Consider the following 72,089-nt stretch of genomic DNA (forward strand, 5'->3'; position numbering starts at 1 on the left):
ATCAGTGTGACACAAAATACTGTGTCATTTGTTCATGGTATTAACCCTCCCACTAAATGATAGTAACAGATACATTCATCAGCTTTTAGGGCTAGTAAGAGTACATCATTAGCTCATGGTTGTAATGGAAATATTTGATCACAGCAGATCAGGTTAGCAAACATTCTGTATGGAGTTATCCTGACCACAGAGTGTTGACTCCAATTCAGAGCACAGGTAGCAGAAATCTTTTAATGTCAATGAATTGTTGACTGAAAATTTTACATTTGCAAACAGTGGTGAATGTATTCTAATTTTCTGATTCATTCTGCCATGGTATTTTTTTGTACTGCTAAAATAATCCATCCTCAGTTCTCAAACCATTTTTGGTCTTTAAGCATTCCTGAACTAGAACTAATCTGTTCTGGTTGTCTAGAACTACTTCCCTAAATTACTTATTTTAGTCTTTCCAAACACCAGACTGAATCCTTTTTAAACAGCACATTAACAGTTGGCAAAGGACCTAGAAATGTACTTCTGTTACAAAATACCTCACAGCATCAGTCATATTCACGTGTGAAATGTTCAGGATTTATGATGTTTTCAGCATTAATTCTCAGTTTAGAAACACAGGAGGTGAATAACCTGTCCCCGTGGAGGAGGATGGTGAATAGTTATCCTTAGTATTTGTAAATGTATTTGTGAATCCATCAGTAAGCTGTATTATGGGATCCTACATAAAGGTTGAAAGGGCACATTAAACCAATTAGAGATGATTCTTTGGGTTTTTGATACCTGCTAGCTAGATACCAGCTTCATTTGACCCACTCAACATGCATTCAGGGAAGAAACAATCAGTTTTGGCCTTGAAAGGAAATTATCTACAGGTGACATTTTAACTTGTCTCTAAAAAGTCCCCAGCTTAGGGTAGTCTATGCTGGCCAGTTCCATCAGCATCTGTAGCTATCAGTGACCCTGACCAGGTGTGTTTGAAATCAAATATTGAATTACTGCACATTTATAGAGAAATTTGGCGACTTTAGTCAAATATAAAACTTTCAGATAGTCCAAGCTTTCTCCATAATTGATAAAACATTTTTTTTCTCAAGTCTGCATATCCCAACCTTCTTAACTAGACGTAGACATCTTTCCTGAAGAGGGTAACACGTAACATGCAGCTAATTCATTAGGTAACACACTCCTCTCTATGAGGATGCAAGATACTGTGCATCCTGTCCACTTATGCATTTGATAACAAGATTTCATATTGATTTTAAAATGCATATTTCTTTGCAATGGAGAAGAGTAATTGTGTAGAACCTAACAGAAAACTCCATAAAAGCTCTCCATGGCCAGCAATGGACTTTACAACAAGCCCATTAGTGGTTTCCTGGGTAAATGTGTGAGTAATATGAAAAAATGATACATATTTGTATTTACATGAACAATATATGGAAGACAATGGATTTGTTATACTAGACACTAAATGTGGCTTGTTGTTTGTATTTCAGTCATCCATTCTTACCTGGAATATAAAATGTTCTTTCACAAGAACTGTGACTAAGAAAGTCCATTTATCTTGAAGGTATAAATTAGACTTGGAAATTTATGTAAATGCAGTTATCCTTTATCTTTGTTTCAGAATTAAGGAAACATAAAAACCTTAGTGAGAGTGAAGACCATTTGTGAATATGCTGACAAAAAGAAACCAAATTTCAGGTTGAATTCAATTAAAAATTTTAATGACTAAATGACATTGATAGTTTGAAAAAATGAATGAATAACATATACTGAAAATGAGATTATAAGCGTAATTGTAGGAAATTGATGCTAATTCTGTGTTGCAGCATCTTAAGAGAAGGTTAAACTTCAACATCCCTGTGGAGAGTGTAAGACAGCATCTTTGTACTAATGCTTTTCCGCTCTTTTCCCGGGGTAAAAGAAGTTGCAATAAACTGATACGCAAGACGCTTTACATTCTCACAAGGAAAATGTGGTATAGCTGTCGTGAAGTGTGCTGACTGAAGGTGAGAGTCTCAGTTCATCAATCGGCTTCTCTTTGGAATGGGAAAAATGTAAATATCCACACACAAAAATAGAATTTAAAAAAATAAAAACTCCTTTAAGCACTGTATTTGTGGCACTAAATTTACATATTATGTCCTCTTCCATAAAAAAGCATCATCAAAAAGAACTTGTGCCAGTTTCGTATTAAAAGGCCTATAGAAATCTCTTAAAATTGCCTTTGTTGTTGGTAGCATAGGTCCTAGACTTCTGTCTTCAGGTCGTCTAGTGTTTGATGCAGGACTCTTTGTAATCAGAGCTTCTTGTTTCTCACTTAGAGGTCCTGTGGAAAAACAGAAGATTATCTTATTATATTTCACTAAAAATGCCCATGCTAAAGACAGCAAACGATTAAATCAGAAGGTTTGCCAGGGGAAGACAAATGGAATTTGTGTTAGGAGCGGTGATGTTTCAGAATACTTAATACAGGCTTAGATTAGTGAAATAAATCACTGTTAGTAAATATGGAAATAATATGTTTTCCTTCCGTATTAATTAATCATCTCTACAACAACCAGCATAAATCATTTCTGGAGGAAAAAGATTGTTTTCAGAAGACAATTATGACATTGTGAAGGTGTCCCTGCACGTGGAAGGCAGTTGGAACTAGATGATCTTTAACGTCCCTTCCAACCTAATCTATTCTGTGATTCTGTGAATATAACTTTCTGTCCATTTTGGATTGCAATTATTTGCTAGTGTTACTCAATTTTATGATGTGAGTTATCTAATACCTGGTAGAAACTCTACAAGCTTCACTCATGTGAGCCTTTTTTTTTTTTTTTTGGAGGCTGGCAGTGGGATCAAAGTGGTCCAGTACATAGCAATGCCCCTATTCCAGGAATAAATATAAGCTTTTGACAACGTATTTCAGCAAGATAAAAACCCACAGACTTTTCCAGTGTAAACCATATTCAGGAAGAAGATGCCAAGCTCTTCATCTGTTCAATCTGCTACATTCAAACTTTCTCATCATCTAGACCAGTGTTTGGACCAGCCAGACTATTTTGCAGCCACATTCTCATCCTCTTGCTACTGTCAAATCAACATTGGGCAACATTTTGTCTGCCAGCGTTTCTCCGAGGATTAGCAACAGATGTCTCAATCAACACAGCAAAAACACAATTTCGCCCTTTTCCCAAGGCTAGAAACGCAACCTTTCATCATACTCAGATTTAGATCCTGGATTGGTGGATGCTGGCAACAGCAAGCACACCAGGGTAGCACTTCAATTTGTTTAAATTGCGTGGGATTGCTCTTGCACCTATGTAAGCCCATGACAAACAAGCCCTGACTGCCTTCAGAAGTAGGCCTGGCTTCCGTATGGTAAGATATATCAGATATATCCCTGCATGCTTAATGGTTTTGATTTTTTCCCTTGATATAGTCTTATTAACATCTTCTAACACCAGCTTTTCTATGGGAATTTGAGAGTTTTAATTTTGGTTGACTCCAGGCAACAAGATTAATGCATTCTTTAAGACAGATTCCCATGCTCCTGTTTTGTCTCTTAATAAACCAAAAATGACCTAGGAGAAGGATAAATTAGCCAGAAGACGCCTACCCAGATCCAGAAACTGGAACACCATGTGCATGGTGTACTTCACATTTGATGCATGGTCCTCCAAGCGAAGAACAAGTATCTGATCTTTGTTAAAAACTGTCAGCCAGTCCAAAAGATACACAACATAGAGCCCAACCTGTAACCTTACCTGTAAGCACAAAAAAATCCAAAGCAAGTAAAGATTAATTCATCTTAGAACACTTCTAGCAGTAAGAAACCAACCCTCTCCTCTGTCTTCTGAGCAAAAATCCCAAACGTGCTTTTGAAGAACCATAAAGAGACAGTATCTGAACATTGAACGTTTTTTAATCTTCCTCTTGTTTTCAGTGCAGCCAAAGGCAATCTTTGCAAATGGCCTTTCTACTGCTTAGAGATGCCATTTTACTAAGGGCTTGGTTGTGCACTTGATACAACAGCCACAGGTCTTCATAAAAGCACTGCAGAGAGATGACCATATGAAGAAGGATGTTCGGCCACCTCACCTCCATGCTCCTCCATGCTTGGGATGACCCAGCCTTCACAGTGAGTAGTACAAATCCTCTGATTTGGTGTCAAGAATTAGATTTGGATGTATTTGCTTGTATTCTCTGATTGCAATAATTAGATTTAGATCTAAGCTGAAGCAGCAGTGGCTGCTACACAGTGTTAATGGCACATTGTCTGAGTACGCAATGAGAGCACCAGACTATGTTAGACCAGGCATGTGAAAAGGCATTTTTTCAGCCTATCCTGACCTAATCTCTGTTTTTCTTCCCTCCTCAATTTTACATAACAAGTTGAAACACAAAAAGGATAGTCTGGTGTTCTTAAAAGTCCAACCTCCAACTGTGCCTACAAATATTTTTCCAAATCCCTCTAGGCTCAGAAGAGAGAATGTTGAATCCCAAGTCATAAGCATCTTTCATAAAAGAGACTTAACATCTTTAAGTCACATTATTGCAGAACGAATGAGCTCAGATAACAGTAGTCTCTTTTACTTCTTACACTGACTCGTGGCCTACACTGATATCTAAATTCCAGTAAAATAAGCCATATTTTGAATTACTGCTTAGTCATTATTATCATAGTGTATGATTCTGATGCATTTCTTTGGCTGTTTATAACAATAAGCCTCCATATTTAGCAGACTTCTTTGTATACATGCTACACAAGAATTTGAAACATCTTATTTGATTAAAACATCAGCCTAACATGTAATAATAGTGGCAGGGCAGCTCTCCAGCCCTCAGTCAATGCCCCATATCATGGAATACTGGGACAAACATGTCCTCAGTGATGGGTTTTGTTTTTCTTTCTCCTGGGAGATGGAGGCAAGTGAAAGGCAAGCATTGGCTTCATGGTATAGTTTGGGATTGCAGTGCTTTCCCACATCAGGTTACAATCTTTGTTAAAGCTTTTCACCAGAAAGAGGAATTTTAAGTTATATGTCCCCATAATTTTAACTAATACGTCCTTGTAATTTTCAGTTTTCTTGGAATCAGCAAGAACCATGATTTTATTCCCTATACAGTGTGTTGTACTGACTTCTTTTTCATTGCTGTTCTTCTGAACCAGATTATCTCCTTTAATAAGGCTCCAGTGCTTCCGCCCTATACATCAAAGGTATCAGCAGACTTTCCCAAGCCATTCTCCCCTCCATAATACCCATTCTTTCAGCCTGTTCACCCTGGCTTTGCATGCCTTTCTCCAGGTAGTATGCTTTTCACCGATTCTAAGTAAGCATAAGCTGCCAAACACCCCTTTCTTTACAGGTTAGCAGGTATCGGCAGCAATGATGTCTCTGACGCCTCTTTTGTTTCAGGAATATATTAACAAATAACAACATAAAAGTCTTCTGGCACAGTCACACAATTAGTAATCTAATGAGCTCACCAGGGAAAATAATCCTTACTTTTTCAATGTGTAGCAAACCACGCACATAACAGACTTTAGCAACTTGGATGAAGCAGCAGCTAAAAAAGCCTGTTGAGGAGCACAGTTAGCATTTGTGTTTTATTACGAATAGCATTTGTGTTCTATTACAAACACCTGCTTGTGGTTCTTTGGGAAGAGGCATCTTCTGTTCATTTGCAAAAGTATCTTCTTCAGAGGGCTGCCTCAGACAACAAATGAAGATTGGTTCTGCACCCTGAGGACGAAGATAGGAGGAAACTCTTTCCTTCTGGTTCTCTCTCTGCCTTTCTCTCCCCACACTGGAAGAAATGCATTTGTACAAGCAGATGGCTGGAAAATGCTGTGATATTGCCCAGCAGCAGCTCCTGTATGTGGAGGTCCTGGAAGCTATCATTAAAGATGAGCAGCTCCAGTCTACCTGCCAAGGTAAATAAGAGGAATGTCCTCTGCTGCGGGGCTCAAGCCTGTGCAATACACTCTTTTATGGCTATTTTATCGAGTGGAGGAGGCAATAACTTCCCCCCGGAGACAAAAGAGGGAAGTATTCCCTCTGATTCCTTTACAGCCTGAGCAAATTCAATGGCAAACTGGCCAGAAGTGATACTTCAAGTCAATCTCTTCCATATTATTCTCCCTCCTCAAGCAACGTTTGAAGTCATTATTACACTGAAAATGGGAATTTTGGAATACTGAGCCTGTAATACTCATCCATTCTTCTGCCAGCACTTTCCGTATTTCCTGTTATCAGTTTCTGATGTGCACAATTGAAAAAGAAAGTTTTTAATCTAGTTATTGGTAGCCTTTTCTGGAGAAAGAATACATCATTTCTTCTGATTTTGAGGCAATTTCGCACCATAAAGATCCTTGCCAGAACTACTTTTTGGAGACATCTGCAAAAAAAGCTTACACATTAAACTGTAATCTTCACTAAATGTGCTCTCCATACGCTTGCACAATAGAAAGACTGTATTATTACTGTTGGCATTCATCAGGGAACAGACTGAGGAGACAGCTGAGCCAGTACATCAGCTTTTATATGTTTACATATATATTTATGTCATCCACTTTACAAATGAAAACGGAGAAAGTTTTATTTCCTGATGCTTATTTGCACAGCGTTTTTGTGTTTTAATAACCCTGACACAATGCACCATCCAACAAGCAAGGAATCAAATGTTCTTGGAAATACGTACGGGCATGGCATTGTTGAGGGTGTTGTTGTAGACACAGGCTCTCAGGGAATAATCCAGCATGCAATTTTCAAACAGCTGCAGTGATTCTGCCACTTTTTCATGAAAATCTTCCACAGATTTATTAGCACTTGCAAAGTACAGATAATCGGAGTACAATCTGCGAATGAGAGATGTAAATGACAGAGGGAATAAAAGCAGACTTATTTACATGAGAATGGCAACCAGTTAAGTGAATCAAGGGAAAGGGTACATGTGTATAACATTGCTCCACTCACAGCCTGGTCAGCCAGGGACAATTTTCTGTTCATTTTGATGGGGTTCGGCTCAGAGTAGCATCCACTCCATGGAGCTGCTAAACATCATCCCTGCTTTCAAGGTCAGTATCACTCAAGAACCTGACCCTAGTAATTATGCTGGCCAGTATTTTCTCCTGAGAGCAAGTTTTACAAATGTATATACTTTAATTTTGTGTTATCTACCAATAATGGAACTGTTCTTAGCTGACACTGGGTACCCCTCTACATCTGGTGCTCCACGCTGCCGTGGTTAGAAACAGTCCTTGTCTCTAAAACTTAATGTTGATTTCAAAATCAACAGAGAATAGGCATGGGTTAGAATAAGTGATTTTTATACAATCACCAAGCTGGCCATCATCAAGACTAGGAAAGAGTCTGGACTTCCTATTTTGTTTTGCAGAAAGCTCCACCTCCAACCCTATACTGACTTTCCATCAAAACCTTCCAATTTACAGTGTTCCACCTCTGTTTGTTTTCAAGCTGAAATACTACAGTTAGGTGAATGGTTCACATTTGTGCTATAGTCTGTAGTGCTGCACTCCCCAAGCAGTCCCACCTCTACTTTGAGGACAGCAGGACATGAGTCCGTGCATGTTTGGAGGTTGCACACAAGCAGAGCTGCTGAATCAGCTGCTGCTGTGAGCAAAAGCCATCAGCAACAGGAATTTCTCTTAAGTTACAGCAAAGGAATATTCCCTCGTTGCACATTTTTAGCCCAAGTTGCTTAATATCACTTTAAAAAGATGATCTAAATTCAAATCCCTCTGGAGGGTGATGGTGATGAAACCCAAAACCTACAGGCAAGTGAAATACCTATTTTAGCATTAATCCCTGAAACCTTGATTAAACTTTTCCAAGGTAAATATGATTCAAAGAGACAGATGAAATACTCTGACACAGTATAAATATTAGATCTGCTGAACGTGGTATTTTAACTTTCTTTCAAATTTAGGCTTAGAAACTATGACCAGAAACAATGCTGTAGGTATTGTTTGATATGTTGTTATTGTTGATATTGTTGCATGACCCAACAATACTGTAGGAGTTCAGAGACTATTCTGTAACACTTGAGAAGGAGTCACTTCTCCGAGTGTGTCTGCAGCACAAATATTGTGCCTCCATAGAACCCACCTCTCAGAAATCCTAGATATCTTTCAGCCTCTTCCAAAAAATGCAGGTGTCTAAGGAATAACCTAATAAAATCAATTTATTTTGGTCCTATTTTATTGCTGCAGTAACCTTTTGTACTGCACTTTATTTTTTAACTTCCCTCGATTTCCACAGGTACTTAAAAATTCATCATTTAATTTAGAAAGTTTAGGCCCTAATCCAGCAAAGCACTTAAGCACAGGAATAGCCCCTTTACACTCATTATTTATGTTAGTGTTTTGCAAGAACATGATTTTAATTCCCATATGAAACAAACGGAGGCTCTCTTCATTTTAAAAGGAAGAAAAGGGTTGCATTTGTTGCAGGATGCTTCTCATTCAATTTTTACCCATGTTTTAAAAGAAAACTCACAGCAAACTATACAAGATAAGGCAGAGGCACCCAGTACTATGTGTAGGAGTCACCAACTAAGAAAAAGACTGCTTTTTGTCCAGTTCTTCCCAGTCTGGCAAATGCACTTCAGACAGCTTTCTTTAAATGAAAACACTCCACCTCAGAGGAGAGGGATGGGTACCAGGTTTGGACCAGACTGGTTGGGCAGCCTATTTCAAAGTGATGCCCACCAGTCCTTGAGGACCACAACCATGGCACCACGTGTGTGCTCTCCCCTGCAGTGGCAGACCTTGGGTCCCTCCTGCTGTACCCACCAAAGAGCCACCCCATCAGTACAAGATATGAGGGGGAGAAGCTAAGGGACAAAGCCAGCTGACTTCAACTAAATCAGGCACACAACAGCATCTCCTGTCTGCAGAAAAGTGTGTACATCAACAAGATTTGAGCTTGCCCAGATTGTGCCAGGGATGACAGGACCGACTGCTCCTGGCACACAAGATGAAAAGCTTCTCGCTGAGGGAAATCAGCCAGCAGACATCACATACAGCATGGGCCTGGCTGCAATTTCATTTGAAATGTTTAATATGACGGCTTAGTATTTCTACTCATCCATTAAAATAAATGCATCATTTTAAAGACTTGCTGACATCTGATGGAAAACTACGTTCTTGAAGACAAGCTCTCTCTCTCTCTCTCTCTACAGGGCAGTTGAGATTTTCTATGTTTCTTTCCATCTGTTTTTAATTCTGAGGACATCTGCCTGGAAATAAAACCTTTGCTGATTAGGATTTCAGCTGTTCCAGCTACTTGAAGTCCTTAACTTCAATCATCATCCATTACAATGAAATAATGATGACACTGACACCCACCATCACAAATCTTGATGTCCTCCAGATATCCCCCATTGGGCAATAGACCAGACCCTGTGCAGGTTAGATCAGACCCTATCCCAGACCCTCCTGATGTTCTGGTTACTGCCCTGCACTGGTTGATGGAGTTGGCTGGGCTTCGCCTTCTGCCAAAGCTGCTTTTGCTCCTGCAGCTCAGATGAGCTATCAACAGCAAGGGCATAGGAAATCATAAACAAAAAGCAACCAATTTATCATCAATAATACAGCAAGAGAGATGAAGCTGACTTTTTATCTCACCCTTATTAAAGCTGGCAAAGAGCTACACCCACATTACAAAGGTGGTTAAAGCAATCAGGGAATTTGTTGGTAATTTACATGAGGAAGCCACTTCAGCCAGCTCTCTAGCATAAAATTACCCATCTGTTAAATCCTGAGGCCAGGAGATGCCATTAGAAGTTGAGAGCTGTATTTCCTGACATAGGAGATGGGAAGCACTCTTGCAGCTCTGCCTCTCATCAGTAGCCATGTCCTACCATCGGGGAAGCTCACCAAGGAGCACCCGTCTCTTCCCACTGCCACTCTGGGCAGCTGCTGCCTGCATGAGCACCCCAATCCTGCTCTCCTCCCAGTGCCTGAGCTCACACCAGAACCTGGTCCCACCATCATCTGCATCCCCTTCTCCTTCTTAGGCATTCCTGGGGCTTTGCCCTCGAGCACTGACCTAAGTATCCTCCATATCCCTATGGAGCTAGAGAGAGAAGGAATTCACACCCCCTTGGTCTGACCCTTTTGCACTCCGCCTCCATCCCGTCCACCTTCCCTGTTGCTCTCGTCATTATCATCCTCTTTCAGAGGACAAAGTGGGAAGAAATGCCTCAGAAATCTGGAGAAAGACTGGAAAGAAAACGTGAAATCCAAGTGGAAAGAAGGGCATTCCTGACTAACCCAATGGAGAACCATTGAAGAACAGCCTGCACCTTTGCAAAAGCAGAGCCTTTTCACTGCAAACAAAGTCAGGAAGACCAAGGATGAACTCCTAAGCAGCTGTTGGCTGTACAAACTAAAATTGCCCGGTAAAGCTTTATATGAGTGTTGCACCAAGCATTTTCAAGATTAAAAAAAGTTTGTATCATTTGCTGACTCTGGAGTTATCTGCTTATTTTGAATCACTGTGAACAGTATACCCCTTGAAGATATAAACCTTATTATTTAACATGAATTGCTGCACATAGAGTACCACACATGCAGGGACCTATAAATGCAAGTGTCATGGTCAGTCAAGTGAGCTCTGCCGAGAACCAGGGTATATTAGCTCAGGTGATGGAGTTATATTGCATTTGGCAAGGTATATATTTTCTTTTTAGGTGTCCATGCATGGCACTCGCTGTGGCATTTACACTCACGTGCCCCTCTTGAAAACACTATCACAATGCCAAAATACACAGAATAGAACCCCTTGGCAGCTCTTAGCACAAACCATGTAACTGTCAAATACCACGTGAACATTTATTTGCATCCAAGAGAGCAAAAGCAAATAAAATCATTATAGTAAGAAATTGCTCTCACGTACTTTAGCAACGTGATCCTCGCTCACCTTTCAACAGGGTCTCTCAGCATGATGATAAGTTTGGCATTCGGTTGGAAGGCATGGATAAAATCCTGGATTAAGAAGGGAGGTTCTCCTTCAGTACCGTTGTCATAAAAGAAAATCCAAGCGTTGTTGTCCCACATCGTCGAGGCACTGGCCTCCCCTGGAAGTTAAAAGCATCTCTGCTAGTAACTCATTTCATTCCGCATATTGGAGTGGAAATGGCTGAATTTTGAAGTGATGTAGATGATAGACTAAAATTGACTCTATTTATTTCAACATACCTTAGTTCTTCCAAATTGATCTAGCTAATGCTCCCCAGAGCCAGAGCAATTACACAGCCTCATACCTTTGTGAATGTAGTGATGGGTAAGGCAGGTTTTATGTAATTCCACCTGAAATATTGCTGTCCACTAACCACACTGCTTCCTGCTAGTGGTTAACACATGGCAATATATTTGCTCTGGGCTGGAACGGACTGCTCAGGGTTTTGGCACATCCTCCAGTGATGAACTGCTGAAGACCTGCTGTGCTCTCTGAAGCGCCCCAAGGGTTGGTCTTAATGTTCCTCATCTCAGAGAAGTAACTTGCTAACAAATCATACAGTTTGACACAAACTAAAGAAAGAAGCAGAAATCACCACACTGGTGGATCAATAATGTTTAGAACATAAACAGGAGAGTTGGTGAGCACATGGGAAATGTTAAAATATGCACTAAGCAGCTGAATTGAGTCATTGTGGTTTGAAATATCCCTTCTTGAGAATTTTCCATTATCAGAGCTTTTTTATATAACTACAATTATTCATGTAGGTGAAGTCAAATATAACTATTCACCAACCATTAGACAAAAGGTCTATAGAATAAAGAACACATTGGTTAAATGCCAGATTCTGACATCCTTGGTTTCTGAAGAAGCTCACTCTGAATGTAATGCTACGGGGAGAAACACAGTCAGTAACGCCTGTGCTAGGACAAGGCATATGATGCTTCAGCTGCTAAATAAATCATTTGATAGGATGTTTTGACTTGTGTAATCTTCCCTGTCTTTTTAAGTAATAGTGGCATTTATGTGGCATGCTACCACTTAATAAAACATATAAAGAAGCTTTTTGGAAGCTTCCACTCCTTGACTGTCTAAAGAGGGCTAATTATTGTTAATGACGTTTTTTGAAATCAAAAGGAATACGATGAGACATTATTTCACAGACTTACACATGATCTTGGACATGATTTCCCCCCTCCTTTTATTTGTTTCTTTTATGGGAAAATCCCGTAAAGATTTTAAAAGATGGCCAAAACACAGCATGAAAAATATGCTGGCTCCAAACTTCAGCTTAAGATAATGTGATTCATTAATAAAATCTGGAAGTTGTTAGAAAACACATTAATCTTCCGTCATGTTCATTTTGCCCCTTTTCAGAGGGAGGAGATCAGGTCCATTGGCTAAAGCTGGGTGTCCACGACAGCTCTGCTTATCCATTCTAAATTAATTAGCCAAAGCACTGCCTAAACATCAGTGGGCTTCGACTTCCTAATTAAAACTCAATTAGCCCAGCTCCCACGCTAGCTGCAGCAGAAACACAAGACTAAATATAGGACAAGAGCTGAAATAGCAGTATCACAAAAACATCATGCAACTATTTCTGTGCTATCAGAAGGTGCAAATGGGTATGAACACTTCTGTACATGGATTTACAGAATAAGTGCACTGCAGGAATGAGAGCAACCTTGGAAAGTCACTGCGTATCTCTGTGACTGTAATGGCTAGGCTTAACTGCTCCCTGAAAAATGTTTGCCTAAATCATGTCAAAGAGTGAAGCCTACAACCTCATCAAGCGATTTATTCCACTCCAGAATAGATTGTCCGATCTTCCTTCCTGCTCCTCTGCTCTGTAGACCTCTGATCATATCTGATGTTCTATTGGATTTATTCCAATTAGTTCATATATAGTGACCACACTTAAGAACATCTGCTTACACATGTGCTATCTGAACTAAATAGAATCAGTGCATTTACACATAAATGGGCAGATTCTCTTAAAACCACAGATCAGACCACACCATAGCTGCCACCACCAAAACTCTGCAGGCAGTGCACGTGGAAGGGAAGATCACAGGCACACAACAGAGTCATGCTAAAGCTTTCACAGGGACTCAAGGTGCTGCTCTAATGCAGTTGGTCCAGGATAGCTTGGATTCAAGAGGACAAATCTTCCCAAAACAAGATGACTGTCAAGAATTAAGGGAAGTGAATAATGATAATTAAAAAACAAACAACATTCTGCTCTCTGCTGACTCTTATAATTTTAATTTCCTGAAGCAGCCAAAAATACTCCTAACAGTGCTTGTTTCTGTTTTATAATGCAGATTTAATATCTGCAAAGACAACAAACCATAATAAACATGAGATAAATTAATCACTGGATCAATTATGTCAAATTACTGCAGTATTTTCTCTTATGGACTTAAAGAACATATGAATTAGTAAATTGCCTAAAGACTGGATGTATAATCTCTTCATTCAGTCACTAATGGATTAACATCATACTGTGTTTTCACAAGACATTCCTCTGAATTTATCATATTAATGATCACAAATAAATAAGTCCTGCTCAGAATGCCTCCGGCTAGATCAGTGCTGTCCTCTTTGGTTCATCTTGAAGCAGATGTTGGGCTTTTGCAGGGGGAAATGCAATTATTACCCACTAAGTATAATATCCAAAGAAGCTGAACTTCATGTAACATGATGAACTACTTAAATGTTTATAGTTTAATAATTTGCTTTTCTTTCTAGTCATCTGAAATAAGAAGACAGAGGATTCTAAGCAAACCTGATATATATACAGATCCATCTTAGACTAGCTATCTGTGTTTTGTTTTTTACCAAGGTCATAAAAGACTGACTTAATGAGTATAATCATTCAGGACTTTTCCTGTAAACTTAATAAGAAAAGCGAACAGAACCTTAATGAAACAAGAAATGAGACTACAGGAAAAAGAAACATGAAGCAAACTCTAGAAAAAGCTGTAACAGGAGGTAAGTACTCAAAGATGTACGCTGCCAATTGGATGAGTGAATTTAATTAATAAAAGCACTTCACCCATGAAAGGACAGGAGATATTATTGTGAGTAGGAGGAAAATCTGCAGATGTCCGTGATAGCAACATTTCTTAAGACCGCATCTTGTGAATTTTTCTCAATGTTGAATATTTAATATACTGAATGATAGACTTAAATGGAGGCTGAGGAAGTACTGAACAAATGTGACTCCAGCCAAGTCTCTGGTTTAAACAAGGTAAGACAGCGTCACCATTTCAACATGACAACAATAGGTTAAACTTTTTTGGTTAGAATAAGACAAAACCAAAAAGATTCTGAGGGCAGGCAGGAAAAACATGCCTGTATTTGCTGTAGAATTATGACTTCAGGCCTACTTGAAAAGTCTCTTTTCAACAGGGAACTGTCTCTTGCACAACTAGTACTTTCATGGAACATGTCTGGTTTCCCTGAGAAATTTTGCGGTGACAGAGCAAAACTGGTAATACTCTTCCCTTCAGTTTTCTGCTTTTAGCAGACAGGAAATGCAGAATTTAGGAACTCCTACTGATATTCCCCATGAGCTCTGTAAACTGATGGCACCACTGGCCGCAGTGGATGAGCACAGTGGACTGACCACTGTGTGCCATAGAAAGCAATCCAGGGAGCCATCCCTAGAGCCCAGTCCTAACCATGGACTTCCATAAGGTACAATACAACAGCATTTCTAAACCATTTTTAATGGTTTAGAATCAAGTAATCAAGTAATTTAATATCAACTGAAACTGTAAGATTATCTTCAAATAGCATCCTGTGCCTCTAGGTTCCATACCTGGAAAGAAATACCATGCAGGATAGCTCCAGCTTGACTCTGTATATCCCTGCTCTTGAAACTTGCATTATCTTTGCTGTTTACAAAGCAGCTCGGGGTTTTAATAATTTTTATTTCAGTCCACCACAGGCTACAGAGACTTATGACTCAAAAAATGGAGTTCCTTCTTCCTATGCGTATCTTATGTAGGAGCCTGAGAAAAGCTGCTTGGAGCTATAGCTATCATGGAAACTGTCTCCAGTCAGCTACATAGTTTCTACAGCAACCACTGTATGTCATAAAACCGCAATTAGTGTGTTAACCTAGACACATTGCTACAGCTTCTGAACCTGAAGCTACAACCCCATGACTACAGGCAAACCCCCTGTAATGAAAACAAAATGAAAACAACGTTTGAAGGAGTCACCAAGATCATTCTCACTCTTTTTTTGTTTGGGTTTGTTGTTTTGGGTTTTTTTAAGATTTAATTCAATATGGATGTTCATCAGACATCCACTGCTTACTCAGGCATCTTCAAAAGATAATCGCAGCTTTTAACAAAGAAAGTAACAACCCTCCAGGTAAAGGCAAAAATCCTAAACTGGTTTGTGTTGGAAGGGTCCTTAAAGCTCATCCAGCTCCAAGCCCCTGCCACAGGCAGGGACACCTTCCACTAGAGCAGGTTGCTCCAAGCCCCTGTGTCCAACCTGGCCTTGAACACTGCCAGGGATGGGGCAGCCACAGCTTCTCTGGGCACCCTGTGCCAGCGCCTCAGCACCCTCACAGGGAAGAGCTTCTTCACAAGAGCTCATCTCAATCTCCCCTCTGGCAGGTTAAAGCCATTCCTCCTCGTTCTGTCCCTACAGGCCCTTGTCCAAAGCCCCTCTCCAGGTTTCTTGCAGCCCCTTTAGGCACTGGGAGCTGCTCTAAGGTCTCCCCAGAGCCTTCTCTTCTCCAGGCTGAACAAAGTAAGAACTTCTGCACTACCCGCACACACCACAGAAAACAAATGTCAGGGGGTCTCTGCTGCAAACCATTTATATGTGGGAAAAGGCCCCTCTCATGTCACAGCTGCAAATGCTGCCAACCTGGAGCTACAGAGACATATTCCAGAGGCTGATTTGCCCTACCAATTACGATGTTGTTCATCTTGCCACGTTCTTTTGCTGCTTCACTCTGCAGCACACCCTGAATCTGATGCGCTGCTAAGTCAAACAGATCAAGGTAATCTTCCACCGGGTAGCGATCATGAAATCCATCCCTCAGACGAATTATTCCTAAAAACAGTGAAAAGAGAGAAGTTTAAGGCAGGGCAAGATTAACCACTGGTGTGAACCAAGACGGCTTCATTGACATGGCTGGCACTGAGCCAGTTAACATCAGCACAGAATTAGACCGATGAAGTGTAACACTCAGATAAAAGTGCCAATAATGAAGTAGCTGAGATTGGAGATACTATACGATTAAGCCATAAATTCAGAGAGATAGGAAATATCTGAAGTGTTCTGGTTTATCGTTCCTGCATGAATAGCTTGCATTTATGTTCTTCTAAATTTAGCTTTTGGAATGAATATAAAAGACCAGACTCTACTTTCATGTGCACCAATATAAATTGAAGTAATATTAATATTAGACTCCCACTAGATTTACTGTACTGAGATTGAGAACAGACTCTGGTGCCAAATATGCAAATCAACATGCACTTATCAAAATCAGAAAGCTGTGTAATCATTCATGGTTTTGTCTTCCACAAGTATGAAAACAAAGCTCCACAATAGTGTTTTAATTTCCTTCTCCCCTTCCCTACGCTCCAGGGTGTGTTCAGTATCACCTGCTCCCTGCATTTCTCAGCATCTTGAGCTACATCTGTGATTTTTATACTTCTTTTCCCACTCTTCTATCCAAATCTAGTCTCACTTTTCCATCTTCTGTACATACTCCCCATGCCCATCTTTGCATTCTTGCTGCTTACCACACCATAAGAGAGTTTCTCAAAAGGACAGTGGTCAAGGACAATATTGGGGAGGTGACAGTATAGAAGCAAAGCTAAGAGCATAGAGTAGGACTTCTCATCTCTCTCTTTCTTGTTCCTGCAAGGCCACTAATTACAATTATCATGTGACAGGAAAGTTCAGCAAGGGAGTTCTTTTGTTCATTCCCTCTGATATTCCCCTTTAGGGAAGTGGGATTTAATGAGGATAGAAGCAGCTCAGCAGTGAATTATGATTTGTTTTGAGTGAAGAAAAAGAAAAGTACAGTCATGGTGCTACAGACTGCCTTGGTTTGTTGCCACCCCACTCATGGGAACAGAAACGGTGGCTACGAGCCAGGGAAGAGAGACAGCCAAACTGGTACAAAGTCTTGTAGAACATCAACCATCCCAGTGGAACGGGAAAGTGGTGATTTGCGAAAGAGGACTTCCCAAGGAGGGCTCTTTAGCTTCAGCTGAAATTAGGCAGTCTCATAAAAAGCCAGTGAACCAGAGGATGCCACAGAACAAAGAGATTTTCTTGTCCAGATAAGTGTTACAAACTGAATCAAATTAACAGCCAGGAGTGTTAAGAGTCATCTCCACTAGCTGGCTTATAAAGGGCGGTGTCTCAGTTTCACTTGTTACTCTATTTGTCATATTCTCTTTTTTTTTCTTACTGTATTTTTTCAATAGTAACCATTAGCTAATGTACTGTTGAGGCAGAATGAAAGGACAAGACACCAGAGGCAAACTTAATCTTTCATTCTCAGTGGCAGACAGCCTGAGATTATCGGAAGGTCATCTCTACAGATCTCCCTCCATGAGATCACAAGCTCTGCATTCTTCCCTCATTCTTCAGCTTTATAAAGTCCTTCAGAAAATGTAATTATGCGAAGAATGTTCTCTTCAAGGATCTGCACTTGTCCCCAGTGGCTGACCACAAGACCATGCAAGTGGAGGGTTTGTGAATGCCAACACAGAGATAGGAATTCATTCTTGTTCTGAAACTATATGCACTCCAGCATGATTTCTTACACTCTTCTGCCTGTTTGGTAGGCCCAGTTCTGAGCTTTAGCGAGTCCAGTCTTGCTTTGGTGAGGTTGGAAACACTACCTCCTCCAACGTTAATTCCAAACATTTATGTTGAGGCTAGTGTAGGTGTAGGGAACTATTTAGTATAAAGGATTTTAGCACAACGTATCAGTTCAGCTTACCCTTTCCTGCCAGCACAGTCATGGAAGACAAAATCTTCCACAGCTGGTTTTGCTGACAGTTCCTGCATCTACACACAGCATATGCACTGGAAGGTGTCCAAGCCTAAAATCCCTTTTCTTCACTGAACTGACTTTTCCCTTTCAGGGTAGGAGGTAATTCTTATCATTTGTCTTCAGTCAGCCACTGACTGTGATGAACGACTGTTTTCTCATGGGGCTTCTGGGAGCACCACGATGCTTCTCTTGTTTGACTTTGTTTGACTCCTCAATTCCCACTACTGCTACCTCCAGTGTCTCCCAAACTGGGTTAAATTATCTCGAAACTGTATTTTCATCACACTGCTTTAACTCTTAGTTTATAACAAACATGTAGAAAGTGTCTAAAATACATATTTTAGCCACTATCTTATGGCATTCACAACGGAAGAAAATACAAACTCTAAGAACACACAATAAGCGTGAAATCCCTGCTCTGCGGCTGAGCCCTCCTCCTCACTGAGCAATGATGAACAAAGCCCCATCTGCAGGAGCTCAGAGGTTCTTCTGGACTCCAAGGCACAGGCAAGGGACATGGAAATGGCAACACCACATGAAGGAGAAATAAAGAATTGAAGGTAAGACCCCAAAATAAAGAACAGAAGCAGCACTGCAGGTGCCCCAGTCCCTCAGAAAGTGTCTGTCCTTGCCTTTAGCCACAGCACTTCATCAGAAGAGTGAGTTTCTCATTTCAAGGAAGCTTAGAAAAGCACCAAAAGAAAGTAGTGATGCAAAGTCACCAATTATCTACCCCACAGAGCTAGGTTTTAACTTGTTCCAAAGGCAGTGTCTGCAGTAAAGCATCAGCAAATGAGAAATAGAAGTGAAAATGTCACTGTAAAATAACTAGGATATTCCTCTTGGAAATGGTAGTATCACTGAAAAGCCTGTGATCTTTGATACCAAAGTCATACAAAGTGAGGGCATAGCAGCACTTAACAGCTAGACCAAACGGGAAAATCCAGAGCCCGGGTGGAACAGAGCAAGAATTACATGGATCTGCATTTAGAGGAAGGCACTAAGTGTGCAGCAGTCAGGAACTGAAAATGGGTCTTCTGAGTCTCATCTAGTCTCTGACCACAAGACTGACCTTCCCTGGCACCCAGGGAAGAGAGAACAAGAAGGACATAAACCCTTCAGATGGATAAAACTATGCACTCACCCCACTGCCCTCAGACACCCTTTGAAGGTGCAATCATGAGGGGTGGATGAGTTTTGCTCCAGCAGGCCATAACCTCAGCTATTCCAGTCTGCCTTCAGAAATGAAGGGTCACTTCATGAAATATTGATGTCATCCAGGAAAAGAGCATCAAAAATATGTGCAGGTTCCTCAGCGTGAGACAGCTTTCTCATGCAGAGCATCTCTGCTGTCCAGTGCTTGACTAGAGCTGCAACACTAATGAAGCTCCAACCACAAAGCACAGTTGTATTTACTGAACCGTAAGGACTGAAGCCACACACAGTATTTCAAATACTGACTCCTCATTTCTGCATGTCAGAAAGGCTTTACAGAATTCTGCAATACAAAACTATCACTGCTCTTCCTTAAATCTCCTATCACAACCTAATAGTTTCTCTTCCTGCTTTTACAAGTTCACTAATGTTTTTATTTTTTCTCTAGGTTTTCCAAACTACTGCAAATAAACCATACAATATGTGCATCATCTCAAAAAAGTTTAACCCAAAGCATCATTAAACAAAACCAGGTTGAAGCCACCTGGATTTTTCAAAACTATTCACAGAATCATAGAATACTTTGGGTTGAAGGGACCTTAAAGCTCATCCAGCTCCAACTCCCTACCATGGGCAGGGACACCTTCCACTAGAGCAGGTTGCTCCAAGCCCCGGTGTCCAACCTGGCCTTGAACACTGCCAGCGATGGGGCAGCCACAGCTTCTCTGAGTAGCCTGTGCCAGCGCCTCAGCACCCTCACAGGAAAGAACTTCTTCCTTCTATCTAACCTAAACCTCCCCTGTTTAAGTTTTAACTCCAGTGAGTTCAAGGGAAACCAATACAGAGAAAATCCATAAACTTCATCCCAAATATATACACGAAATGTCAAAGTTTAATAGTGACAACTTGCATCAGTGCCAGAGGACACATTTACTCACCAAACCGTTTTCTTGTCCACCAATGTGGCTCTTTGATTGCTGAGAACCGAACATCAGGGTGCAGCCTGAGCCGGTCATACAGGTCCGTTGTCCCACACTTCGGCTGGCCAATGATGTAGAAATGGGGGAGACAGCGCAGGCGGTAATGTTTGTCCTTATAATGGTACAAGTGGTTCCAAAATACCTTCCTGAGGTAATCAAATATGGTTCGAAAGCGCTTTGAATACAGTGCATAGGAGTTTGTTGCATACGGATCTGTGGTTGTGTTTCCTCTGTACTCTTCATACCAACAAGGATTCTTGCTATTTGGAAGGAATTTATTAGGAATTACTGAAAACATCTGCAACATAAAGAATAACAATTTCAGTCAAGGCAGCAAAAAGTTGACAGTTATACTTTTCTAACTTAGCATAATAAGAGAACACAATAAAAACTACGTGAACATTTTAAACCCTTATTTTGTTAATACAAAGTTAACCTAACTTGTTTATTCTGATGGCACCAGAACCAAATCCTTTACAAACAGTTGGATTAGGAGACAAGAACATTTAGAAATTCTTTGCTTTTAAGGCCAGAAAGGACCTTAATAATCCCCCAACTCCCATGTAGCCCTAGGATTTAATTTTTAAAAAGTCAACCACATGATACTTAAATCAACTTAACTCCCAGTTTTTAACTCTGAAGTACAAGGTTTGCAATGACCGGATTTTCAGGAAGGCCACTGGTAGCCAGTTATTAGAAAGGCTCTTTTCTTAGTTATCATTTAAGGTGACAGGCAAATTTAAGTCAGAATGATTCTGCATGAGATGAGATGAAAATTCAATGAGATCGTACAGCTATCGGAGAGCTGCCTGGTTTTTTGTTTCAGGTGTCAAGACCATTTACATAACCCATCTATTTCGCCCATGACTCAGAAGGACGTGGTCTACAACATCAACTTTTCAGCTGGTGTTAACCAGGAGACTCTAGATGGTGTAAATCACTACATGAACACCTGAGCGATCTCACTTTTTTTCATCTCAGTAAAACATGGACCCAAAAGTCTTGAAATAAGCAAGTATAGAGCAGTTTAAGACACACTTCAATTCATACTTACATGCGGCTCTTGTTTCCTCAGTTCTTCTAAATCAGGGCGCTCTCTCGTTATAAACTCTATCTTTGAAGTAATAGTGTCAATAATTAATTTAATGCTTGGATAATCCTTTACATATGAAATATTCATTTTAGAAGGCTGGTAATGGTCTTTCATGTCACTAAGGCTTTCATTGTCCATTAAGCTTGGATTGCTAGTAAAAGCTCCATAATGGAAGGGAGAGGGTATTAACAAGAGGCCGTGTTTGGCTCCAGTCAGTATGTAGGATGCCATCACTAGAGTCATTATAATCAACCCAAATATTAAGCTGCATAGCTTCCCCTTCCTCAAGCAGAAAAATCCATTCCAGCTTTCACTGTGATCAGTCCGTACTTCCAAAACCGCAAGCAACTTCATTTGCTTGCTATCAGTGTACAAAGGGATCTTACTTTCTCCTTTGCAAACAGGACACTTCTGGTTATTATGATTAGGTCCACGGCATCTGAAACACTGTCTGTGCAAGTCATTTGGTAATAAATGTATGCAGCAATTAATGCAGTACCTCATATTACTACTGTTAAACTCCTGTATTAATAAGCCAAGTACAGCCATAAAAAGGTTTCTGAAGCATATGAGTCATCTTCTGTAAGTCTGAAGTTATTTAATTCCTCGAGTTTACAGTTATTAGTTCCTGATTACAACTAATCAGCAACGCAAAAAGACACATTCAACCCAGAACAGGTAAAAGCACTCAAGAAGTGACATATGTCACAAAGAAAAAACCCAAACCAACAACCAACACACAAAAATAGATGTAGTGTGGACGTGGTTTCCAAGAATTTGGCTCAGCAAGAGAAATGTGGTGAAGGAAGCATCAGCTACAAGAACCAGCTCAAGTTTTTCCCATTGAACAAAATGAGAAGAAAGAAAAATTGTTTCGTGGTGTGAAAATATGCAAGAAATAAAAATAACTCATTGTCCTCTGATTTACGCTGGAATATGCAAATATGGGTGGAAATTCCCAGGTATTCTTAAAGCAAGCAGGTTCCAAACCAGACTGCTGCTACTGAAAGCTTCATCTTCCCAGAGATTTGCATCGTACAACCTAAAAAGGCAAAAATACATATATAGATACACACAGAACAGCAGACAGAATATCTACATTCACCTTCATTCAAAGCCACAGCAAAGTACCAATCTACCTCAAGTAATTTCCCAACTCTATTTGAAAGATGACTTCTATTTGCCAAGTATATTAATTACAGCACTCACGATATTAAACCCAGGAAATGTTTGGCTTGAAGTTCAACAGCGAGCTGCCCTTTCTTTTCAATCACCCATCTGTTCACATCAACAAAGAGCTGCTACCACAGGTAACACTACAGAACGTCCCTCGGATGCTCACTAACCTACCCTCAGCCTGCTTTTTAAATATGGAAGCATTTCTGGGCAGTGTTCAGTAACACAGGTTCAAGTATTTACACTCTACCTGTACTTGGGGACCTTAAGCTAACTGTCCTGAAGTGGTGTAGGACCCCAGTTAAGAGGACAAGGGATAAATTAACAGTCTCCTTCCAAGCGTGTAAGATAAAAAGCCAAACAAAAACTCCCAAAGCTACAAGTAAAATTGAAGGGATTGAATAATAGACGCAGGCAAAGGCTCATGACAGGATCTCTGGTTTCTGGACCAAACGATTCTGGGCTGGGACTAACCACAAACTGAAAAGTCACCAAGGTATTTTCAGCACTACGAGCCAAACACATTTTGAAAACATAGTACTAGATAAAAATGGCAAATGGTGTTACTTAAATGAAATATACCAACGCTGCTGCAACTTCAAGGCAAGACCCTGGATCCAGCAAATCCTCTTAATGGTGTGCATGATGGCACCTGAGAGGTGGTGCAGACAACACAGGAGGTGATGTCCCCTTGCTACAAGGCAGGCACCACAGACAGGGACTTGAGCACTCGTGGGTCCCATGAAGGTCTCCACATCTACACAGACCAGGGGCTGAAGCAACCTGTGCACAGGGTACATGCATCCTCCTTTAAACACTTCAACACCACAGCTGATTACAGACAAAAAGTAACCAGGGCTGTTTAAAGTATTTATGGCCTTGGTTCAAGCGCATCCAAGCTTGGGTTTCCAGGCAACATTCAGAGCAGAGATACTTGAAATCACAGACATGTCATCAGCTTAAGGATGGTCTTATTAAAGCATTGTTATGCATAGTTCCTCTTGAATTTCTTTTTCATGGTTTATAGGCACCTTACCAGTACTACCCACATTTTACAGTCAAAATCAATTTCTCTGTTTTGAGAAGCCAGATTATCAAATACAAAAGTTCACAGATAATGTATCTTCTTCCATATATTAGGCAACACTCTGATTTTCTAGAATTACTTTTCTGGGAGAATTAAAGACAGAAAATGGTTTAAAATAATCTTGCAAAATCAGAAGCAAAATAATAAACTGGCATAGGATGAAAATTAAAATATGGGGAATATGGGGAAAACCTGAGGACAGTAGTAATGCTCTGACAGGTAATTCATGTTTTGTTTTTTGTCACCTGATAAAGACAGAACTTCCCTTTAGCCCCTGGGAGTGAAGACACCTTAAGACTCCACTGCTGTGATGCTCCTTGTCCATCCCAATGCAGATGCCAGTGAAAGCAGCGACCAAGATCTCCTCTCAGCACCTCCATTTCCACAGCATCACCCAGGACCTGGTCTGCCACAACCCAATTTTCAATCTTTCCGCAGACAACCCCAATATTAACCTGAGTAATTACCCTGAAGATTCAATACAATCAGTTTTAACCATATGGTGACTAAGAGGCTCAATATTGCCTCTGAAGAACAGAAAAAGGACTGCCCCTTCTACATAAAATATAACACTTTATTGCAGATAAAAGCAGCAGCTGAAGGAGTTAGAAGAATTCAGAGAAATAAACTTTGCCTGAAGCAAAACAGCTTTACCTCAACAGAGCAGTATCTTTTGCCCAGAAGACTAAGGATGATGAAATACGAATTAATTAGAATTATATTTTAATTAAGTTAATCCATGTTATAATTAACTTTGCTAGATCAGAGAACCAGCTCATTGCTGTATGGGATATCTAAAGGTCCAATATTCGCTTTTACTACTTAAAGGAAATACTTTTTCCAAGTCACTTTAATCAAAATACGAAATAGAAGAGAGATTTGACAATTCACACTTAGAAAAATTAGTGTGCTATCACAATAACACCAAGAAATCAGCACCATTATAATTCTCATATAGGTAGAATTACATTTATAGTTTAAATACCCCTCAGTAACCATGTATGAATTTTTTTTTCTTATTACTTTTTGCCAGTGGCTCCCTGCTCTGGACCCACAGTAGCTGCTCCTGCTCTACAAAAATCCACCTTTCTTTTTAAGGCTCAGAAACACTTTTTTTCTGCATTGTTTCCAAATATTTTTCTTTCTATTTTCCCTGTCCTACAGTGCTCTTCATTCCACCCAAAATCACCTAATGTGGCTCATCCTTTTGCAAACTTACATCGTCAGCAGAATTCTTCCTATCTGACTTCATCCCTTGGTTCCTGAGAAACACACAGACTTACACACTTCTGAAGTGCACTTTTATGTAATGTCCAAGACACCAATAACGAAAGTAATTTCTCCTGACAATACAGTGTATACAGAAAGGGTCCTCTGAGTACTCCTACAAGACTCCAAATCATAGAAGTATAATCATTACTAATGATGAGTCCCAGAATTTGGCAGTTTTGCCTTTAGCTCTTTCAATGCTTACTTTGAGTTCTTAAGAAACTGGTATAATGCTAGATAATAACTCCTGGTTCGTTTCTGACACAAAAGTGTCCAGATCAAACAGGGCAGTCACTTCAGATCCTGCATTAATCATCATTATCCTAGTGCACTTTTTGTATGAGACAAAGTGCTTTTGTACAATTATTTGTATTCTTGATGTTTTTCCCACCTGATGCTGCCACATATTGGAGCATTTCTGCAATCAGAGCAAGCACGCTGCGTCTCAAGGACTCAAGAGTCATTATTTAGATAAATACTGAACAAAAGTATTTGCAAAATATCTTCCTATGAAAAATAAAAGTTCATTTCCTTAATGAGTTCATTCTGCAAGTCAGATGAGGCTGACAGAAATCATAGTGTAATCTTTGCTGTATTTTAAACCAAAGTGAAAGAAATCAGTGTAAGACTTCTCAAAGAAACTAGTCTTAACTTCTCTAAAGAAATGGACCTGTGACAGAATTTTGAATCACTGGAGAGACTAAATCAGATTCATTCATGTAATATTAAACCCAAGGAGTTTATGTTTTTGTGCACATAAAATATATCCCCTCCTCATAAAATAAATGTCCAAAAGAAAAACTACGGAAAGAAGCCAGGGTTTAAAGCAGGAAAGATCCCAGCAGTTGTCCAAACACCAAAGACAGTGCTAATGACTGGAGAGGAGGACACGAAAGGGAGGTCCTGAAGAGAAGCGAAAAGTTTACACTTCTCAAGAAACATTTGGGGCAGCAATGAGACACCAGAGCAAAGATTTTTCCAAGAGGAAATAAAGGAGGCAGGAGAGAAGTGTTGCCAGGGCAGATTCGGGCATCATCCACAGAGGTAATAGAGAAAAAAATGAAAACAGAGATTGTTCACAAAAAAGACTATAGAAAAGGAGAGGATGGAGCTAACAAAAAAAGGAAACAGAGATTAAAAAAGCACCTCTTTAAGATGCGTAAAAAAACTGCAGGTTACAGTGGCAGCTATGTAAAGATCTGGTAACCAGACGGTACTCTATAGCATCACTTCAACTAAATTTATCATGTGCTACATGTTTGTTTTCATGTATTCCTTCCACCCTGAGCTCCTCCACTTTGACACCCTGTGAGTATCTCAATATTCTCCCAGACCTCTGCTCTCCAGCTCCTTGCTGTTTATTTTCAGAGTTACTATGCACTGTCTGTTTAGAAAAAAATATAAATCCAATTTATTTTCCAGGCCTATTCTAACCAGGATCTGAAACTGGCTCAGTGACATTGATTGAAGAGATTTATCTGACAGTTTCATAGAATCAGTTCAAGACTTGTATATTTGATGTTAATTCTCAAACTTTTAAAAAGAGCCATAAGAGATACATTAATGAATTCAGAGCACAAGATCTTAGAAAAAACACATAAGCTGCACTGTCTTATCCCATGTTCATTCTTATGTTAATAAAATGAGCTGGAATCTACTGAACCCTTCCCAGTTGCAGACACCTTTCATGAAACTCTATTACAAATATTACAAGGAAAAAACATGTTAACTACATCTTTGACAGCTGAGAAAAAAGCTTTATTGGGAAGCTGATACAAGGGGAAAAAAAACATGCTGAGGCTACAGTAAAAATGAGATCTTCATCACACCAGTCATGAGGGAAAATTTAAAGTTCCACCAGCAACTATAACTCTGCGAACTTGTGCATACACACTACAACAGGCTGCTTAATTAGACGATCAGTTTGATGATCTACCACAGGGCAATATGACATAGTACTCAGCTAATAGAGACATTGATTTTATTGGTTTTTAGTTGCAAACATACCATTTTACATGATTGTCCACTGTCATGTTCATGTAATAAAAAACCCAACTGCAATGAACACGTAAAAGTCCAGACATGATTCTCTACTGCTATTGCCTTCCCTTTACCAAAAAGTTTTGAATACATTCCCTAACCTTTCACCATGGAATGAAGGTTGCTCACTAAAAGGCCAGGATCTTTCCCTCATTCACCCCAAGAAATCAACACATCTACAGTATCTTTTTTGCTTGCTTCTTCCATTCAGCATTTCCAGCAGTCATAACAACAGCCACAGATATACTTCCTTCACCTTTCTCGTACGTCAGTACTGAAAGCAGAAAGATGTGAATTGCAGGCAGCAGAAAGGTTATGAGATTTGAGTTGGCAATAAAGCATTTATGTCTTTTTATATTTGAGTTGCAAAACTGCTGTCGGTTCACTGCCAGAATATTGCTCTCTACACAACAAGCAGTGTCTTTGTATATTGTTGAATAATGTAGCAAGTAATTTCCTCTTGTTGAAGAGAATGGTGAATTATTTATAATCATGTCTATATGCTATTTGTCTGTTGTACATAACTGTATACCAGCTCTGAGCACAAAGCAGAAATCAACGTAAACCTTTCAAAGCTCCTGGGCCAAAAGCCATCCTCCATATAAAAATGAGGATTTTGGGGAATCGCCGAAGTAGGAAACATAGGTATAAGAGATGACACACAGTGGAATATATTTATATGCAACAAAGAAGAGCAAAGAGGTGAGACCTTTATTTGGTAAGTTTCCCTGTGCAATGCCTTCATTATATAGGAAGAGGATGCATTGGGTGCACAGGATGTGGGAGAGAAGGGTGGCAGGTAACACTCGCAGGTACCACAAAAGCGAACAGCAGAGCCTTACAATTGTCTACTGAAAATGCAGTACCTACCATGTCCTACCAATTGCCATACGAGAAGCTAAATAAAGTAAAAAGATAAATTCCACCAGAAAGAAAACATGCAAGATTTTTCAGCATTCACATACTTTTGTTCACTATATAGAAAATATCTGAAATTCTATTTTATTTCTATTAAATAAACATTACACAAAATTCCTCCCCTTTCTCTTTAAAGATTGTAAGGGAAGACTGTAATCAAACTGGATATAGACACCTAGAATCATTTAGGTTGGAAAAGACCTTTAAGATCATCAAGTCCAACCATTAACCCAGCACTGCCAAGTCACGATTAAACCAAGTCACTAAGTGCCACATCTACACATCTGTTAAATACCTCCAGGGATGCTGGATCCACCACTGTCCTGGGCAGCCTGTTCCAGTGCTTGACAACCCTTTTGGGTTGAAGAAATGTTTCTTAATATCCAATCTAAACCTGCCCTGTTGAAACTTGAGGCTATTTCCTCTGGTTCTATCACTCCTTACTTGGGGGAAAAGTCTGACAGCCTATAAAAAGAAATTACTTTCACATGTTTAGTCATATAACTCAAATTCTCCTTTACAAATAAGATAAAACAGATGGAATAGATTTTATATGCACACACATCTTCTGGACATCTAAGTGCACGACCTAGTTTTCAGGTCACCAGCTTTAATATTTCATATGCATTCCTTTAGTTCATAATTCTTTAAAATAAAGATAAAACAAACTTTTGCTAGTAATCTTAAGGCTAGATTTTATACTAGCCTTGTTACTTTTAATCATATTCAGCTTTTCCTACTACCACATGAAAGAGCGACATGCTGTTAACCTATTATAAACACACTTCAAGTACACCAGTAACACAATTCTCAGCTTGATGTAGAACTATTTCTCTGGTTTATGTCAATGGAGCTACAGCACTTTATTTCCTCTCTTCACACAATGTAATTAAAATGTGGAACTCATTGAGGCCAAAAGTATGAACGCATTTGAAAGACATTAGACAATTAATGGAGAATAAATCTATCAGCAGTTGCTATCCTCAATTCCCAGAAGCTAGAAAGGGGTGGAGATTGAAGAATCTATTAATACCTGTTCTAACACTCTTTCACTGAGCATTTGTTACTGGCCATGGCCAGAGGCAGGAGAGAGAGACAGAGGTACCTGTCCCAGTTGAAGATTTGAGCTAAAATTGTTCTGTTGGGCAGGTCTCAGCCTAAAATAACGATGTCTAAGACAGAAAATACTCCAACAACTCTCAGGTTAGATGAGACGAAGCCCAGCCAAAGCATGCCCCACACCTACATCTCCCACAGACAGGCTCTGCAGTCTCACAAAACACATCTTCTTTCTGTCCATTTGCCTATTGCCACTCCTGCCATGCATCACATCAAGGATTTGTATGTTGATATGCTTGTTGGAGCTAAGAAAAATGAGCACTTTTTCCCAAGGAATCTTGTTACTTCTAAGCAAAAATAAAAAACTGGAACTATTAATATGTGGAAACACAAGAGCACTTCATGTTCTTGCTCTGCTGCTTCCTCGTTATGGGAAGACTTTCAGCTGCTGTGATATCTGTTATTTCTCCATGTGATGAGAAGCAGTTCCACCACAAGTGGATACTTCAGCTGATGCATCCCCCAAGGCAGACATATGGAACATGTCCCCTGCAGCAGGTAGACCTTTGCCCCCGTTCTTTTTTAAATGAAAGCTACAGCTCCTATAAAAATAAGGACAAGCACCTTTAGCAAAATATCAACCAAAAAGAATTAGGCAGAAGATCATACTGCTGGAGCTCATTTGGTCAGTAACTTCTTTAAGCTGGCAGAATAGATTTACATTACATATCAGGCAGAAGTTCTTCCCTGTGAGGGTGCTGGGGCACTGGCACAGGGTGCCTAGAGAAGCTGTGGCTGCCCCATCCCTGGCAGTGTTCAAGGCCAGGTTGGACACAGGGGCTTGGAGCAACGTGCCCTAGTGGAAGGTGTCCCTGCCCGTGGCAGGGGGTTGGAACTGGATGAGCTTTAAGGTCCCTTCCAACACAAACCATTCTATGATTCTGAAGGAGCACATGGCTCCTGATTTAATAATATTTAATGCCATTATCCGAGTAACAGCTATGCTGTTTTATCCATATTCTCCTAACTGTTTTCACTAATCTGGATAAATATTCTTACCGCCTAAGTGCCTTTCCTGACAGATCAGGAAGCTTTGTTTAATTCAGGTTCTCAGTTTGCACTGCTAATGTCTTCTGAAATCTGAGAGCAAAGCTGATCACCCACCCTCCATGAACACTCCAGAAATGAACTTCCCTTTAGTAATATTTCTCTATCAAGAGCTCCTGTGAAGATTGAGCTGCTACTAGTCACAGATGTAGGTCTCTAAGTAAAACGCTGCCCACAACCATACCATACGTAACTTTCCATGACTCACACGAAGAGGAATGGAAATACGAAAGGGCAGAGTGAGGCTGGTAGAGTAAAACCTGCACCAAATTTTCATGTGAAAAAAAACCAAGCAATATTTAGCAGCAGTGCAGCACAACCACTTAATTCCTCTTCCATCCCTCCATCACCCATTGCAACATAGCCCATGGCAGCAGGGACCATCTTTGTCTCTGTGCAACAGCAATTCTTCAACCTGTGCAAAAGTTTATGACCTCTGGACACAAAAAAACTGCAAAACTTTACTGTTACAGATGATACATTTTAGCTATGAAGCTTACTGGAAATGATACCAATTGAACCAGACTACAGGCTGCACAACAGTTTTGGTCTCAGATGTGGTCTTTTCACAACAAACCAAAGTGTTTTTACAAGTGTAGTGAGGTATTTGTACAGTGTGAGGAAGTTCATCCTGTTAGTGGGCAGGTTCTGCCATAACAATAAAACAAAAACAGAGCAAGTAATAAAAACCTTACCTAAGAAAAAAGAAAATTAGGTCAGGAAAGGAGAGGAATAACCATAGATTTTCTCTGTCCTGTTTATTGCACGCATTTGGCTCCTCGAGTTAACATTTTCAGAAATAAACTTTGCCTGAACTCACATCTATTTACCTCAGAGAAATCAACAAGCTGCCAGAAAGAAGATATGTCAATAAAATGAGAATCATGAATCACTGACCTCTGCAAGAGAAAAAAACAAAAGGCAACTGTAGTGGTTTAGAAAAGCCACAGGACTTATGACAAAGCTCAGAAACCTCCTGCAGAATGATGTAACGCTTCTCTCTTTGCTTAAAAAACCTAATTAAAAAAACCCCAAACCAATAAATGCAGCTCCCAAGAAATTATATGAACCCACCACAAATATTTTTGAAGGCACTCAAAAACAAGTTACTTTTAAAAGCGAGGAGATGTGGTCATATCCCATGATTATAGATTCGACCTGTTGAACAACTACTGAACACTTGTTCAAGCTTAATATATTCTTTAAAGAACCCAGTTCTGAAGCCTTTTAAAGCCAAAGAAAACCTCCTGAATCACCACTGAATCAGCAATCTCGCCCAAATAACAAGTGTGGCTTATTCCATAACCCAGCTGGTTTCTTTCTCAAGATCTAATCCAAACACACTCTGCCTCCTTCCTCATCAATAAACTTCCAAAGAAAATGTGAGAATAGAACAAATGACACCCTCCATTTGCAAAATAATCAGTGAACTCCCCTAAAATCAGTGTAATAGTAGTTGTTTCAATCAAATAAGGACCCACTCCTATTATTTGTGCTGCAGTGCTCAGGAAATAGTTACTGAGCTTGAATCACCACTCAATTAGGGCATAAACACTGCCTGAATAAACAGATTATTGGAAGTAAGGGAAAAGGCGGGGAATGGGAAGGGAAGCAGGAGACTGTCCTGGATCAGCTACAGTATGGTCATGCCTTCCCCCTCTTAAACCTCTTATTACATCTGAAGTCTTGTGCGGGTTCCTAGAAATCACCGAGGTCCAGCTCCTTGCATTCCTAACATGCCACATCTGCATGTTCTGATGTGTTATTGTTTGGTTTGCCTTGAAAATGTAAAAATAAGAATTAAGCTTGATATCACCTGTTTTTAATTTCAACTATTTTTCAGCAGGAAACATATCACTAAAGATTTAACGAATTCTGTGTGGTTTTTTTCTTTCTATTTCACTTGATTTCAGTCAGTCTAGAATCAGAGCCACCATTTATTTTGGGGCTACCTGCAGCATAAAAGTCCAGACAGAAAAATAAAACAGAACCAAAGCCAACCAATGTCCAGCCTACTGATAAACTCCAAACTGTATTATGATCTCCTAATTAGACCTAAAGTAGCATAATGATTTAAAGATAATGACTGGTTCCTCTACATTTAAGACAGGAAGGAGATCTCACCAACAAAACCACAGCAACACCTGCCTCAGACCCACACAAAGTCATTTTCCAAAAGCTATTCCCATGCAAGATTTATACTGAAGGTTTTATGAGAGCTGAAGGTTCTTCAGGGATTTGGGGCATCAGCACTGTTATGATTTCTCCAGAATGCAGGTCCAAAAGCCCTGGAATTAAAAAAGCACCACTGCCAGCCACCTAACCTGTGTCCCATGGCCCAGGCATCATGAATCCCTCACCCTGCATCAGGATAGAGCTCACACCAATGGATTTAAGTCCTTCCTCTTGTACAAGCATGGAACAAAATTCTGTTCTCATGTATGTGGGGTTGGAACTAGATGATCTTTAGGTTCTTTCCAACCCTAACTATTCTGTGATTCTATTTCTAAGGATTCTCAGAGCAGAATTTTTGCCTATGGTACACACTGGCTTCTCGATTCTTGATGAAAACTCACTGCCTACGATGCGCAACTTCTCCAGCAATTCATCTTTTCACTTCACTTAGTTTCTATTCATCTCACATGGTGTCTTGCTACAGAAGCACTGACAGATTTATGTTGAATATGAAAAAGAATGCATACTGTAGAAAAACTTTGTCTTTACATGAATTACTCCAGTCTACGTCTCTCACAGAAAAGCCATTTTAAGCCATTTTCAGAAATGCATGGTGGAAGTTTAGTATCTTTTCTCCAAGCTGAATTTGCCATATTTATTTTCTTTTGTTATGTAGAAAAAGGAAAATAACCAAAGAGCTCACAGGAAAGATAAAAGTGATCACCTGAAATACAACTTCAGGTGCAGACAGTGGATGTGATAATCAATAAGATCAAACAATCAAACATCAAACAGCCGTTGAAGTTTTATTCCCAACACATTGCTTTACAATAATAGAAATTCGCATGCTCTTTCAAGGAACAAATTACACTACCGTCCCACAAATCAGCAAGATTCCCATTATATATAGTATATTCTTGCTCCTATATATAGTACTAGCACAACAGGGAAACATGAAGCTGAATCTATTATGAGGCTTGTTTATCAAACAAATTCATGGGGTTTGGGGGTTGGCAGGTGGGAAAAAAATATCCTATCTAAATACAGCTCCCGTACGCCCTGCAGTCAGGCTGTAATCAAAAATAGATAAGTACTTATCTCCAGAAAACTCCAGAGGCAAAAACTGGTCTGGTATTGACAGAGTTCACTTATCAAAAGCACGCTACTTTTTGTTCTGCATTTCTTTCTGACAGCTGCCCATCCTGCTTTATTTTCAGGTTCCAAGCCTGCCTCACTGTTTGAGTCTCTGGACAGATATTGCTGTAATTTACTCAAATGGCTCTTCTGGAGCAACTTGCTCAATAGAGATACAGGGTTTCCCTTCATGCAAAGCTCAGTTAGGTGAGGACAGCACGCTCGTCATAACCTTATCTGAACACGAGGAATTTGCTCTGGACAGCCAATTTCTCTGTGTCGGCTACAATGTGATGTTCAAGCGACTGCCTCAGATTTAGGCATCTGCCATTCACACCTCTTAAATTCAGATTAGATGAACACCAAAGCCACATTGTGCTAAAGAAGAATAAATGTTCACATTCAGAGTGGCAGCTGACTTATTTGAGGAAGAGATGGAGAGCTAGCGTAGCACACTTGAATTTGCAGGAAGAGATCTTTCAGTGCTCAAGAGTTATTTTAAGCCTGGGTCTTTGTCTCTTGCATTGATTACTGGTCCAGAACCAGGACGTGGGAGAAAAATGTTCTGAGAGTATTTCCAACAGTCCTGCCAAGCATTTTTAGCCTTGACATGCTGCAAAATAGTGGGTATTCACAGTTATGTTACTCTGATTACCATCTTGTTCTTTTTACACGTTTGATTTTACTTGATTTTAGCAGCTGCTACCTCAAGCTGATTTAAAGTGAGAACCATATTCTTTCCACCATCTGAAATGTAATACTTTCTGCCACTTTACAAATGGTATGAATTGCTAAATCTTGTGGGTTGTGAGAGATCAGCTGCTAATTTAAGGCTGCTTTTGAGGGATGAATAACATTATATGGAATAAATAGAATATGCATAAGGTAATGCCTTCAGTGCCTGTTTATCTCATGGTGTGGCAAAATGTTTTTGCATGCAATAATGCAACCAAATGGTATCTACTAGAATTCATTTGATATACCTTCACACTTCATAAATAAGCAGTCTCTCTGAAGGGGGATCAGTCTATGTGATACTTAACATTGCTTTAAACACAATATTGTTGTGACAATTCTAGAGCAATGTACATGCTAACAGCTGCTCATTTGATTTTTAGTGACTGAGAAGGGATTTTCCTCCACCTCCAAACTGAATTTTCTCCATAAACTTTACTATCTTAACACAGTCATCTGAAATTTGTTGTTATGACTCATATATGGTACCTTCTCCATGAGACAGACATTAAAATGGATGGAAAAACATATCTCATCTGTATATAAGTACCATGTAAGTGCTTTTTCATGAATAGGGCATTTCATCTTTCATCTAGTGCTGAGTGGGTGAAAGGAAACATACACAGCTGCATCCTGAAAAGACAAACTCAGTATTAGAGTCTGTCATTAAAGTTTCTTGTAAATTCAAACAAAAATTAGTCAACAAAAACTATTCATTGATGCCAAATCACAACTGTGCCTTTGTTTTAATACGTAAAGAAGTGTCCCCAGCTTAGTAGTAACTTTCATAAATGTCCAATAACTTTAACGCTTTAAGCAACAACACAGCAGACAAATCTCAGCCCATTAACCAAAAACCATACACTTGTTCCACAGTGAAGGAGATCAGATGAAATTCCTGCAGGGAACTTCTGGCTACAGGTAATTAAGCAAAGTCTTTCTGATATAATATATGAAATTGCTTTCAACATCCTGGAAAAGTGTTTATTCTGCATAAGTCAAGCAACATTTACTTCTATAGTCTCCTACTGCTATTCGTGTTTCATCAAAGGCTTAGACTCCATCATTCATCTCTATCATGTGCTCTTTAACTACACAAAGCAAAATAATTCTTTACTAACCATCTTACAAGATACAATCATTCTGAGGATGTTTCTGCATGGATATACCCTGTTTTCTATCATATCTTCATAGGCAGAGCGCATAATTGACATGGAACCTAATGCCACTTGGTAATGAATTAAACATTCATTATTGTCCTTTCATATCTTTAGCTAGAGAACAACACTTTTATTACAAACTTCAAAGAAATTCACATATCTTCATTTACTGATTTCCACTATCACAAAAAAAGAGAACATGGTGCATTCTTTCACCAGCCTCTCAAAATATCACAGCTCTTAATACAATATTCATAACATGGTAAACTCTAGCTCAGAAACCTTACAACTGCACAAAAACCCGTGTTTACAACAGTAATAACACAAAAAAGCCATGCTATGTATGGGACCTGGTAAGTAACTACTGTAATATGCACAGCAATAAGATAAATCTGATCCTCAGCCACTGGGTCGCTGCCTCCTCTGAGTTGACTGTGTATTCCTGCAGATTTTGCCCATGTTTGGCTTCAGTATACTTGTTTTCCACTTGGAAAGAACACAACCACAAATACCTTCTCATGCTTTGCATTGCACTTAGCTGGGCTGCAGATCATAAACAAACAAGATAAATATCTGAGAACTTTCCTTACTGAATTTCCATGAGAAGAAACCAGGAAAAAGAAATAAACCAAACCCCAACTCTGCATACTTATGAATGCACCACGGAAAATCTGGCGTGCATTTCCTCACACCCTGCCTCTTCTGCAATATTTTCTGCAACATAAAGCCAACATTTAGCCTAGCAAACTAGATGGTCTTTATTTGTGGTGCGGAGGTAATCTGAGGCAAGGTCTCTAAAAAACTTCTTTTTTCAATGGAGATGTTAAGTAATTAATTTTTATTGCAGGGAGACTTTATCAAACTAACCTTCCGCTCTTCCCCTGCTTAAACTGCAGAGGGGTCGAAATTCACTCTATAAGGCCTTGCACTGAGAAACTGAAAGAAAAAAATCCCACCGTTGACAGCTCACAGATGGCACAAGTGCCTAATTCACACAGTGGTCCTCACTGATCCTCCCTGAACATCATATGGGTGCTATACAGGGATGCTTAGAGCCAGGATGCTCATCCCACTTGCTTTGTGGGACAAACCATCTCTTGAGATGGCCCAGAGGACCACAGAATCCCAGACTGAGCTGGGTTGAAGGGACCTTAAAGCTCATCCAGTTCCAACCCCCTGCCACGGGCAGGGACACCTTCCACTAGAGCAGGTTGCTCCAAGCCCCTGTGTCCAACCTGGCCTTGAACACTGCCAGGGATGGGGCAGCCACAGCTTCTCTGGGAAAAGTCTGTGCCAGCGCCTCAGCACCCTCACAGGGAAGAACTTCTGCCTAAGAGCTCATCTCAATCTCCCCTCTGCAGGTTAAAGCCATTCCCCTTGGCCTGTCCCTACAGGCCCTTGTCCAAAGCCCCTCTCCAGGTTTCCTGGAGCCCCTTTAGGCACTGGAGCTGCTCTAAGGTCTCCCCTTCAGGAGCCTTCTCTTCTCCAGGCTGACCCAGCCCAGCTCTCTCAGCCTGGCTCCAGAGCAGACCTGCTCCAGCCCTCGCAGCAGCTCCGTGGCCTCCTCTGGACTCGCTCCAGCAGCTTAAGGATGCAGCTTTAAGGAGAAAGGGAGAAAAACCATTCTCAGATGCTCTGCTCCAGCCGGAAAGCTCTCACTCCAATGCAAAATCCCCATGTCCCTGGGGTTAGCAGGGCACGACTCAAAAGTGAACAGCAGGAGGTAAAAGGAGGTTTTATTTTTAAACAGCAGTTCTTGTTGGTATGTTTGGTTCTATACAAATAAAGGGAGACATACAGTCACTGTAGGACATTGCAGATGAAATGAGATCAACACTAGTTCTGGAGCTCAGGTTCCACTTCTTGAAATAAACCATTTACTGAAGCAATTCACAGAAGAAATCTGAAGTGACAGAAATTCCATCAGCTGCAGTTGGCAGCCAGCTTTTCAAGAACAGATGCATGACTGTTAATGATAACCCAAAAAGCTTAGTTTCTAATGCAGAAAAATTGAGCGCTAGCATTATAAAACTCTGCAGAGAACCAGAAGCAAAATATACACCACAAAATATTCTGCAAGGACTTATAAAACTCCAACTTTCGCAAAATTAACATATCTAACCAAAAAACATCCCCAGTAAAAATACCTCCCAAGTTTGGAAATGTATTTCCATCTGTTAAACTTCTCTGTTGCAAATAGTGTTTACCCTACCTTGAGTCACAGACATGAATCTTTGATTTCATGAGATTAATGTAATAAGTTGGGTTAGGCTGTTCATGCATTCAAAGCTTTCAGACACACAGGAGACTAAGATGGCATCAAGAGCATACAGATGCATTTGGAGGGGATATTTTTTATGTGAAATAAACTAGAAAATCCTTAATATATGTCTGCAGCAGGGACTAGATTGAAATAAAAGCTTGTTATGGTGTCTTAGGCTAGAAGAGATGGCTTCCAAGCCCATTTATGGTTTCTAAGCTCTACTATATAATATCAATAATAACACCAAGGAGAACACCTGACATTCCACACATAAGTGGCAACACAAGCATTCTATGAAAGCAACATTCATGTTGTGAGACCCAGCCACTACAACACAATGATAAATATGTACATTATATGCAGAAAATGGTATAGAAATACACTGTATTTATCAGCAAAAGAGCTCAGCCCAGCTGATGCATCAAACTGCAGCTCCAGAAACAATGGGGTTTTTAGTGCCTCAGATCTAAAGAAACATGAAAAATGGGTCTATATTGAGCTGTTCTATCAATAATGTTATTGAGTTACACCTATTTTTTTTAGTGGTCACCCAAAGGAGCTGCATGGTTTCAGAAATAAGGCACTGCAGAAGCTGGCCCATGCTCAGTTTCCTTCAGTGCCTTCCACCCTCGAGAATGGTGTTAACAAAACACAGCAGCTGCTGCAAAAAGCCGTATCAATCATTGTCTTCTACAAAGATCACTCCACACCCACATCTAAAAACAGCAACATGCAAGAAGTGCCACAAAATGCCACGTCTTCCATCAAAGCTTCAGGAATGCAACTCAGCTGCCAGCAGGAGCAGTTTCAGGCACTGCAACCCCTCCACCCTGTGCTGTCATAGGATCATAGAATCTTAGAATGGTTTGTGTTGGAAGGGACCTTAAAGCTCATCCAGTTCCAAGCCCCTGCCACAGGCAGGGACACCTTCCACTAGAGCAGGTTGCTCCAAGCCCCTGTGTCCAACCTGGCCTTGAACACTGCCAGGGATGGGGCAGCCACAGCTGGGGGTTGGAACTAGATGATCTTCAAGGTCCCTTCCAACCCAAACTATTCTGTGATTCTATAAATTAAGCATTCAAGAAAACCATTCCTCCCAGGTGTGTAAAAGATGTGGTAGTCTCATCACTGACCATTTGATTTCATTTACAATTTTCTTTCATGTTTAAATCCTGAAAAAAGCCTTCAGCATCCAAAACATAATCAAAGTAAATGACTTCAAAAGTTCAGAATGATCTATAAACTCAGAAAATGTCACAGTTTCATTAAGTGAAAAACTAAATTATATGCTGATAATATACCTCAGTTTCTTTACTGCCTGGCACAGTGTTATAAATTAGACTTTGGTAATAGTAACAAATTGGAATAAAACCTTACAATTACATGCTTTTTCTTTCTTTACCTGTGAAAACTTGACTTCGAAGTTATTCTTACTTTTCCTCCTAAACGTTACTTGTACAGGGCTAAGCTATGCCGACAAAACTGATCTGGAACAGACAAAATATATTCTCCAAATATGAACATTTAAAAACAACATATGCATTATTTTATTAACAGAAGCTTTTGTCCAACCTGAAAAACTATTTAAATGAGTACAGGTGGTAGTTTCATCGCAAATGTTTATGCTATACACAGCAGACTCAGGGGATGCTGAAGTGCACTAAATGTATCTCAGACTTTGGTTAACGTCCATGTGCATTGGACCCTTGAGGCATGGACAGTATTCACTTTCTTGGAGTAATTCCCAATGGCAGATGTCAGAGTGCTTTTCAAGGATGCTTTTCAATTTGTAGCTGACAAGATGACAGAGTACTGACATGTGTTACCTATGCTACCATATGCCATAAAATGGTGGAAGTCCAAGGAAAAAAATCCAGATCTAACTCACCATCCAGAATCCCATTACATGGGGATTGAGGGACTTTGAACAAAATACGGATATGTATTGTACAAGACAGAAAGTCACTGCAATCCAATTTCTACATAAACCATCAAGACAGCACTCAGCCTGAATTTCCCCCAGTAACCATATTAGACGGGGCGAATTTCAGAATTCCATAAGCTCAAAAGACAGAGAAGGTAATTTTTCCAGCCTTCCCAAGCTGCAATCCCGCTCCCCATCCCAGAGCCATGCTTGGACAATGCTGCACTACAGTGGCAGGGAGCAGTTTTGAGGCTCCAAGCTGGCAGGTGGCATTTTCGGGAGCAATGGCGCAAGACCTGCAGCTAGGAAGTGAAACCCTCGGTCTCATAAACAACTCTCAGTTAAGACCTGGAACCCTCATCAATATAATTGTTTTCATACTAGCTGCTAAAACACTAAGTTGCTGCATTTTGAAGTCAACGCTATTTCTATTAGTTAAGGAGGGATTTGCTCAAGCATAGAAGGAAAGGTGGGAAAAAACGCCTGTCATACTCTGCCCCCAGTTAGTGAATGCCATGCTAAAGTACATTTCTCACCACTGGCGGAAAATGAAGGCAGGTAGTCTTTCAAAACAGCTGTTCCTGAGGACTCAAAAGGAAAATAATCTGGAGAGCAGCCCTCACATCACTCACTCGGAGCAATGGATTTATGTCTTCCAACCTGCATGAGATGCACAGAGTGAGTATGACTCCATCCCAAACTGACATCTGAGGTAGAATACACATTTAAAATCTAAAAACAAACAACAGTAGCACCACTGGGAGAAGAAAAAAAAAAACCCCAAATAAACACTAATCATTACCCTTTGGGAAATCATTCCATTTCCAGCCTTTCTGCTTCAAGTCCAGAAAATTAAATTTCCTCTTTCTAATGGTGCTGCCTTAGAGTACAGATCAGAAAATACAAATGAGCACGAGGCTTATGTAACCATGGAGCAGGAAGGGTACCTGCACATGTCGGTTTGGCATCTCTAATAACAGGAGGAATAAACCACTGCTGAATACCACGACTCAGATCACCAGCCTTTTGCTCACTCTCACTGGTGAGCAGTCATCTCGCCCTGCTTGTGCTCACTGGGGTCGGATAAAACAGCTTTGAGCTGGGTATCACGTGTTCCTTTTCCACTTTAGAGATATATCCCCATCTATCTAGTTTTATTTACACTTTTGTTTGAAGCCTTTAAACCTCAAGGGTGAATTGCATCGTTCTGTAAGGGGATGCTGTGCTCTGATTTTAGAAGTGGTCCTTCCCCTGCCTGCACGTACTTCCACCTTACTTTCAGTCCTGCAGGACTTGAAGACTCATCTCCCTGCTTTTAACTTGGCCGAAGATGAATGTATATTTAAGCCACTGGTTAAAGTGTCTTTAATGATAGTACAGTTCATAGTAATAAAACTGTCCATTCCATCAAATGTACTTTCATCCTTCTGAAAATTTAGTAAGCCTATTCATTATTTTCTTAAAGACTGAATTTCAAAATGTCACTGCTGACGTTTAAGGCTCATAAAAATTGCAAGTCTACCCTATCTGTGAGAAACGGGTCTATACAATCTAAGATGAAAATATTTCTCGAGCAAGACAGTAGCCAATTATGAACACAAACAGTAACAAAGCCACTTATGGCAAGTTGGTCTTTCTTCTTAATCTTTTATATACCAAGGACATGTTTCTCCCCAGCACAAAATAAGTGACATCTGGTGGCTACATGCTGTAATGTAATAAGACAACTCATTTCAGTGCTGTTAACTGATTCAATTTTTAAGTTTATTCCTTCTTAGCAAAGCTTTTTAGATGTTTTATTTATTCATTTTGACACAGAGACTTCTGAGGCTCCCAGGCATCACAGTCCCCATGCACGGCGACAACTGCTGTTATCTAATTAAAGTGGGATTGTCATATTCACACCAGGAAAAACACGACTCCAAAAAGGAATTAGCAAGGCATAGCGAAACAGCACTAAGATTTAGCTGGGCAACATCAGTGAGAATCACACAGAGCCAAGCTGTAAGGAAAGGCTGCACAGAATTCTGCAAAGGAAATCCTTCAAGTGCTCAAAGTAATTAATATCAACTCAGGTTGCTCTGAGTTGTTTTTCATTAGATTTTAATTAAACCAAGGAGAAACAGCTGCAATTTTCATTCTGAGCTCTGCAGCATCCTGGTGACTGAAACTTTTACAGATTTGAAGCAGCCTTCCCGCTTTTCATACCTTATCGATCCTCAACCATGGTCACATCTAATCCAGCCAAGCCTTCTGCTCCTAAACCTGAGTTCCACACATAAAGCAATTACAGCTCCTCTTCTAACTCCTACAGCCCAGAAACGAAGATCTCTTTTTGAAAGCTATAAGCCTCTCTTGGATAATTAATAAATATACTGTCAGTCAGCCACAATTAAAATAACAGAATTGCTGGCACTGCGATTTCAAGGCTTATAATACCCATTTCTTCAGTAATAAGTATTTATGGGAAAAAAAAATCTGTAAGCACTAACAGAAATGAGATGAAATATAAACAGACTCTAAATATTTATCAGCAGAGGAAGTTCAAAAATATCCCTGAAAAAATAAGGCGGATGGCAGGCTAAATCCAGAGCCATTGAGTGTTCTTCGAAGGATGTGCTAGGAGGAACTTCATTTTCAGTCTGACATCACTAAATCAAATTAATTCCTTCCTCCTATTCAACTCCTGCATAAAAATCCTTGATGCCAAAAGGACAAAGCTAAAAATGTCCCTAAAACCATGCCTGAAGGCTGCACTTGATGAAAAAGACTGCCCAGACTCCTACCCACACAACGCAGTAGCGCTATACTTGAAATAAAGAGTTAGACTTTGGGGCTTTCCATCACTTTTAAGGCCTAAATATCTTTAACAGGAATGTCCACCTGCACGGTGAGCATCCCTTAGCACAGAGACAGGAACACATCTGCATTATCCCAATAAAAGGGGACCTCTGGGACAACACAACTACTCATAGGTTATTCCAAAGAGAAACATTATATCCTTTTCACACATCCTCATCCTCACCAGACAGCATCTTCACCTTAAGACTGCCTGGCTGAACTAAAGAACATATGCAGAGAAAAGCACAGCTGAATGACTTTAGCCCTGGTCACTCATCAAGAATAAAACTTCTTAAGATCCCATTTCAATTCATATTGTTTTTCAACCCTGGCATGCTGAAGTCAGCAGGAAGACATTTCATTGACTTTAATGAAACCAGAGGTTCATCCTGCGAATTGCTGTTTGGAATGAACAAGGCATTTATATGACCTCATTTGAAACCCTAATTTTTTTTCCTGAAATGCAACTTAATGGTATTTGCTATTTCAGAATTATTTGTTATCTTTAAAAATATACAGAGAAGGTTATTAAAATACTGCAGTGTAAATTTTTTAGTGGTTAGGATTGGGATAATCGTGTTTCGGTAACAGGCAAGTATTTTTAATGCAGGAATATACATTGTCATAAAGTTTCGGCTAATATTCTAATACTGAAAAGCCTTCAAATGTAAGAATCGTAATACTCCAACAAAAATCACTGTTGATATTTACATACTTACCTGTATTTTCACAGCACATCTTATCCAATGTACTAGTACAGCAAGACAAAAAAAATGGAGAACCGGAGAGATTACTACACCCACTTGATGGGTACCATTAAAAGAAAAAGCTATCAAAACACAGCAGAGGCTTTTTATGCATTCCCCTATATTACACCAGAATGATGTATGGCACCATTGCAACTCTGATATCAAACAACAAGAATATTCAGGTTTTAAAGCTGTATGCAGAAATAAGCAGCAGGTCGTTTGAAGCCATATAAGAAGGATATTTTACCCAAAGAGTTTCTGAAATCTGGGGGTTTTTGGAGTATTTTTTTTTAAGTAGTGGGGACTTCAGTTAAAAGCTACTCACTGTCAAGTACTGCTCAGGTTTACCAGTGTTACCACTACAGCCACACACCTCATCAAGCAGAAGACTCTGAATGTGTCCAAAACAACTGGAAAACATTTTCAGCGCCCACAATTTGGAGAAGCCACATTCTGGTCCCCCTTACATGAGTGAAATCCAAGATTGGAATTACTCTTGTTCTACTCTAATGCAAGTGAAATCCACATGGGATTTCCATGGCTACCAATAAATATTCCATTTTACTATTCTTAATTTTGCTGATCTCCTCACCAGTGTTCAAAAATCTTGACTGAAAACTTAAACACTTCAGGGTTTAAAATAGCCTGATGTTAGACAAATTCATTTTTCCTCTTTCCTATAAGGACATGGATGAGCTTAAGTTCCACTGTTCCCTTCTGTTCACCTCTCACATCTCATTTCTTGTTGAAACTGTTGTAAAGCTGGTATAAATAGCTCTGCAAAGTAATTCTAATACTAAATGTCAAGTGTGATAGCGGTTTCATTCTGATTTATCCTTATCTGTTCTTCAGGCGAGTTGATCCTCAACCTGAGATACTGTTTTCATAGCTCTATAATTTATGAAATTTTTCATCTAAATTATTTACTTTATGAATGGCTCTGATGAATTACTCAGGGGATAAAGCTGCATTACTCAGTGCTGAATTGCTCAAGAACATGTTTTTGTCTTTTTAAATTGAAGAGACCACCACTGTATCTTGTATTGTAATTTCTATTGATAGCCTTTAATGCACAGCAGTGTTTTTACCCAGCCTTTTTATCTGACTTCTGCACTTGCAATAAATGCAGTTACGACCCAGGCATCACAGCGTTACCCAGGCTAGAGCTCCAAGGAGCCAGAAAACAAGCAAAAACTCCCTAATCCTGAACCCATATTCCTTCAGGGAGTTCTGCATGGGCTCAAAACCTAATGGACACATGCAACCTGCTTCTCTTCCACTTCAACAAAGCAGCATCCAAAATCCCTTCCAGAAATGGCCACAGGAAATTTCCTCAGGCTTTAGCAATCAAGGCAGAAGTTGGAACTGGATGATCTTAAGGTCCTTTCTAACCCTAACCATTCTATGAACTGTAAAGCAGCAGTCCTACAAATGCATTAAGCGGTGAATGAAGACAGAAGAAGAGCACAACCACTGGCCTAACATGGTGAAATGGATTTAGGAAAAGCTGAGCTCCCGGAGTATTCCTTGAAAATGCCAGACATCTCAGGTTCATTATCCATTCAACTTGGTTAACATCAACAGGCTATGAAAATTGGGGTTGTTCAGCCTGAAGAAGAGAAGCTGCGTGGAGACCTCAGAGCAGCTTCCAGTGTCTGAAGGGGGCTACAAGGATGCTGGGGAGGGACTCTTCATCAGGGACTGTAGTGACAGGACAAGGGGTGATGGGTTCAAACTGAAACAAGGGAATTTAGGTTAGATATTAGGCAGAAGCTCTTCCCTGTGAGGGTGCTGAGGCGCTGGCACAGAGTGCCCAGAGAAGCTGTGGCTGCCCCATCCCTGGCAGTGTTCAAGGCCAGGTTGGACACAGGGACTTGGAGCAACCAGCTCTAGTGGAAGGTGTCCCTGCCTGTGGCAGGGGGTTGGAACTGGATGAGCTTTAAAGTCCCTTCCAACACAAACCAGTCTGTGATTCTATAATTAACAATATCTATTTAGCATTGTCTGTATAATACCTACATAGCTCAGTCAGAAGACAAATTTCTCAACTTAAAAGTAGCCAAAACCAAAGAGGCTGGAAAGGAATACTGGATAAGGCATTTGATGGACAGGCAAAAATAGTGCTGGTTTTAATAACCTGTAAAAGAATTTTCAGGAGATGAAGCTCCCCTGCAAAGAGCTGGCCCTGCAGGCAATCCCATCTCATTACTTGATATACACTCCTAATAATCTACTAAACCATCTTTCTTTATTTCCTCCCATTTCTAGCTTTACACAGTCAAACCTCCTGGCTGCACCAGTCAAACCGAGTCCTTCTTTGGATTAATAAATTCTGGTACTCATAAGCCATTATATCCTATCATCTCAGGCACAGCAGGGTTAACACTAAGCTCTCACATTTTCTTCAAATCATGTGCAAAACCTTCCAGAATCCTGATTTCTATGACTTTTTTTCCCTGAGATCTCTTCTATTTTTTTGTATCTCACTACTAATTTGGTGCCAGATCTAAACAACTTTAATTAAGTGCTATTTTTTCCATACTGCTCCAAGTATGAACTTTAACTGGGCATGTAGAGCATATAAGGACATTTTCATCTTCAATCATCTGAAACCATCCAATACTGCAAACTCACATCTAACATGCTGCTCACTTTTCGCATCACTCTTTCAACACTACTACCTACCAGGCTTCTTCCATGCCCTAAGCACATGTGCTGCAGTTAAATCTTATTTTTCCTGTTTATCTTTCAGAAGTTCACATTTTTTCAAATCAGTCTTGTTTCCTCTGTACATCTTAAAACCTGACATTTATCTTCACTCTTTTTGTTTGATCATAGAATGATAGAATCCCAGACTGGTTTGGGTGGGAAGAGACCTTAAAGCTCATCCAGTTCCAACTCCCTGCCATGGGCAGGGACACCTTCCACTAGATGAGGTTGCTCCAAGCCCCTGTGTCCAACCTGACAGAAAAAATATACAGGGAAAAAAGCAAAAACACAAAAGTCTTTTTGAATCTCATCAGTTTTCTAATTTTATGGTAAGATACCAGGGTACATTCACCCACACTGAATATCAAGGCTTTTTACAGGAAACGTATCTCCTTGTGAAACATATCCTTCCTTACTGGAAGGCGTGAAGCAGATGAAAATAGTCAGGTTTAGTATTTTGCTATTTAGGTACAGATCTGCACCTTGTACAGTGAGGAATGACCCACCTTAGATACAGAGTTGGCATTAAAAAAACACATTTATAAAATGCTGTGCATATTTGATGAGTCCAAACGATGGCGCATTCAGATTTAGAATAAAAAGTGTGTATTTAGTAGTGCTTGGTATATATATTGGTATGCGTCACTTCCCTGCCTCTCCAGCACCACATCTCTTATCAGAGAATCATAGATTCCCAGACTGGTTTGTGTTGGAAGGGACCTTAAAGCTCATCCAGTTCCAACCCCCTGCCACGGGCAGGGACATCTTCCACTAGAGCAGGTTGCTCCAAGCCCCATCCAACCTGGTCCTTCTTCACAGGACTTTCAGAGGAAAGCCATTACATGGAAGGCAGGCTCCTTGGCAGCCAGGTGCCTTTCACCATCCCTCACGCTGCAGAGGCTTCAGCTGCCTTCTGCAAACCCAAGGAGGAAGACTTGATGCACCATGAGCTTCACAAGTATTTCTGGAGGTGAGTTAGCCTAAATCTACCACCTCATTTCTGGCAAGTTCATAAGAGATTCACTTTAGAGATTTGGAAAACAAGTGTTTCAGCCAGCTCAATTGTGGGAATTTTGAGAAATTGGATCTGGGAATGAGAAGAGGCAGAGCAATGGGTTGGGGTTGGCATGTCCGTGACCTCTGGTGTGCTGCCACGTGGAGACAGAAGTAGAGCACTGCAACAGAGCCTGCCATGGACCACTCACTCCTATTCACATTGACCATTACATCTGGTGTCTCACCCTCACTGCAGCTGCCTTGTCATTGCCATCAGCCACTAATACCCACCTGGACATCATGTTTCCTTCTGCTTCTTCTTGCAAGCTATCATGCTGATTTCTTCTTAGAGAGGACACCACACTCCTTAAAACTAGTGCTTACAAACCACATTCAACAGCTGCTGGAAACCAGGTGTAACATAAATTAATAAATATTCCATGGAAAAGCTACATTAACGGCTTGCCCCTAAAGTGCTGTTTAGTGGCATGTCAGGCACAGCTGTGTAATCAAAGGATTACAGTGCTCCCATTGCAACACGCCTGCCGCACTCCACCTCCTCGGTAGCTTTCCTGTCTCCCTTGCATGTAAAAACCAAAGCGAGTAACCAGGATGGAATTGTAACCATGTCTTTCAGCCTGGGAAACACAAATGAAAAGGTTGTAGGGACAAACAGTCAGTGTGACTGTACAACCCAGTTTCTGCTAGATACATGGGCAGACCTGTGTATTTTTAAGGCAAAGGGTCAACAATGCTGTATGTAATCAGTTAATTTTAGTGAAATTGCGGTGTAAGTGGAGAGGTTGGTGTAATTCAGGCTGCTTTGAGATAAGGACTTGTAAGAGCTTACAGATCCCTTTCCCTCCCGTGAATAGCTGTATTTAGACGCCAAATCTGGCACCGCACTCCGTCACTAAGAAAAACAGTGCACTTCACTATAAAACATAAATAAATAAGAAATACTAATTTGTGGGGAAATGGTAGAAGAAGAAAAAAAAAGCTCTCTTATTGGAACTCTACCTTGGTTTTCCATAGCACTTTGGATTCTTCCAGCTGAGCAATATAACTCCAGCCAAGGAGGATGGTGGGAATTCAGAGTTATATCCCTCACTGTGCAAGGTACAGAGGAAAATAGGTGGGTTAAGGGAGGAATTGAAGCCTGAAAAGAGCAATTAAGAAACACAGTTCAAACCAGGGTACAGCTTCTGCAAACTCCATAAACTGTTGGACACAGGGTGATTCACATCAAACATCCAGAGTAGCACTGAGTGATTTAATAGTACATTTACTTGGAGTTTCTGATTGTGGGATATAGATCCTTGGAGGATACAGTAACTGTAACAGTAATTAAGAGGAAGGAGAGGGAGCAATGGCTTTCTTCACCTGAGTGATGTGTCTGTACTGAAAGAGAAACACAGTTGGATGTTGTAACTGCCTAAATCAGTATGTCATTTAGGCAAGATCAGCCCCTGCTGTTAGCTTATCTCTGGAAAAAGCATATCAGAACGTAATAGTAACACAGTGCTGAGTTACAACTTCTTAAGATTTTGCTCGCATGAACACATGAGGAAGCACTCAGTGCAGGAAAAGTAGTTACTAATAAGGATTCCCTTCCTAGTCAGCAGAGGAATTTGATAAGGAATCCTTATCAGGGGATGTAGTGGTTGTAGTATCATGGCTAGTGATACCACATGAACTTTGGAAGAGTTTGCTGCCACCCACCTCACAACTTGATCTTAAATAAAAAACAATACTTTGAGAGGTACTTTAGTATTGGGACACAGTCCACCTTTAGAAATATGTACAATAACACTGAAATCACGTCACCTTTGCCCACTGAAACTCCTGGTTCTCACAGAGCTCATGCCACAGGTTGCTTAAAATAATATTAAAATATAAGCAGTATCTTATTTGCATCTCTATGATTATGCCTATATAATCCCATCCTTGCTAATGCTGCTAGTGGATTACATAACTTCATCCTTCCACTCGAACCTTGTGGAATAATTGAAACACGAGACTCTGCTTCAACCTTCTCATTTATGCAGTTTCCAGATACCTACTTTCACAGTTTAGCAAAGAAGATAAAATCCATTATTGTCTTCCATTGCACTAGGGGAATGAAGTGTTTTGTCACGTAAATCTCCACTGTTTCACCATGTTCCTGTTACAAACCACCAAATAAAACACTCTGAATTTGAGAGCAGTCTTCCTATTACAAAATCTGAACCTTAAAACTGTTTTCTTATTGATTTCAGAGCTGCATGGTGACTGCACTTATATAGACACAGGATCTAAGTGCCATCTAGAAAAAAAAGAAGGTAGTTTCACTACTAAATCTTCATACAAGTAGTTTCCTCTTTTCTGCATTCAAATTGATTTTCTTTCTTTTGGCATGTGAAGAGACAGATGAATCCTTTGACTCAATGCCCAGGAGTGAAACAGCAGCAGCAGAGAAGCTCTCAGGGCAAGAGATGTGTGACAACACTTTAATCACCGACAAAACCAAGCTTCAAGACAACCATTCCATTAGTATTTACTGTTCTGTAAGAGAGTGTGTACATATATATGTGTGTCTGTATATAAAATACATATATCAATGTATATAAATAGCATAGATATAAATACATCTGTATAACACTATGTATGTTTTGACCTCTTATTGATGGAAATTTTCCCTTTTGCCAGAGATCAAGTAGTCCCCAGTTACTACCAAGTGCTGTGCTGTTCAATTAGGCTTCTGTTTACACACACGAGTGCATCTGATTTTGAGTTAAGCCTTAAAAACATTTAGTCTTCATGAACAGTGCCAGCAAACTTTGAGTTTTAATCTGTAATCAGTTCAGCTGACTACTCTGGGGTTCTTTAGTGGCAAAATACAAAAGACATGTGTTTGTTCTATGGGAGATGGTAATGATTTTTTTTGCCTGGCTAACAGTTCAAGAAGTGAAACCGTTCTTGTGTTACACACAAGAAAATCAATAATAAGAGAACTTTAGGCCATAGAATCATATCATAGAAATAAATACAAATACATTTCCACATCTGAAAGTTTGGTAGGTGTTTAGATGCACCAGCCTAGACATACTACCCCTCTCCTATTCACCTACAAATCTAGCTGAGTCTGGGAAAGTCAATTCACTGCAGAGCACGGCTGTAGTATTACAATGAAGCATCACGGAAAATAGATAAAACCCAAACCTATCTATGACACCACCGAAGTTCAGCTGGTGAATTGTTGCTTAACAGACTCTAACCGTAATAACCCATCGCTGAACCTTGACTGCATTCTCAGCAAAAGCACGCTACGAAGCTATTTTTAACAGCCAACAGACTGCATTTAAGAAATACCCCTCTTCACCTAAAAATATGCATCAGTGAATGACAACATCCATCCCCGGCTTCATTCTAGGTAGGATGCGCTGCCGGAATTCAACGAGTCTTTCAGGGAAAGCCGCTTTACAAGTGTCCTCTCGCCCAAACCGCCGTATAACCACCGCGACGAGCCAAGGAGCAGCTCTCTGGCGGGCAGCAGGGTCTGCCCAGTGCAGGAGATGACAGCAAACCGTGTTATCTTTGTCACCATGCCGCCCCCCCCGGCGCACTAACCTGCTGGGGCGCACGAATTGGGAGAAGTGCCCCCCCTCCGCTCACCCTCCCCGGGGGATGCTGCACTCCCAGCCCCGGGAGGAGGAGAAGGAGAGGGGAGAGGAAAGCTCCCGGCCCCCCTTTGCTAAGGAATCACCCCCAGGCTTCACCCCGGAGTAACGCAGGAGCAGCTGGGGGTGGCTCTGCGCCTCCAGAGCGGCTGCAGCAACGGGAAGCCCCACGACCCCCGGGCCGCCCCCCCGGGCTGCGCTCCGCTGTACCAAGCCGTACCGTACCGAGCCGAGCCGCGCTGCTCGGCTGCCTGCCCAACTTCCCGCAAAGTCCCGCCGCTTCCAAACTTGGGGAGCCCCACCATCCCCGTCCCCCGGCGCTCCTACCTCCGCCGCCGGCTCTGCCGCTCTCCCATCCGCGCCCGCCGCCTCCGCCGGCTCTGCCCTGGGGGGGGGGGGGGGGTGTGGAGGAGGAGGAGGAGGAGGAGGAGGAGGAGGAAGAAGAAGGGGGAGGGAGGGAGCAGCCCCGCGCCGCTCGCCGGCCGTGCTGCGCAGCCCGGGAGGCGGAGTGCTGCCGCTCGGCTCGGCCCCCCGGTTCCGCAGGGGCGGGGGGTCCCCAGCGGTGCCCTCCGGGGAGGATGGGAAGGGGATGGGGCGGGTAGAGTCGCCCCGGTGCCGGCGGCTCCGCGGGGGAAGGGGAGCGGAGCCCACATGATCCCCGTCGGGGTCCCGCCGGGCATCGCCCCCCGCGGAGCCGCTGGTCCCCGATAGCGCCGACTGCCGCTGGGCTCGCCCGAAAGCTCTGGGGAGGAGAAGGGCCTTTCCTACAGGAATTCGAGCTGTCCCGAGCAAACGGCGCTTAAGTGGAAGCAGCATCCCAAATTGTGAGGGGCAGTCAGAGGTCAGCCCCAGGAGGCACGTTGCTGCCAGGTCTCCGTCGCTTGAGCCGGGCTCTTATGCTGCGTACCTTGCAGATCGCATGCAGCCTGTGCTGCCGTGGTCCAGTTTGAAATGGGAACAGCACAAACACTGGCTAATAAGCCACAATCTTCTACTCAGCAAGTACAAGGTTCTTTCTCAGACAAGAGAATCCTACCTAGAGTACTGTGTTCAGCTCTGGGCCCCCCAAAGCAGTGGAACTGCTCTAAAGAGTCCAGGAGGCCACAAAGATGCTCCAGCAGAGGGCTGGAGCAGCTCTGCTCTGGAGACAGGCTGAGAGAGCTGGGCTGGATCAGCCTGGAGAAGAGAAGGCTCCTGAAGGGGAGACCTTAGAGCAGCTCCAGTGCCTAAAGGGGCTCCAGGAAACCTGGAGAGGGGCTTTGGACAAGGGCCTGGAGGGACAGGACAAGGGGAATGGCTTTAACCTGCCAGAGGGGAGATTGAGATGAGCTCTGAGGCAGAAGCTCTTCCCTGTGAGGGTGCTGAGGTGCTGGCAAAAGGTGCCCAGAGAAGCTGTGGCTGCCCCATCCCTGGCAGTGTTCAAGGCCAGGTTGGACACAAGGGCTTGGAGCAACCTGCTCTAGTGGAAGGTGTCCCTGCCCATGCCAGGGAGGTGTCCCTAGCTGAGCTTTAAGGTGACTTCCAACACAAACCATTACAGGATTTTCTGATTCTACCATATATCCGTAATTATATTTGTATATGTAAATGTATAGTTTGCTTATGAAATCATCTAGGTGATACATGCACATACCTTCTGTGATGTAACAGTTTCCCATGAAGGTTTAACTCAACCCTTACTAATGGTGTCAGAAGTTGTGTGGCTGTGACTGCATCTGGCCAAGGTTTGTGTGAGCACACTGGAGAAGGAAAACTCTTCATGTTTCACCCCTTACACTAAATGAACCCACTGTTTGGCTTAGATCCACATGTTTAATATTCAGTAACATTATTTCTAAGAAGTTGAGGTGATGAAGCATGAGCTAAAAAGGAAAGAACATGTGAATACTTATTTCAGTATTTCCTTTTGTGATCAAGTCCATCTTTGGTTATAACTTTCAGCAGCATCTGAAACTTACACAGTTTGTGGGAATCTGTTTTGAAGTGAAACCATATGTAACTCAATAGTAAAATGCAAACCAGAAGCTTCCATAGCTACAATTAGGAGCCAAACAGTTCAAGGATTTCGTACGGGTGATTGTACACCCATAAGACTATATATAATGTACTGACTTAAAAATCACACAGGTTTCCTACAGCACAGTGTGTGTATAACTGATTGTCACCTAGTTCTTAGCTAAAAAAATCTCACAGAATAAAATACCTGACTAGGTGAAACCCATGATGTATGAAATATTCATGCACAGTCAGTGTTTCTGGTCTGGGTTAAATATGCTGCCCTCACAGGCCTTTTTAGGCCTCCTGGGATGCTCTGGGTAGCAATTAGGCTTAGCCAGATTTCTGCATAATTATACTCCCTTCCTTTTTATATATGTTAAAAAAAAAAATCGGATAAGCTGTCATGAAAAGAAGATCTTCATTCCCTGGGGAAGTCTCTGTTCATGCTATTCCTCACCAAGCATCAGCTGGAGTAAATATCTTGATAGCAGTATCTACGCATGGTAACTCAAACTTCCAAACACTCCATAAAGGTTGCGTCTACCCATTTCACAGGCACTTGCAAACTATCTTCAACGCTACCTGGTGAGATGGGGAGGAAAATACAACATTTTATGGCATAGTAAATCGCTGTCCAGGAACTAATTGTGTTACCAATGGTAGTCAGAAGAATAAATAGTCTAAAAAGTTTAAAAACTAAGACTGAACTTTAATTCTCCTCATTCCAGATGTTCGAAGAGGGAGGAGAAGAGATTTCAATATAGAAATTCTAGTAAAACTTTCTCTGAGTAGATTGGTTTTCACAAAATGAAAGTTTCTGACTTCCACCTCTGTATATGTGATTTCTGCTGGTTGCCATGCTTACTGTGCAGCATATAAAGGATCATCTCACTTTCAAAACAAGTTTTTATGTATTTCTTAGCTCTGGTAGCAAAAAGATGGGAGAGCCCTTTAGCAGTATGGAGAAGCAGACACACAACAGGTAGTGCAAGTGTGTGAATTTTAAAGGTGATTTTTTTATGCAGGGGAGTCCCTCCTTGGTGCTGCTGACCATGTTTTGGGTCAGGAGTCTGGCATAAAGATTTGTGCCTGGGTTTGACAGCAGCAGAGATACGTGTCCATAGCCAGATTTAACTCTGGGATAAACAAATCAGATCATGTCCTCAAAGCACTGCTGTAATGGGATGCTAATCCGGGGAAAAGAGCTGCTCTTCCTTCCACGTGCCCATTACAGCATCAGCATCTTTAGGCTATTCTCACACAGAGGGGTTAGGAATGCAGATGTTTCTGCTTTGTGCTTCCTCTCTCCCAAACTCAAAAACCAGGGGAAGAAGTTCATTGCCCGCAAGCACTCCAGAGCCTTTTGCTTCCAACTCCTGCTGCTTTTGGGGAGCCCTTTTCCCATGACCTCTCATCACTAGGCTCTGCTTTCCAAAGCTTTTCCCAAGGGAGTTGCTGCAGGGTACCAGCATAAACCCTTACATCAGATTGCAATCTCAGCAGAAGCAGCTGTGGGTTGTGACAGGAAAAGACAAAAACTTCTCTAAAACATCTCTGCTCCCCTTCTGCCATGAACTATGAGGAGCAAAAGGACATTCTCCAAGAAAGCAGCAGGTTCAGGATTCCCCCTTTGCCCAGAAAAGCAAAGTGGGAGCAGGAGCTGGAAGCAAATGACTTACTGGGTGGGGACTTCTAAATCCAGCCGGGGAGTTTCCATGCAGTAAGTCTGAAAAACCACAAGGTGATATATATGTTGTACTTAACAGTTTTAGGACTTTGACTGCTGTGCTGCTGAGCTGCTCTGCTGAGCAGAGGCACAGCAAAGCCCAATTTCACACAGACATTCCACCCTGTGGAATGGATGGTTGCTTTTTAACACAGGCTGAGGTGAGGATGCGCAACCACAGCACCCCAACGCCCGTGGTGATTATTTCAGCTCTTTTTCCAACTCTGAGGCTGGGCTCTGGGCTGTGAATTGGTGCTATGAGAAAATTGCAGAAGGATTTACTATTCTACTTGTCTGCTCTCCCAATAAAATACTGGTATAATTCTCACTGGAATTAATGGGATGTGTATGTTTTAAAGAAATGCATTATTTTATTTTCCCCATGGTATCCTGGCAACAGACAACACATCCCTAAAATACAGATCACTAATATCATATCATATACATCCTATCATATACATAGCTCTCAGTAAAGGGTATATCAACCTTCTAATTGATAAGCTTGTATCCTACTTTCCCAGCTCAGCTGGGAATTACCCTTCTTGGCATGCACATCCTGGGAGTGCATCTGGGAGTTCCTGCTCAGCCTTTAATTGAGAACAATGCCTTTTTCCCCTAGAATAGGCAAAAATTAATACTGAAACACAATTAGATAAATGTGTCAGAATTTGGTTTCCCACAAATGGCCTGTTTTATTTTAATGACGTATGTTGAGAGGCAGTTTCCTTTTCCCTAACGCCAGCCTTTTATCCCTGACACCATCCTTTTATCCCAAGTTGTATGTCCTTCAGCGCCCTAAATTATTCTTTTTTCATTTGTGATATTTATGCCCTCCAAGTACTTGTTGAAGGGTATCATTTCCCTCTTAGTCATCATTTAGCCAAGCAATACATATTAAGTTCCTTTAATCTTCACTCATAACTCAGCCTCTTCAGACTCTTAATCATTTTTATTGCTCTTCTATGAATTTCTCTCAATTTCTCTGCATCTCTCTGGCAATGAGGTACCCAGAATTTAATGCCTTATTTTAGGTGTGATCTCCCTGCAGCAACACAAAAGATGTTACCTCCTGCTACTTTTATCTACCACTGATTTAATAATATGCTGGAATCACGAAGTAGCCGGGAATCAATTAAAATAGATTTTAAATGGTTCAATGCTCAGAATTACCATAATGCTTTTGTGGCACTGCACGCAATGAGGAGGTTTGGAGCTGTTTGAAGCCTGCTGCTTTTGGAAATACATGTGTGTGACTTCTAGAGCAGGCAAAGCTTCTAAACCTGCTGCATGCACAGCTCTCTGATTCTCCAAAGGAATATGAATGAGGAGTTACGATTTAGAAGACTAATGGAGATGGGGTTCAAATTGGCAGCAGAAATACCTCCTGCGTGCTGATGGCCTGAGGGTTTCACACTGCTCCTCCTATAACTCTTGGATATGTGACACCAACCAAGGGCTCCTCACAGCAACAGTAAAACTAGGTGAGACAGCTGCCAAGGAGCTTGACATTAGGTTGGTTCAGGCTCTTATTAAATTGTTTTGTCTGTTTTAATAAAGAAAAAAAAGTCTTTAGAAATTGGTAACACATCATGAACTTCAGTTAAAGAAAAGTTTGAGATGTTTAAGGAGCAGGCTAGATGTGGAAAGATTATAAAATCATAGATTTCCAGACTGGTTTGTGTTGGAAGAGACATTAAAGCTCATTCAGTTCCAAGCCCCTGCCATGGGCAGGGACACCTTCCACTAGAGCAGGTTGCTCCAAGCCCCTGTGTCCAACCTGGCCTTGAACACTGCCAGGGATGGGGCAGCCACAGCTTCTCTGGGAAAAGTCTGTGCCAGCGCCTCAGCACCCTCACAGGGAAGAGCTTCTGCCTAAGAGCTCATCTCAATCTCCCCTCGGGCAGGTTAAAGCCATTCCCCTTGGCCTGTCCCTACAGGCCCTTGTCCAAAGCCCCTCTCCAGGTTTCTTGTAGCCCCTTTAGGCACTGGAGCTGCTCTAAGGTCTCCCCTTCAGGAGCCTTCTCTTCTCCAGGCTGCCCCAGCCCAGCTCTCTCAGCCTGGCTCCAGAGCAGAGCTGCTCCAGCCCTCGCATCTCCGTGGCCTCCTCCCAGGGGGGACCCCAGTCATCCCTCACGCCTGAGCAGAAGTTGCTGCCTGGCCAGTATTAGGGCAAGGAGAGCCAAAATCTGGAACCCAGGTATGAGGTCCCACTGTGCCATGCTTTTCCACGCTTCATTTTAGCCCAAACAGTACCTTGTTTAGGGAATAACATGGTCAGCAACTGTTCCCATAGGTATGACATCATCAATGAGGCCAACGCATGAGGTCAGCCTGCTTTTCAAAGAGGGTTTACTTGTGCAGAGTAGCCTGTGCCATGCTGCTTCTCTCAGGACCAGAGGATGGGCCCTTACCCTGTACAGCTCAAGGAGATGAATTTCCAAGCATGCTTGTGCTAGCTTAGCCTTCATTTGAGATAGACGAATAAAGTAATTTACTTGCTAGATGTTATATGAAAAAGATCAAGATAGATCAACTGTCTTTAGCTTCAAAGTTATGAAAACCATTACTACGAAGATAAATCACATACTTCCTTGCTGACATAATGATAAATGTTTTCTCCAAGTGTTATTCTCTCTGATAATTTCAGAAAAATGAATATTCCTTTTTGGGTTTGTTGCTAACTCAGGCCTCTTTACAAAGTCATTTCAATTCGCAATCATTCTTCCAGTACACCTGCAATGATAGAACTGATAAACACCTTCCTATATTATAATTCTTAATGACTACCCACAGAATTTTGGCTTTAGGAAGAATACCAGAGATGGCAGAAAGCAGAGAGATAAAATTCAGTCTCAATCGTACAAGCTGAAGAAATAGCATGGGAGGGATGAATTTCATACATATATTATCTATTCTTAATGCACATTTTCCCTGTTAAGTTTCTACTCATATAGTTAGAACACTGCTATACTTGAGTCTGTGAGGAATCTCTTGAGTTTCTCCTCATGCTGGTTGCTTCCTCTCTCCTGGTGCCTAAAAGCTGAAACAGAACAGCAGAGCTTCTGCACACAGGTAATATCTTGCTGAATCAGGCAGTTTGGTGCAAAGCCAATTCCTGTGACTCCTGTGGTCTAGCATGAGAAATTATTCTTGCTGAACGAGCGTTGACCATTTAATGTACGGTGCTCATGACTCACCATATATTTTCCCAGAGCACACTGAGGTATTTTGATACTGAATCTGTACTTTTACAACCTAAACATATTCCCTGGACATTTATTCAGCTCTGCGTTCTTTTGCTCATACACACTTCCAGGGGTTTTATGCAGGAGAGAAGAAGGAGCCTAACCATTGCAGGCAGCTCACTTAATTCAGCACAGTCCTGTCCTTTCCAGTTCACCCACCTGCAAAATGGGAATAATAAGAACTTAAGGGAGAGTATTCACATATCTAGCTTGAAACCTCTAATGTTAGTCTCTCCAGAGAGAAATAGCTTCTAATTCAGGTGCTTTGAATGGGCTTCTAATGGAATCTGTTTCTCTCTGCTGGCAGTATGGGAGACCAAGTTCTCAGCTCAAGCACCCGTACATCAGGCACTTCATGCCAAAAGCCAGCCACTGTGAGCATCGTCTTTCATACCTCATCCTGAAACCATTTTCATGCTCAGCTTTCCGCTGTGGAGCAATATCTGATGAACTCAGCAGTTTTCCACATATGCAAAGTGGAGTGGGTTGCAGGATGAAGACTTTGCATAGCCCCAGCTACCAGGAGTGGTGAATGAATCAGTATTTCAACAGCACTTTACATGTATTAAGCTCAGTGAAAGTGCTATTAATTATCAATATGGTCAGTCATTATCATTCATTAGTGGTTAGAGATAACTCAAGATCTTTGTGTTTCAGTCTCAGGATTGCAACTGTGTGATACCGAGCAAGTCACTTTGCTTCTCTTGTCCTCATTTTTCCTGTCATTAGGATATCTGCCTCATTCTTAAGTGTGATGTGAACCTTAATTAGGCTTGAAAAGAGCTTTGAGAATTTCTGGTGAAAAGTGAAATATTAATGTCAACCGTTACTGTAGAGCAGATGAGACAGAGCAATAGTCTCATCCCTATTCAAAGAGGTCGGACTGGTGCCATGGAGCATTTCAATGCCTTATGAATTCTACCCAGAAGTACTGAGGACAGAGAAGCACACCGAGCCAGTTCTCCTCAAAGTGAGAGCCAAGAAGCACCACCAGCGAGTTCAGATTTGGAAAACCCGTCTCTGCTGCTTTTCTTCTAGTTGTGCAGGCAAACTGCCCATTGGTATGCACAAACAGATATTTAGGCATCTAAATATCCCCCCCCCCAGACACAAAAATGCAATTTGTGAGTGCATTTCACATAGAAGCACTGGTAGAGAAGTCAATCTTTATTTCAGAAAATCTTCTCTTCAGTGTTTAGTCTTTGTGTTGATGATGTGAATTAGATCCCTATTACAAATGAGCCTCATGTCCTAGAAACTAATGTGCTTTGCTCAAGAACCAAGACTTTCTGCATTTCATCATCATTCTCATCGTTAATGATTCCGCTTTCCTGGCAATGATGAGAAACGTTTATTTCCCTGGAGTATTTCTGGATGGAAAAATTATCACATTAGTTGTGGGCAATTGATGCTGTATTAACTTGCCAAGGCTATATTGCCATATATAATCACTCTGTTTGGAAACCTGGCCACCTTCCTTTACACCTCGGGTTGCCATGATACCCTTTGGCCATTCTTAATTTATGCAATTCACTTTTAGGCTTAAGACAGTGGCTGCCAGCTTCTGACTGCTTGAAAGCATAATAGCAAGATAAAATGAAAACATGACAGGGACATAAACACTGCTGAGGGGTCTGAGCCTGCAGTTTAAGGACTGTTGTAAATCAGAGTGGTTGGAGAGAAGGGCAGATTGGCAATGCCAGGGTAGAGAGGTGAATGGGCATGCTGAAATCTACATATTCCTGTAAAATGCATCTATATATGTAATTTATATCCAATGCTAGTAACACTGTCATAATGTGGAAAAAAAGGCTATGTTGACAGCGAGGTGAAGCTCTTGCACAGTTCTTTAAGCTTTCCAGGGGTCAGTGACCGAGTTAGCACAGGTTCCCAGTGATACAGCCATTTTCTTATTTATATCAACCACCCTCCTTGCATCTCCCCGTCAGAAACAGAGAAATATATTATTCTATGCTGTCATCTACAGTAATTTATTCTTCATTTGAAACATCTCATAAATTCTGCTCTCCATTCCATTATAAAATCCATCTACCATCCCCAAACTGGAAAGCCAAACCCAAAATCTGCTCATTGTTGTTTGCCTGCACAATGGCTTTAACCTGCCAGAGGGGAGATTGAGATGAGCTCTGAGGCAGAAGCTCTTCCCTGTGAGGGTGCTGAGGCGCTGGCACAGGGTGCCCAGAGAAGCTGTGGCTGCCCCATCCCTGGCAGTGCTCAAGGCCAGGTTGGACACAGGGGCTTGGAGCAACCTGCCCTAGTGGAAGGTGTCCCTGCCCGTGGCAGGGGTTGGAACTGGATGAGCTTCAAGGTCCCTTCCAAACCAAACTATTCCAAGATTCTATGACCCTGTGAGTTACATATCCACACATACATGCTCTTTGTTGAGGTGCTATTGTGTTTGGGTAATGTAGCAGCATCAGCTAATGCAGATTCTCTGTGAACTTGACCACACGCTTCCCTCCACCAAAAGAAAGTTACAGTAATGCACTGTCAGGCTTGAGATCTGCCATCTGCCAAACCAGGAAATCTTGAAGTTAAATTCACTATCAGAACCAGTGCTTGGCTGCTCTGCACTTGCCAGCTGTAGTTTTTTACTTTACTGTTTGTTCTGTTAAATTTATGCCTTAGCGTGTAAAAATGTCCACAAACTATAAAAGCAAATGAGCAATGTGACAGGGGTGAGCACAGTGAGGACAGTAACTTTAAAATTATCAGATTTTGAAGGCTTAAAAATCTCGAGGCTTAACCTGATGTAAATCCTTGGGTTTTAAATTTAAAATCTCTATTTTCAGTAGTCCAAATCTTGCAATACCCTTATTCCCTCTGGCAGTACTTTGAGCACACCGACATACTTCTTATGTTGGACTAACAAAGTACCATAAGTTTGGGAGCTCTTTGTTGAGAATAGATTATTCTCTCTGTTGTAGAACATATGACAACTGGTATCAATTGTTCCTATAAGAGTTTTTAAGTCAGAACAGCTACTGCACGGGTAGTAAAATCAGTCAAAAAGCTTTGGCGCTCACTTTCATGTGCTCCCATGCTCAAATTTAGCCTACATATGAACAAAGAAGAATGCTTGGGAAATACACAAGGATGCACTGTATTTGATAATTTAGTTGTAGGTGACTCTTCTTTTAAATGCAGATATAGAAGGGAGCAAACTTCTGTGTCATTGACTCATTTATTAAATGAGTTCTACAGTGCATTTGCTTCCACAAACTTTCTTCTCTGGTGTCTTGCAAGTTCAGGATTTTGTCCACTTGTCCAAGATTTCCAGTGGTTCATACCAAGTGGCAAGACCTCTGGAAAAGTTGGATGTGCCTCCCCCAGTCGTGGACATCCAATACAAAGATCATTCACAGCCAGGCCAGTGTTTCTGAGCTATGCCAGGCCAAATGCTCCTGCCTTGAACAGATGGGCTGGGGCCATGCAGGAGGTCTGATGTGCCTTGAGCCATCTGATGTGCCTTGAGCCATCTGAACCGACCGTGCACTTGCAGATTCCCTGTGGACAGGATGTCTGTGCCTTCTTGGAAGTTCTCAGCTCCCTGGGCATGAGACTGTCCTGGGACACGACCTCTGCTTCTGCTTCATTTTACCACAATGCAGGAACAAAACCATGGGCTAGCACAGTCATCCCTGTCGAATCAGACGTGAAGCTGGTCTGACATGTCCTGTCTGCAGCTAAGGCTGCTAAAATCTCAACTGGTGTACAAACCTTAGGGAAAAATGATCTAAAAGAAAAGCTGTTCAGATAAGAAAAATGCAGACCTGCCTAGAAAGGCCGCTCTAGCACCGTTGTTATTTTTATTTCTGAATCAAAAAGGAAATGTCAGTCTGACCCATATGTTAGAATCCATACAGAACCCCCAAAGACCTATATACAAGCTGGAAGGAAAGTGCCCATATGGTGTCTTCATTCATTCAGTGCAGAGCTGGTAGGCAGCAGAAATACCTCAGGGGTGAATTGGGGCTGAGAAGATATTTTTAATAAGACAGACTGCAGTGATCTATAAGAGGAAATAATTATTGAGCCTTTTTCACAAATATCTGTATTTCTATCTCATATACTTTCCCTTCCAGTGCTGGCAGGGAAAAATAGAAAAGAAAGCTTTCTTGTACTATAAAACACTGAGAAAATTTCCCAGTTACCGGTGTTCTACTCTATCAAGGTTACTGTTAACTTTATTAATATTCATTTTCATTTATACTACTGCAAAGTCATTAATGTGATAAGAGTGTTATTATCTTTAGAACAATAAGTATTTATTAAAAGCATGTAGGGTGAAAATTGGTAATGTGATGAAGCATTATGAAGCAGAATGCAATGAATCCCTTAGGAAGACTAATAAAGATTTCTGGTTCTTTGTATTCCTCCCAACAACTTCACAGTATTAAAAAAAAGCAAGATAACAGTTGAAGTCGCTTATCAGGATCTGCAAGTGTTCTGAGTGTTCATCCCCAGTGAGAGCTGGAGGGATCCATTTCTAGAAGATGATTATTGTTTGCCCTTTTAGCAAGGAACTGTCTTGCTGGTTTTGTTTAATTAAACTGCTGCTGTCAATTACTGCCTGCAAATAACATCAAAGTATTGAATAGTGAACTTTGGGAGGCACTCGGCCGTCATTGCTGCTGTGAACTCCCTCTGCACTCCCTGCACATTAACTGAAGGTGGGAGGTCTGTTGCGGGATAAAATTTCCAATTTATATCTATTTCCCACTTCCTTCAAGGAAATAAAAATGATGGGGCACCATCAATTAAAACATCAGCATTCCTACCCCAAGTCGGAATATTTGCTTCAGTGCCAAACGCTTGGTGTTTGTTGAGCCTTTCCTGTTGTCCCAGCGAGTGCTTCCTCCCAAGGGGCCCTGCTCCAGCCAAACCTGGCGCTCCTCTTCCTCCTGCTACTGGCGAGTCCCTCTGTTTCCAATTCTGTAACCACACTTTCATTCCTGCTCTTCTTTTGTTTTGTTTTCCAGGAGAAGTGTTTCTCTTTCTGCTCAGCTATTTACCCAGGCGCTAGGGCCGGCAGCTCCGCGAAGGTAGTGCAGTCCCAAAGCACAGGCAAACAAAGAGCCGTCCTTTCCGCCCGTACGCCGTGTTCCCTGCAGCTCGGCTGGAGACTTCCTCAGGCAACAAGAAGTCTCACCGCCGGGCTGCAGCTGAGCCTGGCAAGTGCTGCACCAGGAGAAATGACAATCTGCTTTATGCCTTTCAACTGGTCACCAGCTGAGCAATGGCTCCTGCTTCTTTCTGCTGTTGGAGAGATGAAAAGGTGGCCTATGATAAACTTTCTGGGCCAACAACCTGTTATGCGCACAGCCACTATGTGCTGTAGCTTGGTCATTAGCTGCTCCAGAAGTTCTCTCCTTTATTCCAAGTCTCCCTTATTTTGTCCAAATGCTAGCCCAAAAGAACATATGAGAACAAGTGTGAGGGGCACAGAAGCATAGAATCATGGAATGGTTTGGGTTCGAAGGGACCTTAAAGCTCATCCAGTTCCAAGCCCCTACCACAGGCAGGGACACCTTCCACTGGAGCAGGTTGCTCCAAGCCCCATCCAACCTGGCCTAGAACACTGCCAGGAATGGGGCATACATGGTCTTAATTGAGTTGGATGCAATCTTTGTCTGAAGTAACTGAATCCTTAGGAAGATCCAAGCACAAAAGTTCCACCAGTAAATCATTTTCTTTTTTGGAGTGTATTTTTTCTGCAGGGAACTCCCTTCAGGGGAGATGAAGGCATTGTGCGCTTTCTGATGGCCATCCATAAAAAGATTGCTCCCCATCAGCTCAGGATAATTGACGCTGGAACAAGATTTTCCATGATGTATGTGAGCTGTACAGTCAAGATAGTATGTACCTGGACTCCAAGCTTTATTTTCAGGGTGTACAGAGATACGGAATACCATTATAGTAAAGTGTAATGTTAATTGGGTTCAGTTTTCCTCCTGTCTGGTTGGCCCAGCATGGTTCACTGATTTTATTTGTGGATAGATTGGGCCAATGTACACATATTTACTTGAACATCTGCTCATCCCACAAGTCCGTAAATCTTTATTTTCAGCATGTTTTGCAATGCTTTCATCACAGGAGGAAATCCGATGTCCCAACCTGCTCTTTTCCAGAGGCGTGTTATTGCCCAGAGCCACTGAGAGTGTGCTGCTGTCCCACAGCTCTGCTCACCCTGCCTAAGATCCCCCTGCATAGCTGCTGGTCCTACAGAAACTGCTGGAATTTCACTTTATCCTTTTAGCGGAGACCCTCCATTCCAGCTCTTTCAGATCACAAAGGCCATTTTGGTGCCTGTGCTTGCAGAGACATATGGGCTTATAGAAGCTTCTGTGCTCAGAGATCCGATGGTCCCCACCAGAGATGGGCATCTGGAGCCATGTTTCACACCTTCCTCCCTGGCTGCTACCCTGTGCTTGCAGAGAATTATAACGCCTGTGCTCACTCACACTTCTGCTCTCGAAGATGAAGAGAGGGTTGGGTATCCTGACATACACAGTCTGGTTAGGATATAGAGCTGAGAGGAGAAGGGATGGCAAACGCTCCTCAGCTTACACTTGAGATGGGTCTCTGTCCTTTTAAGTTGTAACTTCCATCAGTTACAGCACCACTGTCAATACCATTCTCATATGTAGTTAGAAAGCATCACTCCACTAAATATTTCCTAAAGTATGCTAACTTTTTACTTTTAAGGTTCTGAGCAGCTTTTTCCGATTTCAGGTACTACACTTCCTTTACATCAGAGATGTTACTCTGGATAATAAGAACATGAACATGATAAAAGATAGAGGTGAAAGAACCATAGCTAAAGCAACTCGTTCATTTTATGCCCCAGATGCTTTCAATTTTTCCTTACTATTTGAATTCTCTCTTCTCTCCATATTACAGATTTAGCTTAGATCCATCCCAGCAGAATCAACAATCTTCTGCAGAAGTTCTTTTGAGTCTGATCCCTTCTTGTGATAACAACTAAAACAGTAGGAAAAGAAGATTTGGATTATATTTATACGTGACTGGACTATTGATCTCACAGCCCAGGAAATGAAAAATAAGATGAAACGAGTGTGATCTTTAAATTTGATTGGGAGGAGAGGGCCAGGATGAAGCCAGCGTGGAATGTGATTGCGCAAGGACTCCAACCACCTCAGAAAATCAAGTTACGGTGTTTGTATCAGATAAATTCAGCTTCTTGAACTCACTAGCGACCTGTTTTTCTCCAGGGAACACTTACAGCCTTTTTAATTTACCTTACTCATGTTACCTACATGCTGCAGAGGAACAGTGGAGTATTCTGTGCCTAGAAGAAACCTGGAGAGGGGCTTTGGGCAAGGGCCTGTAGGGACAGGACAAGGGGGAATGGCTTTAACCTGCCAGAGAGGAGATTGAGATGAGCTCTGAGGCAGAAGTTCTTCCCTGTGAGGGTGCTGAGGCGCTGGCACAGGGTGCCCAGAGAAGCTGTGGCTGCCCCATCCCTGGCAGTGTTCAAGGCCAGGTTGGATACAGGGGCTTGGAGCAACCTGCTCTAGTGGAAGGTGTCCCTGCCTGTGGCAGGGGGTTGGAACTGGATGACCTTTAAGGTCTCTTCTAACACAAACCACTCTGTGATTCTGTGATTCTGGCTTGCAAAGGATGATTCCCGTCTCGAACACCTCCCATCCCTACCCTTCACCCACCAAAATCCATCTTCAACCCACTTGTTTAACCAAGGACTTTCCCCCAGAGACAGTGGAGAAGGACTTGCAGTAGGTTCTCTGAACCTGCTGCGATGAAAATGTGCCTGTTTCTGGCACAAGGTCCTGGTATCTCACCACCAGTTGCTCAGACCTCATCTCAACTAGGACTTGATTCGTTGTAGCAATCATGAGGCAGATTGGTCTGAAGGGAAGAGGTGATGCCTGTCTGATGGTGCACTGGGAATTTTTCCTTCCTTTTTCTTCTGTAAAGCATTCTTCCTTCTCCAGCCTGCCTTTAAGAATCTAATTAGTGGGCTAATTACCACCCCCATACTACGCCCTAGCTGACCTTTGCTGGCTCATGTTCTCACTCTGTCTTCCTTTGTCAATATAATCTTGTGTCGTAGGTCTGCAAGGTCTGTACTACTTCCTCCATGCACCACAACACCGCTGCACTCTACTCAATGGCTATTTCTAGTCCGTACTCCAACAAAATTGAACTGTGAAAGGACTGTAAATTTCCAACCTCGAGAGGCTCTTCATTAAGCAACAAATAACTCTCTGCACCTACTTGGTATTATTCTCCTGTTAGCTGTTTATCACGCGATGTGCTTTCCCCCCTACTCAGCCTGCTGTGTCAGTTCCACTCAGCTGACAGAGCTGCTGCTCGCCACATAACTGTACATTATATTATGTTTTCTGATCCTCTGACTTTAATATAAAAGCCACAACACCTACTTATCCTCGCTGAATTTGGTTCAAAGAATTGTGCTATCTCACCGTTGTTACCACATGTCAGCAGGCGTTATTTCACAGGACCACATCCCGATACTGTCCTACAGGAATAGCTTTTTATGGCTTCAACACCACTACTGTTGCTAATGGCATTTCCACACAAAGATGTGCTGTCCAAAATAATGAGCTACGTTTAATGCATCGATGCTTTGCTCCTGACAGTTTCCCACCAGGATGCCTGGCAGCCGGGGTGCCTCCACAGCCCAGCTGCCCCATGTCTTGGGAACAGTTTGAGCTCCAACTCCTTTGCAGATCCTACCTGCCCTTAGGGCAAATGGTATCACAGTTCTCTGATAGGTGCATTATTAATTTCCAAGACACAGTGCAGCTAAAAGCCAACCACCACCCTGGGAAGTGTGTCATAAAACAAATATTCCTTTCCTGCTGAAATGCATTATTAAAGCCTCTACCCGATAAATCCCAAGTAGATAACACTCTCCATGGCACCTTGTAAAATAAGCAATTTTCTGCTACCAAGGAAACAAATTCGTTTTCTCAATCCTATCTAAACTCCACCAACATGGTGACAGACACAACATTGCGTCTGAGTTTGGTTTTGACAGCCTCATACATTTCTAACTCCGTCAGTAAGAATAAATGTATGAAGCTTTTCACTTTAAAGAGCTCTGGAGCAAAATGGACTTTCTGGGACTTGCTTCACCAGACTTTATGCCGGAACATTTCCCACCATTTCCACCGCTGCATCATTGCAAGGGTGAGGTAGAATTTAAGTGCCAAGATCAAACCCACACCAAGTGCCTTTTGAACAGAGGGAATAAGGCTGGGATTAGAAAGATAGACATCAGAGATTCCCCAAAATATGCTTTTTCACCCCCAGAACATGTTAGGATTAATCTCAGTGTGTATCATACACTGCAGGCACTGCTGGGGCGGATAGAGGGAACATCTGCTGTATCCAACAATCATCTCTTGTACAGGGTGTATATACATATATATATATATACACACACCCTTGCATAGGTTATCATGGCACAAGGGCTTTAGATACCAGCACATCTGACAGGAACATACTGGTACTCTTGGAAGATTCTCCAAAAGCTCTGTTAATGCATGAGAAAAGCAAACTTCAGGATGCAGTCGTCTCAACTATGGGTACTGTGGCCATTGCAGCCCTCGCTAAGGCAGATATGGACCAAGACCTGGACAAGCCTAGTTTTGCAGCAACAGTGTTTGAGATGACATATAAATTTTGACTGCATTTTCTAGTTTCCTAATGAAACTGACAATATTTTGTTTCAATCAGATGTTACCTTCATGGTTTCTTTGCTCCGTGTTTTTTAAACTAGAGCACTACAATACTGTTTCTTGATGATTATTGTATCAGCAAATGTTAACATTTTCTTCCAGTTTTGAATGAGAAGAAATTAAGAAATCCCAGCATTTGCCTACAAAATGAAGCTTCTATTTTCTAAATAGCTCTAATCAGCTACAAGACATTGGAAAATAATGTCCTATTTTCATCCATCATCAGCCTATGCAGGTATACAAATTTATTTCTGAGAGTGAGAGGCCTATGGGATCATTCATTTCAGAAGGCTATGTAATGCCTCTCTCGTGTTCATTTCCAGAGCAATCAGGAGAGTTAAGTTAGTAGTTCATTGTTATTTATCTGTTCTCTGGTGCATAGAGTGTATATCTCCTGTGTATTACGAAGCTGCCGGTGAAGTATTCAGTACCAACAGACCTTAGCAAGGTCCACATGTGAGCACAGATTTTAAATGCAGACATTTCCTTTTTCTTTTAAAGCTGAAGTTAAATTCAAAAACATCTTTATCTACATTATCATGTATTCAGGGATCAGCCTGAAGCCAAAATAAATTTGTTTCATATTATGGGGGGGAAAATGGCTCCAGCTCAGCAGAGACAGATCACTCAGCATAAATTCCTCGTATTAAAGCCCCTGCCTCTTGCTACCAATACAGAATTCCCAGTAAGAAGAAAAGGTACTTCCTTTTTCTTCCTCATTCTCACAGTTCACACAAGGTGTAGCCTATGCATTTAAAAGAGTTTCTATTTCAATACTGAAAAGCTTAAGCAGATAGATACTGCAGCAGGCTCCTCTGGTGGTGAAAAGGGCTGGACTAGAATGACTCTACATAGTTACACTGGGGTACTGGAGCAAATTCAGTTACCTCCAAGTCCATCCTGCCCATGAGAGAGCTGCATAAATGTTTGAGTAAGATCTTCAGGGAGCTGATGTACCCACTGAGAAGGGTAATACCAAGCAGCTTATCAAGCATCTATACTAGGCGTATCTGCAGCCATGGGTCTGAAGAATTGTATGAGGGACTGCACTAACATGGGGATGGCAAGATACTGTTTAACTAGCTAAAGCAAGACAGTAAGTATGCCAGGCCTAAGAGCTAACCACTCTTCAGTGTTGCTTTTCCTCTGTTAAAACTTGTAACAAACTACTATCCTTGTGTCTGAGGAAGAAGCCCAGGACCCTGATCCTCTCCTACAGTGGGCCTGAGAATGAAGACCTTAGGCCCACTGTAGGAGAGGATCAGGTTCGAGACCATCTTAAGAACCTGAACGTGCAAAAGTCCATGGGACCTGATGAAATCTACCTGCGGGTCCTGAGGGAGGTAGCGAATGAAGTTGCTAAACCACTGTCCATCATATTCGAAAAATCCTGGCAGTCAGGTGAAGTTCCCGATGACTGGAAGAAGGGTAATATAACCCCCATTTTCAAGAAGGGGAAGGTGGAAGACCCGGGGAACTACAGACCAGTCAGCCTCCCCTCTGTGCCTGGCAAAATCTTGGAGCAGATTCTCCTGGAAAACATGCTAAGGCACATGAAAAACAAGGAGGTGGTTGGTGACAGCCACCATGGCTTCACTAAGGGGAAATCCTGCCTGACCAATTTGGTGGCCTTCTATGATGGAGCCACGGAACTGATGGACAGCGGCAGAGCAGTTGATGTCATCTACCTGGACTTGTGCAAAGCATTCGACACTGTCCCACATGACATCCTTGTCTCTAAATTGGAGAGACATCAATTTGATAGATGGACCACTCGGTGGATAAAAAACTGGCTCGATGGCCGCACGCAAAGAGTTGTGGTAAATGGCTCGATGTCCAGTTGGAAACCTGCAACGAGTGGTGTCCCTCAGGGATCGGTGCTGGGACCGGTCCTGTTCAACATCTTTGTCGGCGACATGGACAGTGGGATTGAGTGCGCCCTCAGCAAGTTTGCCGACGACACCAAGCTGTGTGGTGCGGTTGATACGCTGGAGGGAAGGGATGCCATCCAGAGGGACCTGGACACGCTTGTGAGGTGGGCCGATGCCAACCTTATTAAGTTTAACCAAGCCAAGTGTAAGGTCCTACGCCTGGGTCAGGGCAATCCCAGGCACTGCTACAGGTTGGGCGGAGAAGAGATTCAGAGCAGCCCTGTGGAGAAGGACTTGGGGGTGTTGGTTGACGAGAAGCTTAACATGAGCCGGCAGTGTGCACTTGCAGCCCAGAAAGCCAACCGTATCCTGGGCTGCATCAAAAGAAGTGTGACCAGCAGGTCGAAGGAGGTGATCCTGCCCCTCTACTCTGCTCTTGTGAGACCTCACTTGGACTACTGCATACAGTTCTGGTGTCCTCAACATAAAAAGGACATGGAGCTGTTGGAGCGAGTCCAGAGGAGGGCCACGAGGATGATAAGAGGGCTGGAGCATCTCCCGTATGAAGACAGGCTGAGAGAGTTGGGGCTGTTCAGCCTGGAGAAGAGAAGGCTGCATGGAGACCTCATAGCAGCCTTCCAGTATCTGAAGGGGGCCTATAAGGATGCTGGGGAGGGACTCTTCCTTAGGGACTGTAGTGTCAGGACAAGGGGTAATGGCTTCAAACTTAAACAGGGGAAGTTTAGATTACGTATAAGGAAGAAGTTCTTTACTGGGAGGGTGGTGAAGCACTGGAATGGGTTGCCCAGGGAGGTTGTGGATGCTCCATCCCTGGTGGTGTTCAAGGCCAGGTTGGACAGAGGCTTGGGCAACATGGTTTAGTGCGAGGTGTCCCTGTCCATGGCAGGGGGGTTGGAACTAGATGATCTTAAGGTCCTTTCCAACCCTTAGTATTCTATGATTCTATGATTCTATGACCCATGTCCATGAGAAAGGACCCACAGCGTCAGTCCTGCCGTGGGCACCAATTAAAATTCCTTCATAAGAAAACTAGCTTTGGGTTGTTTAGGGTTTTTTTTTCAGTCTGCTATTATAAATAATAGCAAGGAAAAACAAAGTTTTTCATTTGTGCAAAAGCTTTGACAAAGTTGTGCTGCATCCTTGTATAAATATTGCTCCTGTAACACTGCCAAGGAATGGCCTTGAACGTCTGCAGCCTAAAAGGCAGACCTGCTCCTATCTGACTCCATGAGACCTACACATAATTCATGTCTGTGGCTGGTATTCCAGCTCTTCAAAACTTGTCTACGAGCCCCTTCTGACTGGGGATCCAGACTGCCATTCCCTGACTTCTGTGTATCATTTCAGGGGCAGCCAAGTTTTTGAAAGAAAAATACTTTTACTAGACAAACTAACAAAGCTGGAGAAAGGGCAAGCTTTCAAATAAGCAATTCCTTTGTGACCATTTGGCCTTGCGTGCCTGGATGCTTATCTGTTCTTTTACAGCAATCCAATAAAAGATAAACTCCCCCTAAAAGCCATTGCCTCACTTAAACCATGGCTAAAATACCATAGATAACTGCAAAAATGATGGTGGAGACAAGGAGAAGGGACTCTGTTTAACTAAAGAGGGATAGCTTTACACAGAATGAACAGAAATGTAATAGCTCTATTGCATAATCTGTCTGTATTCCTCATTTCAGCTTCCCCAGTTGGTTGCTGCCTGCATCCAAGTGGGGAAGGGAGAGAAACTCCAGGTAAAATCCAGTTGGAGGTGGTATCTACAGGATGTGTCTCAGCTCTGAAGTTTCCATTGAATCTCTACGTCCCGTATCTCATTTGATAGCAAACTCTAACTGTTAGACACAGGCTTTTCCCTGTGCTTCTGGAAACTAGACGGTTCAACTGACTTTCATGAAAAGTGATGTGAGAATGGACAGAAATTACGTGGTTTTGAGAAACGCAGGCTGAAGCTTGAAAACCTGCAGGCATTTTAGGTTTCTGCCTTTTCATAACCCATGAGCTTGCAGATTTGGAGATAAAATTATTACAGATGGAATTGAATGTAAAACTCCCATATGACAAGCTCCTTGATTTTGATGAGGTGTCTAGACTAGACTTTTCATTCCAAGGTAGTGCTTACTTACATTCCAATCTAAAACTCAGAAAGCCACATACAGGGTGAACTGCTGAAGAACCACCTACTATTTTCCTAGGTAGGAGAATCACCTCCTCTTATGCATAAGCAGGCTAAGGAGAAACCTCCAATAAAGCATAAAAAGTCTTCTAAGTTCTGCTTCTGAGTCTGCACTGCAAGCATGACTTGGACCATTCTCCAGCTCATCACAGCTTTAAAAAGATGGTTTTGTACAGCAGATACATGCAAGTGGTTCATTACTCTTATAGATATTGGCAGATGACTTTATGATCATAAATCTTGAACATAGAAAGTTTCTGGACATGCCTATTCTGGTGCTAAGGAAGGTGAATGCTCGGGAGCTCAGGAATTTTTAGTTGTGCTGTTAATAGCCAATGCTTTTAGTATATCTCTTAAATATAATTAGCAGAGCTGGCACTACAGCAACTTCCTGCATAGAAAAGACTGTGGGCACATAATGATGTGGGATTTTTTTCCAAATCTCCATTGTTGTCCAGGTACAGGAAAAAATCTAGTTATGGTTCACTGTAACACCAGATGTAAAGCTTGAGTTATTTACAACTTCTGGTTGTCAGAACTACAACAGGCAGGGAAAGAGAGTGCAAGGGGAGATCTATTTATAATGGAAATCCACAGGAAAGCTGAACTTAGAAGAGAAAATCTCATTTTAAAAGAAACGTATGGTAGTTAAACTGCCCCATTATTTCTCTGTTTTCATATGCAACCTGGTCTCACTCATGAGTGCAGTGATATCCCAAAGACTAACTTCCCAAATGCCAAGAAGACAGAAGATTTCATTGCTTTTGTCCTTTAACTGATTTTCCACATAGTAATTGTCATTTTCTGCCAGAAGCAGGAGAGGAAGCACAGGTCTCCATCCCACGGTTGCTTCCATGACTCACATGTATAATTTTCTTATGTCAACTGTAGTTTAGGGAAAAGAGAACTCAAATTGTTGGGTTAAAGAAGTTAACTTTTCTCAGGTTAAAGGAAAGTGTAGGGAATGTCTTCCTATGAATTAAAAAATTCATATCCATCTACAGTACGCTAAGTATTTTATATATAGAAGTA

At 41.6% G+C, this 72,089-nt stretch overlaps 1 protein-coding gene across 2 annotated transcripts; it reads right to left on the reverse strand.

The window, feature by feature from the left end:
- Window positions 1–1,699: 1,699 nt before the first annotated feature.
- On the reverse strand, window positions 1,700–50,635 carry CHST15 (carbohydrate sulfotransferase 15). 2 transcript variants are annotated; one of them, XM_030488269.1, is made up of 8 exons: window positions 50,578–50,635; window positions 21,211–22,291; window positions 20,115–20,454; window positions 15,912–16,058; window positions 10,938–11,094; window positions 6,694–6,850; window positions 3,608–3,755; window positions 1,700–2,326 (listed from the first exon to the last, which is right to left on the reverse strand). In XM_030488269.1, exons 2-8 carry the CDS (start codon window positions 21,796–21,798, stop codon window positions 2,136–2,138), a joined length of 1,728 nt encoding a protein of 575 aa, XP_030344129.1. In that variant the 5' UTR covers window positions 21,799–22,291; window positions 50,578–50,635; the 3' UTR covers window positions 1,700–2,135. The 2 variants fall into 2 exon arrangements, with proteins under 2 accessions (XP_030344129.1, XP_030344128.1); XM_030488268.1 differs by lacking the exon at window positions 50,578–50,635 and adding an exon at window positions 30,736–30,765.
- Window positions 50,636–72,089: the final 21,454 nt, after the last annotated feature.

The sequence above is a fragment of the Strigops habroptila genome, chromosome 5 (genome assembly GCF_004027225.2).
Source record: "Strigops habroptila isolate Jane chromosome 5, bStrHab1.2.pri, whole genome shotgun sequence".
NCBI classification, from domain to species: Eukaryota; Metazoa; Chordata; class Aves; order Psittaciformes; family Psittacidae; genus Strigops; species Strigops habroptila.

Coding starts and splice junctions, on each gene's coding strand:
- CHST15 (XM_030488269.1), bottom strand. CDS start 21,798: ATGGCTGTACTTGGCTTATTAATACAGGAGTTTAACAGTAGTAATATG. Junction 16,059..20,114: donor GTGGACAAGAAAACGGTTTG/GTGAGTAAATGT, acceptor CACTGTTTTTAG/GAATAATTCGTCTGAGGGAT. Junction 11,095..15,911: donor GATGAACAACATCGTAATTG/GTAGGGCAAATC, acceptor TTTAACTTCCAG/GGGAGGCCAGTGCCTCGACG.